The sequence below is a fragment of the Lissotriton vulgaris genome, unplaced genomic scaffold, assembly GCF_964263255.1.
Source record: "Lissotriton vulgaris unplaced genomic scaffold, aLisVul1.2 SCAFFOLD_466, whole genome shotgun sequence".
In the NCBI taxonomy this organism is placed as follows: domain Eukaryota; kingdom Metazoa; phylum Chordata; class Amphibia; order Caudata; family Salamandridae; genus Lissotriton; species Lissotriton vulgaris.
The window spans coordinates 976,547-1,048,635 of NW_028251938.1; positions in this window are offsets into that span (position 1 = coordinate 976,547).

Consider the following 72,089-nt stretch of genomic DNA (forward strand, 5'->3'; position numbering starts at 1 on the left):
CATGGTGAGTGAGACAGACTTGCGTTACTGTACCGGTCCAGTACATGCAGGTGGTGAAGCTCTTACTTTTCTATTACGGGTGGCATCGAGAATACTCTGTTAAAAGGGCTACTGCTTAATTAATTTAGCTTTCACCCTACAGTGCAAATGAGTATCAGAAAAGGAAAATAAAGAAGCTAAATAATCTGATTATCTATCACTTCACATGGGATGTATTTGATGACATATGGGATGACTTTAGGTGCTTTGCTTATTATTGAGTGAACAGTGATACCCCCACACATGAATGACGTACTACTACTAAACTAAAGTTATTAAGAGAGGTAGGGAGTGTCCACCGTAATAACCGGATATATGCTGTGCTTGCAGTTGCAATACAAACTACTGCTACTATTCATGGTAGTATTTGGACAAAATTACAACTTCTTTTCCTTGCCTTTCCTACACTGGAATGGACGTGCGGGTGCGGTGTTACATGCTCTTCAAAGTAACACTTAGTTCATCCAGTGACCGTCTACTCTCTCTAGATACACATTTGCTTTCTAAGAGTCAGATAGTACCATGAATGATCCAGGCATCCATCCATTCAAAGTATATGCACACATACAGTTTCTGTTTCACCCACCCAGGCTGTTCTCCTTACACCCATCCTTGCTTCATCATTCACCCAGCCATGCACCATACCATATTCTTTCCTTCCCAGCCACCTCGGGGACCAAGCAAACACATATCATTCTTCTTTGCCAATCATCATTACATTTCTCGTCCTTCCACACTTACTTACACCCTTCTTTCGCTTTTCGTTCATCCCTTCCATCAAGTTCACCTCAGATCTGATTGGGATTCTTCTCGCCAAAAACTTCACAGTTAAGTCGAAGTACATTTAGAGGAGGCTACTACCTGGTTTATTTATAATACACCCGTGCAGAAAGCACACTCTGCAGTCTTCAATCTCAAATGAGTAAGGAATGTATAGCTTACCTCTGCCCGCCACCACCGTGTCATCCCCCACAGATTTGTCCGGCACTTCCACCGCCTCCTCCCCAGAGTTGTCCTCGTCCAATGCCACCACCACCTCGACGCTGGCCCCGCCTCCAGATGTTCCACCTACAAAGTACATTTAATAATGTTAGAATACACCACTCACTACTATATAATATTTGGTCTAGGAGGAAGAAAGAAATGTGAAAAAAACAGTATATAATTTAATAATTTGTGACTGTCTACTGTAAAGTAAAAATGTCCCTTTTTCCAGGGAAGGCTGTTGTCTTGCTGCACTTTTTGGCATAACTGATGAATGCTTGCTTTTTATTTTTAACACGCACCACTTTTTCTCCTAACAGACAGAAGCTTGACTTCTAAGAACACGAGCAGGATCAAGTTCAAACCAGGTGAGAGCTCGGCTCGACCACAAGAAATGTGTACAATTAATCGTCAGCACTAAGCACTTTTCCATTTCCAGTTAAACGTTTACTTTTATGACAAACTTGATTTCAATAAATGTGTTTACTTTTAATAAAGCTTTTAAACTCAAATAGACTCTGTGGTTTTTGGTCCTCCAGACTAGAGTGGATGAGCTAAAGGTTTTGGAATTTTTGCAAGCATAAGTCCGTGCCTCTGCCATCGGTGACTTTGGGAGCTAAATGACTCTGCCACACTATCTAGTCAGTAAGGAGATTGGGGGTTCAACTACAAAGTCTGTTATCACTGAGGTATGTGGAAAGTCTAACAGCACCTATTATAATTGATAAGCTAAGCAATGCATTATTTAGTGTCCATAGTTCTGTTTGTGCAGATTTGTCCCTGCAACAGTAGTAGAATGGATTGTCCTCCTATCCAAACCAAAAGTAAAGTAGTGTCTTATTCTTTCTTGGTGGTCATTCACCTTTTTATTGTTGGCAATTGTCAAAGCATAAACATTCAGAACACTTGAAAAGACATTATGGACAATCCCAGAGGACTGCACTCAGTGCATAGAGCTATTGCTGACTAGAATGGGAGTCCAATGGAAATGCCAAATGTGCAATCTTAGTTAGCTACACAGACAGACTAATAAGAATAATCTAGTAATACCACATGGAGTCATAGTCGAGGCAGGATAACAATTTAGATCCTGTCTACAGGAAGATCAAAGACGATTTAGAAAAAATCGAATGAGGAACGTTAGGAAAAAATAAGTACTCTATATTAAAATTAAAACTTACTGGGGCCAGCAAAGGAGCCCTTGCCTGCCGGTCCTGGCCTGCATCGTCAACAGCACCCTCCTCCTCCTCCTGTGTCCTCCTCTTGCCCCTGGGGGAAGCTGATGTACAACATGAAAGAAAGAAAAACAGAAAACATGGATGATATTTGTCAACCAAATCAAACATTTCAAAAGAACTAACAAAATATTTTTGCGAAATAGCAAATAGACAACTACTCCACGGGATATATTATTGACCAATCTCATGTGGTCGACTACGTTATTACTTTAGTATTGCTTGATTTGCCGACCGTCGAATTGGAAATTACCTTATGTAACTCACTAAACAAAGTACTAAAAAGGTTTGCCTAGGATTGGCAGGCAGCAGTCCGCAGCACGCGAAGTGACAGCCAAAGTCCATCGTGATTGAATATCAGCGACAACACAAAAGTTTCCTACTACATTAACCAGTCATTAAAATACTCAAACTATCAATCCACCACCACTATTTCTTCTTATCGCCATGTGTAAAAAGGAAGGACTGGACTTGAGTCTGTAGGGGCTGATTTAGAAGCCCCTTGCGGCTCTTTTGCTCCATTGTTGTGTGACTTTTGTGACGCAGCGGCAGCACAAAAGAGGCGCAATGGTGCGGCGTATATTAACAACGTGACGCATATGATGCATCACGTTGTAAAGCCCTGTGCCAATAGGGGGCGTTCCGGCGCAAGGGAGGGCGTTCCTGCGCAGGAACGCATCCTAAAAGTGGCTGAGGGAAATCTACAAGATTTCAATCAGTCACTTTGAGGACAATGATGCGTGACTCAAACCCTGCGCCTGCTTGAAGCACCCCAGAGCATTGATGGAGCTGCACCATCGTTGCGATGCAACTCCAGCAATGCGCCGCCTTTACGGCACAGATGCGTAACGCTTTGGTGACGTTTTGGGCCCATGGTGCGCCGCATTGTAAATACGGCGCACCATGGGTGATGGTGGCGTGACGCACAATTACTGGCGCATCCCTGCTACTTTGCAGGGATGCGCCAGTAATTAAAAATCTGAACCTTAGTGTGTAGCATTACGCAGTTCTTTAAACTACACTCATACATAATTTCACAGGCCAATGAAATGAACACAAAATCTAAAGCAAATAAGCATAGTAGCAACACTACTGAGAAGAAGGAGAGCAGTGTACCTGAAATGCACAGAAGATTTTGAAATATAATTTACCTACAATGTAATGAGCAGCATTATTGCTCTTGGTAAAGAACAAAAATTAGCAATATAATAACACAGCAGGAGAAAACATAGTAGTAAAGAAATAGCTACTACTACTCACCAAGCCCGGGGATCTCAAGGCCAAGGAGGTCGAGCAGATCTCGCTCACGGGTCAGGACATCCGTCCAGCGGTGGGTGGCCTGGTTGTAGGTGCGCCAGACCCGAGAGTGGTGGTAAATGGCCTGGCACACCTTCTCCCACCGCTTCCAGCGCTCCCGGACCCTGTACCCGGCACTGATCTTGCCGCCTCCCATGATGGTCCTGGGGAGGCGGCGCTGAACATAAAAAATGAGTTGGCCCACCTCCTCCGGGGTAAAGATCTCCCTGGGTACGACCTCCTCCCCCATCAAACGCCCGCACGGGAGCCGGACACGGGGTGCGGGACCCTTCCCCTTCTCGGGATGCTTCCTGGCTCCCTTCACCATGGTCTGGGCGGAAAGGAATAAAGAAAATAGAATAGGGAAGAGAAGAAAAGAAAAGAGTTTAAAAAAGTAGTTTAAAATTAACCAAAAGTAGCAGTAAACACAAAAATATAGGGCTAGAAAAATAGAGGGATAGATAATAAGTAAAATAGATCAAAAAAAACTTCAAACAAGCAAAGGATGGCAGAGATTGACCAGAGGATACAAAGACCATGCCCAGAAACATAGTAATGAATGAGAATCAAGATGGCCACGCCCGTTCACGACCGCGCGGGTAAGTTCGCACGAGATTTTCCTTGCGAACACTCGCGAAACTGTACTGGCGAGCCGCACACTTTGCGAGATTACACTTCGCGCCCGGAAACGGAAATACGTCAGGCAAACAAGATAGGGGGTGTCGGAGTTGAAGCTGTCGTGGATGTCGGTGATCTTGCAGTGAAAGAAGGTGGCCAGGGAGTCGCACAAGTCTGTGATGGTGGGATGTCGTTGGTGTTGGCGCTGGGGTTGAAGAGTTCTTTCACGATGCTGAAGAGCTCTTTGGTGTTGTGTGCATTTTTGTCCAAGCGGTCCTTGAAGGCGGTCCTCTTGTCATTCCTAATGAGTTGGTGGTGTCTGCGGGTGGTGCTCTTGTGGGCTGTGTGGCTGTCTGGTGTTCGGTCGTGGAGCCTTTTCTTCTCTAGTTTCTGACAGGTGCGCTTGGAGATCCGGAGGTCTTCGGTGAACCAGGCGGCTTTCTTGTTGGTGTGGTTGGCTTTAGAGATCTTGAGAGGGGCGAGGGTGTAGGTGCAGTCGCTGATCCACAGTTTGAGGCTGGTCGCGGCGGTGTCTGGGTCAGTGGGGTCGGTGGGTGGTCTCAGGGCGAGGGTGGTATCCAGTTGGTCCTTGGTGACCTTGCCCCAGCAGCGGCGTGGTAGTTGTTTGGTGCGGCGGTGTATGGTGGGTTTCCTGAAGGTGAACGCATCTGTGGTCGGTCCGGTGGGGTTAGGTGGTGTGGTTGAAGGAGACGTGGGGGCTTGTGGAGAAGATGGGGTCCAGCGTGTGTCCAGCGGCGTGGGTGGGTGAAGTCACGAGCTGTTTGAGTCCGACTTTGGCAAGGTTGTCGATCAGGGCGGTGAAGTTGGCATCATTGTTGTTTCTTTAGGTGGAAGTTCAAGTCACCGAGGAGGATGTAGTCTGTGGAGGCGAGGGCGTGGGTGCTGACGAGGTCGGCGATGGTTTCGCTGAACTGTGTTCGTGGTCCGGGTGGTCTGTAGACAAGTGTTCCTCTGAGGGTGGTGTTGGGGTCGGTGTTGATCTGGAAGTGCATGTACTCAGCAGTGGTGAGGGTGTCGTCGGTGTTGGTCGAAACTCTGAGGGTGTCCTTGTGGATGATGGCGATTCCCCCTCCAACTCTGTTGGTGCGGTCTCTGCGGGAGATCTTGTAGCCCTGTGGGATGGCTATGGCGATGTTTGGTGCTGAGGTGGCATAGTCACTTTTGTCGCGCAAAAACTTGTATGCTTTTCTCTCTTTTATTTTATCCTCCTCCTTTTTCAGTTGTGTTGCCATTTCTTTGCTCAATTTCGATATTTTATACTATAAAAACAAAGTTTACGGTGATGTTTTAGTTAGGATCATCTCTCATGACATGATCAGTGACATCACTTCTGGCATCTCTGATGGCATCAGCCAGTAAAGTAAACTTCAATATACTTAACAAAATACCATTTTATATTTTTTTAAATAAGAAAAGGATACAGGGGAAAGAGACGTAACTTTATCTATGCTGTACCACTTAAAAACATACAATGGCAATCCCCTGAAGATAGCAAGAAAACAATTGGCAGCAACAACACTGGGGCAGAGTGTCCCTTTGGAGGTGAATACTCTTGTTGAAAATATGGCTCCAGATTTTTGCTGGATGGAATCATACTGTCTGGACTGTGGAGTTGTGTTGAGTGCTGGAGAGCAGGCCACACAGCTTTTCTCAATCTTGCGAAAAATCACAAATGTTGATTTTTTTTTTTGCCTTCATAGTTTTTGCGTGTTTTTTTCTCTCCCAGTTGCCATTTTTCTTACCATAAAAATAAAACAAAAAAATTAAAAACTTTACAAATCACAAAAAATAAAAAGAGGGTCCTGCTGGAATCATCTTTTACAGTTAGAAAATGATAAAGTATGCTTTATGAGTGTATGTTCATGTGTATGAGTGAGTGAATGGTTGCATGAGTTCCTGTATGGGTCAGTGAATGGCTGCATGAGTGTGTGTATGGGTGAGCAACTAGGTGCATGCTTGGTGAATGGATAATTGAATGAGTGCTTGAGTGGTGGTTTAATGATTGAATGAATAGATGAATGGTGTATGGATTATTGAATACGTGTGTGACTAAAGTATGGATGATTCAATGAGTGCATGAGTGGTGCATGGATGTTAAAATAAGTACTTGAGTGGTGCATACTAGAAGAATGGACCCTCTCCTCAGATGGCAGCGTACCCTCAATGAACCCAGATCCGGAAGGGGCCAACGGCCAATTTAATCATTGGATGGAAGACACTCTAGATCTAGTTCTCCCTAAAAAGACCTATAAAGTGAAGGTAGGCCCCAATAAATCGGCCTGCTACACTCCTCTGTTACGGAAAATAAAACAGATCAGTAAAAAGGCGGCGAGAGCATGGAGGAAAGACTTCTCCCCCTCCATGAAAAAAGAATATAGAGACAGTGTCAAAGTTTATAAGATGTAAATTAAAAAAGCCCAAGCTGGCTATTAAAGCGAAAAAAACTCTTGTGCAGCAAACTCGTCCCGCGAAACCTTCCGTATTGTCAAGGAACTCACACAAGGTACAGCCGCCCCTGACACCGTTGAGCCTACTGATGAACGCTGTAACAAGCTAGCGGATTACTTCCATAACAAAATTCAATCAATTTGAATTTTGTTTACCAAACCTAACTTAAACTTCCTTTCAGAGCAACCATTGGCAGGAGGATATTAACTTACTGGAAACATTTCCTCCCTTGAATAAAGAAACATTTTATACTATCTCTGCCCTGGCCAAGAGTGGATCACCTCGAGATCCTGTCCCCCTAAAATTCTGAGATCCGTAGCCGGTTCGGTTGGCCCATTCATAATAGATAAGATTAACTCCTCCTTGTCTTCTGGAGTGGTCCTCCCTCATGGAAGAAGGCGTTGGTAAAAGCAATGTTGAAGAAGTCTGGCCTAGATCCATACTGTCTTGCTAACTATCGACCCATTTTGCTTTTACCTTGGGTTAGTAAAATCGCTGAGAAGTTTGTCAACATGGTTCTCTCCATGCACCTGGAAGTGCGTAAGCTCCTACATCCCATTCAAACTGGATTCCGCCCCTTCCAAGGGACTAAGACTGCTTTATTGGACGTCTTAGAGGACTCAAGAAGAATCATTGATGCAGGGGAATCCTTAGCCGTGATACTGCTAGACCTCAGCGCAGCATTTGATACAGTGAATCACCGTATCTTAATCTACTGACTTAATGAGTTGGGTGTAACAGGAACAGCGCTTGACTAGCTGTGTTCCTTCCTGGATGATTGGTCCTACCAGGTTTTTAGGGGTAAGGTCACTTCAAGTCCCAGACCTTTGTACTGTGGAGTGCCTCAGGGGTCATCCCTAAGTCCCACTCTTTTTAATGCATATATGGCCCCCCTTGCAGAGATTGTTTTGCCAATTGGGGTGCATATAATTACTTATGCCGATGATACCAAATTAGTGGTGACATTCAATCAGAAAAGCGGCCCTTCAATCTGTCTGGGCCCCTTCCTCAAGGAGGTGATGAGATGGATGTGTAATTCCCATATTAAACTGAACGGGGACAAGACTGAGCTCATATTGCTCGGTAAACCGTCCCCCTCGAGGTTGCCTCCATCTGACCAGCATGTACGGGCCCTCTGCCGGTTCCCAAATCGGAAATAAAGAGCTTGGGTTTCTGGCTTGATTCTGAACATAACCTTAAAACTCAAGCCGGGAAGGAGGTTGCCTCCTGTTTTGGCATCTTAAAATTGTTGTGTAAAGTGCTGCCACTGCTTCCCCCTTTAGCAAGGAAGCTCGTAGTCCAGGCGCTTATTTTATCTCGCCTGGACTATGGTAATGCTCTTTATATTGGTGCCTCCGGTGCGGTTTTAAAAAAAACTCCAAACTATGCAAAAGTTTGCTACCTGGACTCTTGAGGGTGTCCCTAGCCATCAATCAGCCAAACCCGCCCTCAGATCCTTACAGTGGCTCCCTATCCAGGAAAGGATTCATTTTAAAGCACTGTGCACCACCCACAAGATGCTTTGGGGTAAGGGACCGGATATTATCTCATCTTTTGTCCAATCCTCGAAGGCTCATAGACAGTTACGCTCGAATTATCTTCATCTGGCGTCTGTTCCTAGAATTAGGAGGTCCAGAAGCGGCGGCCGACTTTCTACGTATAATGCCTCCAAACTTTGGAATACCTTGCTGCTGCATCAGCGTAAAGAATCAGACCACTCCATCTTCCATAAGAGGCTTGAGACCTGTCTCTTTCCACACTGATTGCCTTAGCCTTTAGCGGTTTTGACCCTAGCGCTGGGATGCCTTCGGATAACCACGCGCTTTATAAATGCTACTTCATTTAATTTAATTTCATTTCATAGATGATTGAATGACTGCGTGAATGGTACATGGATATTAGAATAACCGCATAAGTGGTTAATGAATGGTTGTATGAGTGCATGAGGGGTGCCTACAAGATTGAATGAGGGTGTTACTGGTCTATGGATGATTGGATGAGTGCATGAATGGTGCATTGATGTTAGAGCGAGTGTATGGGTAGTGCATGAATGACTGATTAAGTGCATGAGTGGTGCAAGCCTGATGGAATGAGTGCACGAGTGATGCATTGATGATTTAATGAGTGCATGAGTGGTACATGGGTGACTGAATGAGTGCATGAGTCATTGAATGAGTGCATTAGTGGTACATGGATATTAGAAAGAGTGCATGATGGTGTATGGATGAATGAATGAGCACATGATTACTACATGGATGACTCAATGAGTGCATGAGTGGTGCATGGATGACTCAATGAGTGCATGAGTGGTGCATGGATGTTTGAATGCGTGCATGAGTGGTGCATGGATGATTGAATGAGTGCATATACGGTACATTAATGATTGAATGAGTGCATATGTGGTGCGTGCTTCATTGAATGAGGGTGTGAGTGGTGCATGGATGATTGAATGAGGGTGTTACTGGTGCATGGATGATTGGATACGTGCATGAGTGGTGTATACATGTTAGACTGAGTACATGAGTGGTGCATGAATGATTGAATGAGCGCATGAGTGGTGCATAGATGTTTGAATGATGAATGATTGAATGAGTTCATGTGTGGTGCATGGGTGATTGAGTGCATGAGTGGTGCATGCATGATTGAATGAGGCTGTGAGTAGTGCATGGGTGACTAACTGAGGGTGTAAGTAGTGCATGGATGAGGGAATGAGTACATGAGTGATGTATGGATGATTGAATGAGTGCATAAATGATACATGCATGATTTAATGAGTGTATGAGGAATGCATGGATATTACAATGAGTGCATGAGTGGCAAATGGATGATTGAATCAGTGTTTGCCTGGTTTATGGATCATGGAATAAGTACATGAGAGGGGCATGCATGATTTAATTAGTGCATGAATGTTAGAATGAGTGGATGGCTGGTGCATGTATATTAGAAAGAGTGCATGAGTGGTGGATGGATGATATACTAAGTATATATTACGAATGAACATGGCTCAAGTAGAAGAGCTTTTCTGAGACATTCAACAATGTTGAACTGCAGCGCCTATTGAAAAAGAAAAGGAAGATAAGGATATGTTTGTATTTATTTGAAATTACACATACATAACAATAGATATTGCTTATACTGTAAGAGTATATTACAATATACTACAAATACAATTTGCACTTTTTACTGTTCTCAGTTTTCATACTTTTTCACTCTAAATGATGATTTGTATGCATTATCATCCTGAAAGAGTAGTGCCTTTTTGTAGACTTACTACATTAATTTGACAAAATGTATGTTAAAAATATTGCTCATACTATTATATATGGTACATTATCAGAAATAAATGTGAAGTACTCTTCAATTTTGGAGCTCGATTTGAAAACATCACCCCTGGTAAGCCAAATGATGTATAAACTAGTGATGATTCATTGAAACAAACCCCCACATGCATCAAGCATTTTTGGAGTCGCAAACGGTGCGATTCCTTAAAATCGGCCGTTTGCGATTCCAAAAAAGCTTTTTCAGACGCATCATTATTTTGTGATGGAAATCGCTAATTTTGCGAATTTCCAGAATGCGATTGCATTTAAGGAATCGCAAATTTGCGATTCCTTAAATGCAATGCATCATTCTTTAAAAAATTGCGATTTTGAAGATTGCAAGTGCAAATTACCACGAGGTTGAACCTCGTGGTAAATTGCGAAAAAAAATTAAAATGTTCTAATTTACATTTTAAACAATGTCATGTTACAGACACACATGTCCTTAGGACATGTGTGTGTGAAACATCCATTTAAAAAAACATTTCAGGGGTGCAGGGGGGGGTCCTCTGGACCCCCCCTGCACCCATGGAATGCATCAACATTATGCAAATTCAAAATTGCGAATTCGCAATTTCCATTGATTCTTATGGGCCTTTTGGCCCATAGGAATCAATGGGAATTGCGAATTCGCAATTTTGAATTCGCATAATATTTGCGATTCGGTAAAAATTGCGATTTTTACCGAATCGGAAATATTATGCACTTTTTATGATGCATCCCGTTTTGCGAATCCATATTTGCAATTCGGTAAAATTCGCAAATTTGGAAACGCAAAACGGGAGTTTGATGCATGTGGGGGCTGGTCCCATCTAGTAATTTTTTCCACAGAAGTAGGATGTACATGTTTGATAGGAGATTGCAAATGGTGCCATTTTCTACTTGGAAGGCATTTTTTGGTTTCATCTCAAAGCTGCAGTACTTGGAGTATGTGCATCCGGTTTCAGAGTTTAATAAGCATGATGTGTCTAGTTGCTGTATCATCTAATATTTAGACTGAGTAATACCATAAAGTAGTACGTAGAAGTGATTGTTGTTGGAGAAACAAATTTTTGTTCCAAGTTAAGGCTGCTCAAATTGGAGTATATACATTCATTTGGGAATCCAAAACGACATCTTGTGTGCAATTTTTCTTTGCATCTGGATTTTCAATGACAGTATTTTACATATCTATGATTTTGAAATCATAGAACTTGTTGTTTTAATGTATTGTCACCACTGTCCTTTGGGAGTGTGCACGTTCCATACTGCTCTAAGAAAGACAACATACACTCATCAGTACACAAATCAGTATCTGTTCAAAACTTTGAGCATATTCTACCCCTAGCAGCATGTGAATATGTGGAGCCCCTCTAACTTGGTACACTTTGTACCAACCGAAATCTGTTACATCACTGAGAGGAGGATTTGTTTTTTTGCAGATAAAAGCCACCATGGCTTGAGACCAGTCATTAAAATAACTACAAATGTTTGCAAGGTCCAATAAGCAGAGTTCTCCTGCTGTTTTCACATTGATGTCTTTTATATTTGAAATTGCCTCTCACAAAAAATCCAGCAGGTCATCACATGCATACTCAGCAGAACTGAATGTTAGAAACCATGTAGGTCGCCCTAGGTTTCTCAACATGCATTTCAGCTCACCATGACAATGATACCAATATTCTTTGGCATGCCAAGAGATTAATCAGGTTGTATTCCAGCGGTTCATCTTTTCCTCGAACTTTCTCAACAAATTCCCTTGCGGATAGATTTTTCAGATTCACACCTGTTTTCATAATGTGATTTACAGCATAGGACAATTTTGACAAGTCAATTTCAGATAGTAGATGAAACATGTAAGGGAAACACTGGCGAAATCTAGGGTTCTCTGGGTAAAGTCTAGTTGATCTGTACTTGGCCGCTGGTATTTGCATAGGCCAATCTTCATACCTACCACCTACTCCAGGGAGAAGAGATGCAGGAAACAGCGAGCTTCTAAACCTTTTTCCCACATACTTAATGGACCTTCTTTTAATTGATACAGATTAATAGCATCACCAATATTTCTTTAGAATGCAGTGGAGGGATGCTATATTGTTGATTTTTTCTGATCTGCATTGATACACTTTTTTTTATTTGAGCCGTCGATGGTGATGTGTGTGATATCTTAAAGAATATCTACATTTATATAGTAAATGTTATTTTGTACCAGATAAAAGTTGCTTTTTCAGCTTTACTAACATCTACCTACTCTTGCCATATCTTTTTAATCTTGGTTGGGACACCATTTACTAGAATTACAAGCACCTTTTCCAAATCTTTCTGCAACCCTATAGTTTCAATATTTTGTTTAAAATCTAATGGCAAGTGCACAACTCTACCTTTGATACCTTTCTGAAGCTAAGTTGGAGGTAATTTTCCTGTATTTGGCTCCATATGAACTATAGCTTGAAAAGGATGTATACATTGCATTAGTATGGATTCATAAACATTCAAATCTTTAAGTATTTCTGGATTAGGTACTATTTCTGATGTGTTGTGTACTGCTCTAGCAGGCATTTTGTTTTCCTCTAACTTATTATAGCAGTACTACATAAGTTGTTGGGTGGACAAGTCAAAGCGTTCCTCTACAAATAAGTAAACATCAAATTCAAAACACATCATTATTCTCTTTTCTAGTTTTTGTTAGAAATGGCCCATTTTGCAGGATCATCCCCAAACATTTAGCTTCTTCCTCCTATTTTTCCTGGCTTGTTTTTGTTGGCTTTAGGACTGTGGGCGCTTTACCACTGCTAATCAGAGCTAAAGTGCATATGATCTCTGTGTAAATTATTTTTATGATTGGTTATCCATGATTGGCATATTTGATTAACTGGTAACTCCCTAGTAAAGTGAACTGTGTGTGTCTAGGGCCTGTAAATCAAATTTGACTAGTGGCCCTGCAGTATTGATTGTGTCACCCATATGAGTAGCCCTGTAATTGTATCTCATACCTGCCATTGCAGTGTCTGCATGCACAGTTTTAAACTGCCAAAGTGCACCCACTTGCCAGGCCCTAAAGTTCTTTTCTTACATGTAAGCGCCCCTAAAGAAGGTCCAAGGTACCCCCATAGGCAGGGTGCAGTGTGTGTATAAGATAGGACATGTGCTGGTATGTTTTACATGTCCTGATAGTGAAATACTGCCAATCTTGTTTTTCACTATTAAAAGGCTAACATGGCAGTTGCTGCGTAACATGTTATAAGTATCCACTTCCATTGGGACAAGATAGAGAAATGGAGTTTAGGCTCACCAAACTAAGTATTTAATAACACAACTTTTGGCAAAGAAGGTTTTTAAATTGTGTGTTTGAAAATGCTACTTGTAGAAAGTAGACATTTTTAATGTTTATCCATTCTGTGTGTGTCTGCTGTTTGTGTATTGACTGTCTGGTTTTAGAGTGACAGGATCTGGGGATGTGCATTTACTGTAGACAGCCACAAAGGGGTTTGAGGTATGTCCTGCCTTTCCTGGGTGACTCATAGCTGAGCTGAATAGACCTTGGCTGCATGTAGAGTGGTGGGAGGAGTTTTACTTGCACCTGAAGAGGCTGTGTCTCCTTTGCACAATGCTGTCTCCACCCCCTGTGGTCATGCTGCACCAGGGAGGACAGAACTGGTTTGGACTGGGCTCAGAGACCCTTATCACAAAGAGAAAAAAGAGAAAATGGTATAAGTATGAGACCATAAACCGCAGATTTTTAGATACGAAACGCATTTTCCCAACCCTCGCTTGACAGATCACCCCAAAACTTTCCATGGGCAACAAGAATCATTGGGACACTTTTTTGGGAAACTTTTGTGGAGATCTTTCAAATGGCGCCGGGATGTTTAAAAAAGCCTTTCCTATAGAAACATGATCCTCATGGTCCTAACTATAGGCGACTGCAAGTAGGAAATTATATATATAAACATTTTCTTACCTCTCCTAAATCAAGAATTCTGCCAACATTTAGAAATTAAATGTCATATGAATTGCTTCACAAATAATATTAGGTAAATTGTTCACAAATTTAATTTGAGTGCACCTCTTCCATTTCACAGTCAGTCCTAAAAATAATGGAAGAAACACCCATTCTCATCGGAGATTTTGTGGATTTGTTCATGACTGGTCCCATTTGTTCCCAGCAATTTGTCAGTCACTCTTTGATGGTGATAATAGGCACACTTTGCACAAAATATTTTCTTTCTGAGTAATCTTTCTATCCACACTGGAGTAGTAAGGGGTAAAGATGCAGTTATATAAAATTAGAAATTTCCATATTCATTTGTCCTTTAATTGAGTATTTTTTATTTTTTTGTTAAACACCTCCATAAAAGCCCTGCACAATTCAGTCCAACACTTCCTTTTTCACCTGCAATAAGCATGTCCATGATAAGTTCCACTTATACATTGCACATAGTATTTTGCAGTATATTTACTTTTAATGCACTTTCTAAGTCATGGAAACAGGAGAAAATCAAGAGTTCTCCCGCAATAATCGTGGTACCTGGCCCAACACCATTATCTTTTCATATATGAAGAAATCAACAGCTCTAATCCAACAATCGAGGTGGCAGATCCACCACCATTATAATTTCAGGCTTGAAGAAAACAAGATATCTAACCCAACAATCAATGGGTTTAGACCCATCACCATTATCATTTTAGACATTAAGAAATCAAGAGGCATATTTACAAGCCCCTAGCGCCACCACAACATTACTTTTTGGATGTTGTGGTGGTGATAGGGGCTTTGCCTTATTCACAAGGTAGCATTAAGCCACTTAACCACTTGGCTGCTAGGCGTTTCCCCCCCCCCTGTGCTGGAAATTGCCATTTTAGTGGCACCATGACGAGCTCAGCTCGTCATCAGCACACGACACCCGTGGGTGATGATGAGCTGAGCTCATCATCAGCATCGAAGGGGTTAACATGGCGGAACACTGCCTTGTAAATAAGCAATAGGTGTGGCGATGGTTGTTCAACTGCAACCCCTATTGATTTTGACGCTGCCTCATATTTACAAGAGTGGCGTTAATATGGGGCCAAAGGACGGGCCCCTCCTATTTGTTTGATCTACTTACCCTAAATTCCCCAATCCGGCAACTTAGATCAAGCGGGACAGGTTTGGTGTGTGTCCCTCTCATTAAGCAAGCACGGATGGGGGGCCGTTCATTCCGCTTTGTGGCCGCACAGCAATGGAACAAACTCCCCCTGAGCCTCCGGCTGGAGGGTTAGGATGCTACTTTCCAGAAAAAACTGAAGACTTATCTCTTTCTTGCTGTATAGTACCTCGCTTTAGGATAGATCATGGTGGAGGAGGGCAGGCTGCACCGCAGTGCGGGGAGACACTGGCCTAGTGTAACCAGGCGCTTTATAAAGTTAATTATAATAATAGTGCTGAAAATAAGACCAGGGAAAACCTGGTCTTACCCCGGAGAAACGAGGCGAAATTTTAATTGCTCCTCATTTTTTCTCTTTTTCCTATTTCCATGTGACATTTAAACAGCAAAACACCATTGATTTTTTATGTGCAGTAAGGAGTCCCTTACCTGCACATAAATATTCATTAAAAAAATGACGTTTTGCAACTTCTATGTGTGCTGCATTAAGCAGCACACATAGAATTCCAAAACGCTATTTAAAGATTGGTTATGTGTAGGAAGGGACATCTTCCTACACATAAACAATCTTTCCCTACAAAGCAGACAATCTTGCACCAGGTGCAAGGGCTCCTGCATTGGTGCTAGTAAGTTAAATTTAGTGTCCGCACAGGAGGAAACACAGGACTGCATCATATTGTTGTAAATATGGTGCAACCCTGCATTTCAGAAGTGCCAGAGCGCGGTGTTAAGCCAAGACGGCTAACAGGGCGCTCTGTCATTCCATTGTAAATATGCCCCCAAGAGTCCTAACCCAACAATGGAGGTAAATGACGTACCACTGTTATCTTTTAAGTCATGAAGAAATCAAGGGCCCAATTCACAAAGGTAAACTGAGACGAAAGTCTAACTTTACGACTTTTGTTATTCACAAATCACATTTACAGGTTGTAAAGTTAGACATTTGTCTCAGATTAACTTAAGTTTTGGTCTTAAGTTTAACTGAGAGCAAAAAGTTAAACTTAAGACCAAAACGTAAGTTTAATTGAGACAAACGTCTAAGTTTACTTCTTCTAAATGCCCTTTGTGAATTCCGAAAGTCGTAAAGTTAGACTTTCATCTCAGTTTACCATTGTGAATCGGGCCCTTGATTTCTTCATGTCTGAAAAGATAATGGTAGTAAGTCAGTTATCTCCATTGTTGAGTTTTAACCCAAAAATTGAGGTTGGTGACCTATCCCAATACCTTTTCAGGCATGAAGAATTTAAGAGCTCAATCATTGCATCAATCGAGATAGTAGACCCAACATCATTAACTTTTCAGACATGAAGAAGTCAAGAGTTCTAGCTCAACAAATAAGGGTTTAGATCCCACACCATTATCTTTTTAGACATGACAGTTCTTTTTTAACAATTATTATGTATCAATAAAAGGGAGACGGATACTTGAAAACTTGGGCTCCTTCCCCTGGAGAATGACTCATAATCTCGAAGCCCCTTTTGTGTGTTACGTTGTCTTCTCCTCTTTGTCCTAAAAAATGAGCCACCCATTATGTAACCCTAAACCACTGACCTTGCATAATCTATTGGATGGTATGTCTTGATTGGAGAACAAAACAATAACATTTGGGATCTTGGTCACTGTCTGTACTTTATCCCAAATGGGCTTTAATTTTGGTCTGGCAATAATATTGTGATTTATGTACCCCTCCATATTTCTAGGTAAGTAATAGTGGAATAACCTACAATATTTCTTTTAAACGGTGCAGTTCTTTGAAATAACTCAGCGTTTCTCTAGATTTTCTCCCAGGATCCACTTTTTGAAAGCACTCAACTATAGCGCTTGAACAAAGTGTGGGTTATGTCGTGGTGGGTCAAGTGGACCAAGAAAGTATTTTAATCATGTGTAGATGTTAGACCTTCCCAATTTAATATTGTATAGCCTGAATCACAAATTGCACTGTGCATTTTAGTTTAATTGCCTTTCTAAAAAAAAACATCAGTGATGAGCGGTAAGTCTTATTCCTGATTTATAGATGCAGGAATATAGATTAAATATTGCCTTTGTGAAGGGGATCTGCCAGTTAGAGGTACGGATTTCGGAGCATTCCTGGGTGAGTCCACCAACCCAACATGGAGAACATCTAAAACATGTTTATTTGAATGCCCAACCGTTCTGCTTCTCTGGCCTAGCAATACCTTTAAGTTTACATCTGTTAATTCAATGAGTAAATGCTTCAAATATTGCACAAGACCTTTGGAGTAAATAAATATTAGATCTCTCTTTTTTCAAACAGGATTCTAGTTGTATGTAGGTTCCCTTGATCTTTTTCTTAACACTCATCACATTAAAAGTTGCAAAGATGGTTTTAGAAATATACTGTGGTAAGATGTATTTGAAAAATGCAACTGCCTCTTCTGTGTGTTTAGGCTTCTTAGAAAGTGTAAATCAGAAAATCAGCAATTCTATCTGAGGGAAACATTAGATGCTATCTTGAAACAACATCAATTTGTAATGCTAATTATTTCCGTTTAATTATCACTTTCAGTCACTAAAGATGTTATTGCTTTCTCAGAAGCTGTATATGCATTCGATTTGCTTTTTGCAGAGATGCGTGAGGCACCCCTTCAACATGTTTACAACATTGATCAAGCTGAAGGAACAATGCACTGCTCAAACAATTCTAGACAAAGCCATTACCATTCTCTAAAGAACACACAACATTTATTCAAAATGCTCTTGCTCATTGTTAAACATATTTGGGTGGCTGCAGAATGTTTTTCACGAAATACTTTTTGTCCTCACAAAAAAACATTTTCATTTAAAAGACATAAAAGAAAGTTCATGCGATAAACATTTAAACCGAGAATGGATTGCCATGGCAACAAATGTATTTTTGGCTAAAAGTGTTTCTGCAAAACATATCAAAGACAGATTGTGGGTGCTGAAATGAAATGTGTCAAACTGCAAAGAAAATTGCAGGAGATATAAAAAATAAAGTATAAAGCAGTTATCAACATAGTCCCATCTTCTCGCCATCAGAAGTTTGAAAGTCAGAGAGAATATTCTAATTGAACCAGTCTATAAGGTAGTTTACATTAAACATATGTGGCATTCTTGGACACTATTTTTGTGTCTTACATGTTGTCAACGCATTTTCCCATAATATATTGACAATTTTTTGTATGCATTAAACAAAATAAAGAGTCCTAAAATATGTGTGTGCCATTGTTTTAAGAAAATAACATAATTGTTAACAGTCCTTAATATGAGCCTGTGGTTTCAGGTTGTGCCCCACTACTACTCATTTTAAGGGACTGGGACTTACTTTTAGTGATCGTACTTTAATCCAGAAAAAGAGCGAGGAAGACATAAAATAGGATAGAGGAAAGTGGAGAAAGTTGGGAAAACAGTGACAAAAGGCAGAAAGTGTGGGAGAAAGGACCTGTAATAGTGAGATAAAGGAGAAATAGCCTTTACAGTGCAGTCTTTACCATGCAATGCATTTACTGTACAGCCTTTACCATGCATGTCTTTACCACATAGGTAGGTGTCTTTACCATGCCTGGTAAGTACATTAGATTAGTCGCCATGTGATCAAGGCAGGGATCTGCCGAAACGCGTCGTGAGGGCTTTGGTGGTGTCTGAAAAATAAAATCAAAGCACCAAATTGGGTCTGCCTTGTCTTCTTTGTGACACTGGCAGGAAGTTGCAGCAGGAGCAAGCGCTGTTGAATATGTGTATATATATACACACATACATATGTACACACATATATTTATATTTCGTTTAGGGGTTACAAGATTAAGGACTTGGAAAAGTGCCGGGACAGGGCCAATATCATTGATAGACAAGGCTTCTTACAGGGTCAAACAGCTGCAACTAAGGCTACTAAAATATCCTCTAGACAGTTATCCAACACCAATGACTCAATCAGGCTAATAACAACATATAGTTGCCAGGACAAAAAGGTAAGGAAGATTATTCATAGACACTGGCCGATCATTTTATCTGATTTACTTTATCACAGCTCGTGCCCAATCTTCCTACCCTTACATTCAGACACGCTCCCTCGATGAGGGATGCGCTGGTTAGAACCAGCCCAGAGGTAGTGGTTTCTAACACCTGGTTGTCGCCAAGATCTGTTTTTTTAAATGCACTAGTTGCAGAGCCTGCAGGTTTGGAATAAGTGTTACGAAATACACCACTGCCTTTGAAGAACTAACGGTCAAAATTCAGGGTCACCTTACATGTCGCACCAAATATGCAGTATATGTATTATGGTGCACATGCAAACTCAGATATGTAGGAAGTACCAAGCTTCAGGTGTTCAACAAAATCCTCCAGCATCTGAGGGCGGTGGTCAATTCCGACCCAAACTAACCAGTGGCTCGCCACTTTAAACTTATGCATAACAACAACCTGAATGAGCTAAGTTATTTTGAGATTGGATCAGCACCTAAATCGATCGAAGTAGGAAACAGAGAAAAGTTATTGCACCAACTGGAATCCCACTTTATTATACTATTAGACACCAAGATGCTGAATGGCTTAAATACAGGGGAAGAATTATCCAACTTCCTTATAATTAGGACCTATTATCCATAGGAAATCTGCAACATTCTATTTGGAATAACTTTGGCGCCGGTCGACGAATCTTCGAGAAATTTTTGAAACTTATGGCCCACTCCGGTCGCTCCTATCCTGAAAGTCTCGGGGTGATTCGTCAAGTGGTTGCCGAGAAAAGAGAAGGGTTCCAAAACGTGTTTTCCCCATGCAATTTTCCATAGGAACCTTTAATCGCAGCTACAGCCCGAACTGCTGAACGGAATTACACTAAATTTGGCAAAAAGGTATTCCTTGGTTCACACTCGTGCCTTTTGGTTAAATGGTGTAAATCTGTTCAGTAGTTTATTAGATATTAAAGGAAAAAAATACATATATATCTGGGCTGAGCCTAAAGACACATCTCATCGTGAGATCTGATTGGGTGTCAGCACTTCATCCAAGAAGTGTTGGCAGCCATCTTGGGACCAGTATACATGATAGCACCTCATTAAAAAGCATTGCAGTTAAAAGAAGGTTTTAAGACTTTAGTTACATTATAAATCATTTGTTGATGGTACCATACTCATTTTAGGAATTGTGGTGTGTTCTAAGGGATTTTACTATGTGAAAACGCCTTCTGGGGTATATCATGAAACATGTTTGAGAGAAAACTATTTTCTCATGCTTTTCCCACAGAGGTTTGGAAGGTGATCGATAAGCTAACCTGATAGCATATTTTCTGTAAATTCACATTATCTTTCTCAGTCATGTGAGAATGAAGTTTGACATTCTCTGTAAAACATGTACATCCAACAAGGGCAGAGACTGTCAGTTGTTTCCTTTGTGTTCTACAGCAGCTTCCCAGAAAGCTCTAAAGAACAACTAGAGAGCTGCTAACAGCCTTACTTCTGACAAAAGTACAGCACACCTGAATCAATCTTGATTGGAATAAAGTGATAACTCTCAAAACATTGATTTAAAAAAGAACAAAACGAGGGTGTTTATTTTGCCATAGAAAGTATGATTACTGCTGCAGAAAGAAAAATTAGGGTACATTTTGAGTGACTTTTCAAATCCTCTTCTATTTCATTAAAAACATTCTGACATGCAGACTCAAACATTTACTTTCAATACCAGCAGCAGACTTCCCGGGTGAGCAGTAGCTTTACTACAGTGATCTAATGAGCAACTAGAGTGCTAAAATTCTGAATTTATGGCCAATGTGTGACACATCTGAATGCCCTCTTGATGGAACCAAAGTAAATAAGCATTGAAAATGCAATAGGTCTCGCCCTAGTTTAAGTTAAAGCAATTCTGTTTGTAATAAGGTGGCTTTTTAGCTTTGCTTTTATTAGTGTTGTTCAAACTTTCATCTACATAAAATGCATATGTATGCATATATGTATATGTATGCATGCATTTATATTTGTATTTATATAGATATACAGAATATATATATGTATATATACACATACATATATAAATGCATATATATGTGCATATGTGTGTGTGTAGAGAGAGGTAGAGGTTGAGAGGTAGAGAGTAGTAGAGAGAGAGGTAGAGAGCGGTAGAGCTAGAGAGTGAGTAATAGAGAGAGTAGCAGAGAGTCAAGTCAAGTCAAGTCAGAAAATTTATATAGCGCACTACATACCCGGAGGGTTTCAAGGCACTTAGGAAGGGGAGGAGGCTTACTTGTCGAATATCCATGTTTTGAGTTGCTTTCTGAATGCTAGGTGGTTCTGGGTAAGGCGAAGGTCAGCGGGGAGTGAGTTCCATGTTTTGGCAGCCAGGTATGAGAAGGATCTGCCTCCCATGGTGGTCTTATTGATGCGAGGTACAGTGGCGAGGGCTTGGCTGGAAGAGCGTAGTTGGCGGGGGGGGGGGTGTAGAAGGACAGTCGTGAGTTGAGGCATTCTGGTCCGATGTTGTAGAGTGATTTGTGTGCGTGGGTAAGCAGTCGGAAAGTGATTCTCTTATTGACGGGTAGCCAGTGGAGGTCTTTCAGGTGACCAGAGATATGTTCGTTGCGCGGGATGTCTAATATGATCCTGGCTGAGGCGTTTTGGATCCGTTGGAGTTTTTTCTGGAGTTTGGCGGTAGTACCTGCGTAGAGGGTGTTTCCATAGTCCAGTCGGCTCGTGACCAGGGCGTGGGTGACTGTTTTTCTGGTTTCAGTGGGGATCCAGCGAAATGTTTTTTTGAGCATGCGAAGAACGTTGAAGCAGGATGAGGAGACGGCGTTGACTTGTCTGTTCATTGAGAGTGATGAGTCCAGGATGACGCCTAGGTTCCGTGCGTGGTCTGTCGGGATGGGTGCTTTTCCAAGGGCTTCCGGCCACCAAGAGTCGTCCCATGCAGAGGGCGATGTACCTAAGATGAGGACTTCTGTTTTGTCTGAGTTCAGTTTCAGACGGCTTTGTTTCATCCATTCGGCAACTTCTTTCATTCCTTCGTGTAGGTTAGTTTTGGTGGTGCTGGGGTCATTGGTGAGGGAAAGGATTAGTTGAGTGTCATCTGCGTAAGATATGATGTTGAGGTTGTGTTGGAGGGCAATGGCCGTGAGGGGGCTCATGTATACGTTGAAGAGGGTGGGGCTGAGTGAGGATCCTTGTGGAACTCCACAAATGACTTCAGTGGCCTCGGACTTGAATGGTGGAAGGCGGACTCTCTGGGTTCTTCCGGTGAGGAACGAGGTGATCCATTCAAGTGCTTTTCCTCGTATTCCAATGTTATTGAGGCGTTGTAAAAGGGTGCTGTGGCAGACTGTGTCGAAAGCTGCAGAGAGGTCGAGTAGGATGAGGGCGACTGTGTCTCCATTGTCCAGTAGAGTTCGAATGTCGTCTGTTGCTGCGATGAGGGCGGTCTTAGTGCTGTGTTTTGCTCGGAAGCCAGATTGTGAGGAGTCGAGTGATTTGTTGGTTTCGAGGAAGGCGGCGAGTTGGTTGTTGACAGCTTTCTCGATGACTTTGGCCGGGAATGGAAGGAGTGAAATGGGGCGGTAATTTTTGAGTTCGGTGGGGTCCGCTGTGGGTTTTTTTAGAAGGGCGGTGAGTTCGGCGTGTTTCCAGTCTTCGGGGAAGGTGGCGGAGTTGAAGGAGCAGTTGATGACGTCTCGGAGGTGCGGTGCTATGATGGAGTCTGCTTTGTTGAAGATGTGGTGAGGACATGGGTCTGTGGGGGATCCTGAGTGGATGGAATTCATCAGGCGGATTGTGTCCTCAGTGGAGATTGGGTTCCAGTCGTTGAGGGTGTTCACGGGGGGAGAATGTTCAGCAAATGGATGGGTGGGTTGGTCTCCGGGTTGGTTGTCGAAGCTGTTGTGGATGTCTGCAATCTTGTTGTGGAAGAATGAGGCTAGGGAGTCGCAGAGTGCTTGAGAGGGGGTGATGTCGTTTGAGTTGGCCGAGGGATTGGAAAATTCCTTGACAATGTTGAAAAGTTCCTTGCTGTTGTGGGCGTTGTTGTCAAGTCGATCCTTGAATGCTGCTTTCTTGGCCTTTCGGATTAGTTGGTGGTGTATGCGGGTGGCGTTTTTGAAGGCGTCCTTGGTGCTAGTGGTTGGGTCTTTTTTCCAGGCCTTTTCAAGGGAGCGGCAGAGTTTCTTGGACTTCTTAAGATCGTCGTTGAACCATGAGGCCTTCTTGCTGCCCGGTTTGCTTTGACGTATTTTCAGTGGTGCTAAGGTGTTGGCGGTGTTGGATAACCATCGGGTGAGGTTGGCGGCGGCTTGGTTTGGGTTAGAAGACTGAGCTGGGGTGTTGAGAAGGAGCGATGAGGAGATCTGGTCGATGGTGATTTTGTTCCAGTATCTTTGCAGAGTTGGTTGGAGGTGGTTGGTGGGTTTCGGCTTGTTGTAGGTGAAGTGAACGCAGCTGTGGTCAGTCCAGAGGAGATTCGTAGTGTGGCAGAAGGAGACATGATTGCTGGAGGTGAAGATGGGGTCGAGTGTGTGACCTGCGATGTGGGTGGGGGAAGTGACTAGTTGTTTAAGTCCGAGGTTGGCGAGGTTGTCCAAGAGGGTGGTGGTGTTGCGGTCGTTGATCTTTTCAAGGTGAAAGTTGAGGTCTCCCAGAAGGATGTAGTCTTTGGAGGGGAGCGCGTGTGGAGTGATGAAGTCCGTGATGTCCTCACTGAATTTTGCGCGGGGACCTGGTGGTCTGTAGAGGAGAGTGCCTCTGAGTGTGGTCTTGGGGTCCATGTGGATTTGGAAGTGGAGGTGTTCGGAGTTGGCGAGGTTGGTGTCAGAACTGGTTGAGATGCGGATTGATTTCTTATGGACGATGGCGATTCCTCCTCCTGTGTGGCCTGGACAGTCCTTGCGTGTGATTTTATAGTCTTCAGGGATGGCAATGGTGATGTCTGGGGCGGAGGAAGCGTTCATCCATGTTTCTGTTAGGAAGGCGACGTCTGGAGAGATGGTGTCTAGTAAATTCCATAGGTCAATGGCGTGTCTGTGGACCGAGCGGGTGTTAAGAAGAATGCATTGTAGGTGGTTGGGGTCGGGAGTCTGTGGTGTGGTTGTAGCGGAGATGTTGTCGGTGCCGCTGAATTTGCAGGAGTAGCAGGAGAAAGGTCCATGGGTGTGTCCAGGAGCTGCTTGGACGCAGTTGGGGGAGCGGCCGGGGTTAAGGGCTAGGAGGGTGGCGGCATCGTAGGAGACGCGGGAGGGCTGGACAGCGCGAGGGGCAGGGGGTCTGGCGCTGGGCGCGGTCCAGGGGCGGACGGGCGTAGACGGGCTTACCTTTGGCGCACCTTCGGCGCGGATTGGGCGCGGTCGCTGCGCGTGAACGCTGCGAGTAGTAGAGTGAGTAATAGAGCGTGAGTAGTACAGAGTGAGTAGTAGAGAGTTGTAGAGAGTGAGAAGTAGAGAGTGAGTAGCAGAGAGTAGTTGAAAGTGAGTAGTAGAGAGTAGTAGAGAGTGATTAGTAGAGAGTGAGTTGTATAGAGTGAGTAGTAGAGAGTGAGTAGCAGAGAGAGAGTAGTAGAGAGTGAGTAGTAGAGAGAGAGTAGTAGAGAGTGAATAGTAGAGTAGTAGAGAGTGAGTAGTATAGAGTGAGTAGTAGAGAGTAGTAGGGAGAGTAGTAGAGAGTGAGTAGTAGAGAGTAGTAGAGAGTGAGTAGTAGAGAGTGAGTAGTAGAGAGTGAGTAGTAGAGAGATAGTAGTAGAGTAGTAGAGAGTGAGTAGTAGAGAGTGAGTAGCAGAGAGTAGTCGAGTAGTAGAGAGTAGGTGGTAGAGTGAGTAGTAGAGTGTAGTAGAGAGCGAGTAGTAGAGAGCAAGTAGTAGAGTGTGTAGTAAAGAGAGAGTAGTAGAGAGTAGTCGAGAGTGAGTAGTAGAGAGAGTAATAGAGAGTAGTATAGAGTGAGAAGTAGAGTGATTAGTAGAGAGTAGTAGAGAGTGAATAGTAGAGAGTGAGTAGTAGAGAGTGGTAGACAGTGAGTAGTAGAGAGAGAGTAGTAGAATAGTAGAGAGTGAGTGGTAGAGAGTAGTAGAGTGTAGTAGAGTGCATATAGAGAGTAGTACAGAGTGACTAGTAGAGAGAGAAGTAGAGAGTAGTAGAGTAGTAGAGAGTGAGTAGTAGAGAGAGTATTAGAGGGTAGTAGAGTAGTAGAGAGTGAGTAGTAGAGAGTAGAAGAGAGCGAGCAGTAGAGAGTGAGTAGAAGAGAGAGAGTAGTAGAGAGTGAGTAGTAAAGTAGTAGTGAGTGGGAGAAAGTAGTAGAGAGTAGTAGAGTGATGAGTAGTAGAGAGTAGTAGGGAGTAGTAGAGTGAGTAGTAGAGAGTAATAGAGAGTGAGTAGTAGAGAGTGAGTAGTAGAGAGTCATAGTAGAGAGTAGTAGAGAATGAGGAGTAGAGAGTGAGGAGTAGAGAGTAGTAGCGAGTGAGTAGTAGAGAGTGAGTACAAGAGAAAGAGGAGTAGAGAGTGAGTGGTAGAGAGTGAATAGTAGAGAGTAGTAGAGAGTGAGTAGTAGAGAGATAGTAGTAGAGAGTAGTAGTAGAGAGTGAGTAGTAGAGAGTGAGTAATAGAGAGTAGTAGAGAGTGAGTAGTAGAGAGTAGTAAAGAGTAGTAGAGAGTGAGTAGTAGAGAGTAGTAGAGAGTGAGTAGTAGAGAGTGAGAAGTAGACAGTGAGTAGTAGAGAGTAGTTGAAAGTGAGTAGTAGAGAGTAGTAGAGATGGATTAGTAGACAGTGAGGTGTAGAGATTGAGTAGTAGAGCGTGAGTAGTAGAGAGTGAGTAGCAGAGAGAGAGTAGTAGAGAGTGAGTAGTAGAGAGTAGTAGAGAGAGAGTAGTAGAGAGTATGTAGTAGACAGTAGTAGAGAGTGAGTAGTAGAGAGCGAGAAGTAGAAAGTGAGTAGTAGAGAGTAGTTGAAAGTGAGTAGTAGAGAGTAGGAGAAAGTGATTAGTGGACAATGAGGTGTAGAGAGTGAGTAGTAGAGAGTGAGTAGTAGAGAGTGAGTAGCAGAGAGAGAGTAGTAGAGAGTGAGTAGCAGAGAATAGGAGAGAGAGAGAGTAGTAGAGAGTACGTAGTAGAGAGTAGTAGAGGGAGTAGTAGAGAGTGAGTAGTAGAGAGAAGTAGAGAGTGAGAAGAAGAGAGTGTGTAGTAGAAGGAGAGAAGAGAGTGAGTAGTAGAGAGTAAGTAGAGAGTAAGTAGTAGACAGTAGTAGAGAGTGAGTAGTAAAGAGTAGTGGAGTAGTGAAGAGTGAGAAGTAGAGAGTAGTAGAGAGTGAGTAGTAGAGTGAGTAGTAGAGAGTAGTAGAGAGCGAGTAGTATAGAGCAAGTAGTAGAGAGTGTGTAGTAGAGAGTGAGTGGTAGAGAGTAGTCGAGAGTGAGTAGTAGAGAGATAGTAGTGAGGGAGTAGTAGAGAGAGTAGTAGAGAGTGAGTAGTGGAGTGAGTAGTAGAGAATAGTAGAGAGTGAGTAGTAGAGAGTAAGTAGTAGAGATTAGTAGACAGTGAGTAGTAGAGAGAGAGAGTGTAGTAGAGAGTGAGTGGTAGAGAGTAGTAGAGTGAGTAGTAGAGAGTGAGTAGTAGATGGAGAGTAGTAGAGAGTGAGTTAGAGAGTGAGTGGTAGAGAGTAGTAGAGTGTAGTAGAGTGAGTAGTAGAGAGTAGTACAGAGTGAGTAGTAGAGAGAGAAGTAGAGAATAGTAGAGAGTGAGTAGTAGAGAGTGAGTATTAGAGAGAGTAGTAGAGTAGTAGAGAGTGAGTAGTAGAGAGTAGTAGAGAGTGAGCAGTAGGGAGAGAGCAGTAGAGAGTGAGTAGTAGAGAGTAGTAGAGTGAGTAGTAGAGAGTGAGTAGTAGAGAGAGAGTAGTAGAGAGTGAGTAGTAGAGTAGTAGAGAGTGAGTGAGAGAGAGTAGTAGAGTGAGAAGCAGAGAGTAGTAGAGTGAGTAGTAGAGAGTAATAGAGAGAGAGTAGTAGTCGAGAGTAGTAGTAGAGGGTAGTAGAGAGTAGTAGAGAGTGAGTAGTAGAGAGTGAGGAGTAGGGAGTCGGAGCGATTGAGTAGTCGAGTGAGTCGAAGAGAGAGAAGAGTAGAGAGTGAGTGGTAGAGAGTGAATGGTAGAGAGTAGTAGAGAGTGAGTGGTAGAGAGATAGTAGTAGAGAGCAGTAGTAGAGAGTGAGTAGTTGAGAAGTAGAGAGTGAGTAGTAGAGAGTGAGTAGTAGAGAGTAGTAGCAGAGAGTGAATAGTTGAGAAGTAGAGAGTGAGTAGTAGAGAGTAGTAGAGTAGTAGAGAGTGAGTAGTAGAGAGTTAGTAGTAGAGAGTAGTAGAGTAGTAGAGAGTGAGTAGTAGAGAGTGAGTAGTAGAGAGATAGTAGTAGAGAGTAGTAGTAGAGAGTGAGTAGTTGAGAAGTGGAGAGTTAGAAATAGAGAGTAGTAGAGTAGTAGAGAGTAGTGGAGAGTGAGTAGTAGAGAGTGAGTGGTAGAGTAGAAGAGAGTGAATAGTAGATAGTAGTAGAGAGTGAGTAGTAGAGAGTAGTAGAGAGTGAGTAGTAGAGTAGTAGAGAGTAGTCAATTAGTGTCAGCCAGTGTCAGTTAGTCAGTGTCAGTCAGTTAGTGTTAGTCAGTGTCATTCAGTCAGTCAGTGTCAGTCAGTCAGTCAATGTCAGCCAATCAGTGTCAGTCAGTGTCAGTCAATCAGTGTCAGTCAGTCAGTGTCAGTCAGTGTCAGTCAATCAGTCAGTGTAACTCAGTATCAGTCAATCAGTGTCAGTCAGTATCAGTCTGTGTCAATCAGCCTTTGTCAGTCAATCAGTGTCAGTCAGTGTCAGTCAGTCAGTCAGTGTCAGTCAGTCAGTGTCAGTCAATCAGTGTCAGTCAGTGTCAGTCAGTCAGTGTCAGCTAGAGCAGCTCTGCTGACCTGGTTCTCTGGCTCTAAAGCAGCTCTACTGATCTGCTTCTCTCCCTCTAAAGCAGCTCTGCTGACCTGGTTTCTCTGGCTCTACTGCAGGTCTGCTGACCTGGATCTCTGGCTCTAGAGAAGCTCTGCTGACCTAGTTCCTAGGCTACAGAGCAGCTCTGCTGATCTGGTTCTCTGGCTCAACAAGAGCTCAGCTGACCTGGTTCTCTGGCTCTAAAGCAGCTCTGCTGACCCGGTTCTATGGCTCTAAAGCAGTTCTGCTGACATGGTTCTCTGGCTCAAGAGCAGCTCTGCTGACCTGGTTCTCTCCCTCTAGAGCAGCTCTGCTGACCTGGTTCTCTCGGGCTCTACATCAGGTCTGCTGACCCAGTTCTCTCGGGCTCTACATCAGCTCTGCTGGCCTGGTTCTTAGACTCTAGAGCAGCTCTGCTGACCTGGGTCTCTGGCTCTTAAGCAGCTCTGCTGACCTGGTTCTATGGCTCCAAAGCAGCTCTGCTGACTTGGTTCTCTGGCTCTAAAGCATCTCTGCTGACCTTGTTCTCTGCTGGCCTGGTTCTCTGGCTCTAAAGCTGCTCTGCTGACCTGGTTCGCTCCCTCTAAAGCAGCTCTGCTGACCTGGTTTTCTGGCTCTAGGGCAACTCTGCTGACCTACTTCTTAGGCTCTAGAGCAGCTCAGCTGACCTAGTTCTCTGGCTCAACAACAGCTCTGCTGACCTGGTTCTCTGGTTCTAAAGCAGCTCTGCTGACCTGGTTCTATGGCTCTAAAGCAGTTCTGCTTACCTGGTTCTCTGGCTCTGGAGCAGCTCTGCTGACCTGGTTCTATGACTACTGAGTCAGTCCTGCAAAAGTCCAGGTAATAGTCATGCTTGTCTGGAATCACACTGTGAATCTGTGTCCACTCCTACACTCGTCCTGACAGAAGCATGTCCTTATGTAATCACTCTGCTGAAACATAAGTGCTTATAAACCTATCCTGCTGTCAACTACTTGCACTCTAGGAGCCCAGTCACTGTCTATGCACTTGCAGAATGACTCAGGTATTGGGACAATTCCTAAGCACTTATAAATTAAATGTGTACTCTCTTTGCAGCACTGCCATCATTCTAGTTACTAGTCATGTTCTTATAGAATGACCTAGGCACCAACACAAGTACACATACAATATTCTGTACACAATCCCTGCAAACCTCTAAGCAGATACATACTATTTGTACACTCCACTAAATACTGAAGTAGTACTCATGCAGCCTAGGATACCTCCTGTCAGTCTCATGCAGTTCGTCAAACAGTCATCCAGCACTATGCTCTTATTGTATCACTCTACCAATACCTAAGCACTTACGGGGCAGATTTACAGGCCCCCTGCGCCACCAGTATGTCACTTTTTGTAACGTAGTGATGGGGCTGGGGACTCCCCATGTTTTGGTGCACAAATAATTTACCCCTGTGCAATAGTCAGGTTTTTTCAATATTGTGCAAAACTCAACCTTGTGAATTAAGTGGGGACGAGGCTTCTCATTGTCCCTCTTCTATACTCTCAATTTTGCACAATAGAGCGGTGCCTCAATTTTCCCGAGCAGGACGCCGGGTGAGGTGTGGTCTACTACCCACATAAAGCTGGGTAAGTATATTAAAAACATTTTTTGCAATTTATTTCTTTTTCCCATATCTAAGTTAATGGGCTAGCAGAGTATATATACCTTCAGTTCAGACTCTTCTGTGGGGTATAATATAGAGTCAGAATCACTCTATGTGTGTTCTGGGTACTTCATGTTTGGCAAATGTGGAGATCCTTATTTACTATAATTTGTATGTGGTACTCTATTATGCTTTTTCGTAGGTAAGGATCACATTATTCAACATCCCTGGAAGCATTGGGGCTCCAAGGTCCGGGTAGGATGTTTATATTCTTGTCGTTTAACCTCATAGATGCTCGTAAACATCCCTCCCCAGTGCTGCGCTGTCCATTGGAACTAGTGCTGAATGGACGTCCAATGGTCGTGCGCAGCACTGGGGAGGTAGTGTTGCCGTCGGCCAGCGCACCGAGGCAGCACTTAAGGGGATAAAATCACTTTCACATTTAATTCTCTGTACAGTAGTATTTTCATCTCATTCTGGTCCTGAAGAAAGCCGGATACACTTCCTTTGGCTGAAACATGTCGACCGTCTTGCACAGCCTCACTAAGTAGTCATACTGTCACAATACTAGGCGTAGTTTTTATAGTTGATACCAGAGCAATACTCATTAAACATACTTTTTGTTCTGGTAATCAATTTTAACTCACACTTATTCACACACACTGCACCTCGTCAGCAACCTATTGAGAATAAACGTTGGATGGAGACAACTACTGGTATCCGCAACTATACCGTCACACGATGGTCAGGATGTTGCCTGGATCCATAACCCATCTCATATGAGGACACTCCGCCATTTGGGTGGTCTGATGAGAACTTTTTCAACCACCGATTATTCTCTTTGGTTCGCTTTTTTTGATTTCTTTGTTTGCCAACAACTTTTCCTTGGGACATATCAAAACATCTCATTCTATGACCCAGATATTCCGCTTTGTAGTATATAGACTCCCCCATATTTACACGGAGAGGAACAGCCACATTGCGTGGCTTTTCCTCTCTTTGAAAATACGACCAATTCAAATGCAGCACTTTGCGTTTAAGGGGCATTCCATGGGTGTTGCTGTGTCTGGTCCCACACAACACCCATGGAATTACACATCTCAAGACTTACGAGAAAGTGTAAATCTGTAGATACGTGTGAATGGTGCGCCACCCTAGAGGTGGTGTAGCGAGGCACAACAAGGAGAAATGTTTTCATGCCATAGGGGCAATAGATGTTGCAATAGATAAAAAAATGGCACTTACTATTGTTGCAATTGATGCTGCTAAGGCGTTTGATCAGGTGAACTGGCTCTATCTTTGGGAGACCTTGCAAAATGTGGTTTCCCAACTAATTTTGTTGAGGCTGTTAAATCTCTCCATCTGAACCCTTGAGCAAAAGTTTTAGTTAATGGTGCTTTAACTGAATGGTTTAGTATTTCAAGAGGCACCAGGCAAGGGTGCCCCTTGTTACCTTTATTATTTAATTTATATATTGAACCTTTTGTGTGCTCCCTTAGAGTGGATCCCCTCATCAGGCCTTTTAAAATCGCAGATTTAGAGCTCAAGTTTGCTCTTTATGCTGATGACCTCCTTATGTATATTTCCAATCATGCCGAAGCTATACCCAGGCTGTTTGAATTGGCTGAGGAATTTGGTAAAATTTCGGGCTATAAAATCAACAGAGAAAAAAACAAAATAATGGGATGGAATTGTGCGAATATAATACAGGGGGCTAAGAGTCAGATGAGATACTTGGGGATATACTTAGCTCAGAAGCTGACAGATACATCAAAGATGAGCTGGAAGAAGGTCTCTAAAGAGTTTGGCAGCCTATTGTTGCGCTGGGCAAACCTCCCGCTGAACATCTATGGGAGGGTCAACCTCGTAAAAATGAAAATCTTGCCCAAACTAACCATCCTGTTTAATTTAATCCCATTATCCTTTAGTACTAAGGATCTTGCCATCCTTCAAGGTAAAATTGGGTCTTTTATATGGGCCACAAAAACCCCAAGAATATCCTGGAAAAATCTTAGGAGGGGGTTAAAGATAGGGGGATTGGTTTTACCCGACCTACTTTCCTATTGCCATGCTTTCCATTTTTTAAACTTTAGAATTTTGGCAAATAAAATGGACTCTTCCTCTTTAGGCCTCTTATTCCAGGCAATGCTACATGACTACATGATGTTCTGCTGGGAAAGGAGTTTTTTTCTCTATACATTTGGTGACCCCAAGTTCTACAAGAAGGTCCGACTTAAGACCTTGCTAGCTGCACTCAATAACTGGGTGCATATTAGGAGAGTTTTGAAAATACCGTCTTATACAGCACAGGCCCAAATCTGGGGTTCCCAGGCACCCCTGAATGCCTTCAGGATCAACTGTGCCAGCCACTTAGATTAGCAGGCATTAGTCTCTGGGGAGATCTCCGGAAGGATTTACAACTTATTAGCTGGGAGTCAATTTCAAATTTGACTGGTGGGACACTAACGAGATTCAAGTTCTATCAGTTATCTGCATGGTGGGCAATGCAGTTGTGGGGCAACGAGGACGCCAGCATGATTATGGATTCTGTCTCTAGAACGGGTCCATGGAAACGTGAAGTATCGGTCTGGTACGGGGCCCTCGTCGATGCGGGGATTGCCTGGACCCGGAGGTGGGGAAACTCTGGGGCAGTGTATTTGCAGGAGACTGGGAGGGGATGCGGAAACTTTGGTGTGATTCTTTTATTATGTTACAGACAGTGGGGAAACCAGCTACAGTCAAGAGGAATCATCTGTACATTGCCTAGAGAGTATATTGGACTCCTGGGAAACTGTCTAAGGTCACCGCTAGGATCTACAACTGCCCCAGATGTAAGTACCCAGCCGCAGATGACCTGCATATGTTTATGGACTGTCCGAGGATCGGCCCTTTCTGGACCGTGGTATGTGGCTTCCTCGAGGATGTGCTGCGCCAGAGGATTAAAGTAAGCTCAAGGTTAATTTTCCTTGGTCTTATGCGGATCATTGTATGAACGCTTCAGCCTCAAAATTTGCATTTTACATAATAATTATTGCTAGAAGGAAAATCTGTAGAGGTTGGAAATCTGAAACTCCTCCTTCCTTTGTGGACTGTTTAAAGAATATCATCATGATCAGTCAATCAGAAATGGCCTGTGATAAATCTAGTGCCAGTAAGATCTGGGCGGCCCTAGAGGTTTGGAGGGAGAAGTAAGATCGGTCCTATGATTATGCCAGAGGACTGTTGGTCCAGTCCTCCTTGGTAACATACTGTCCTCTAGGTGCTGTGAACGGGAGTTGCACCAGGATACAGCCTTACCTCTGGGTGAACTCTGCTTTTCCTCCTCAGGCCTTCTACAAGGGTGGTTATGAGAATTGGTCTATGAGTAAGGTGCAGAGGAATCCCATCTAGACCACTTCTGATTGCAGGCATGTATGAGGACAAAAAAAATAGGAGAAATGTTTGCATTTCTCCTCGTTTTTTCCTCTTTCAATGCATGCTGCATTCCACAGAACACATTGAAGGAGGAAAATGCCTTCAGTGATTGTTTTTGTGCAGGAAGTAGTCCCTTTCTGCACAAAAACAATCTCCCCACGATACAGATATTTTTGCACCATGGTGCAAGGGTGCCTGCGTCACTGCATGGCTGCAATTTGTGTGCTAGTGCAGAGGGAGCACAGAATTGTCACATCCCTCTGCTTTTGAAGTGCCGCAGCTGGGTACAGCTAAAGGGCTTGCAGTGTCACGCTGCAGCACTTCCTCATAGATCTGCCCCTATAAATTCACCATACAGTAGTAATGCATTTTTTCAGTCAATCATGCTCTACACATATATTCAACCAAACTTTCAAACATTACCATGCAATTATAGTTCTGTTTTTAAACCAGATAAGATAGTTCTGAACTTTTTTTTTCTTCTGTTTTTTGTATCAAGCGGCAAGCGGCGCGTACCCTCATACGCATGTGTCGCAAATGGCCGGGATCAGGAGTCGCGGACCGGTCGCATACCGGTCATGCACACCACGTAACATTGAACGTATATGACGTAATTTAAAAAAACATGGACTCGTCGCTCACCATACGCAGATCCTTCATGACTTTTCCAAAATGGCAGCTAGAATACGTGGACATGCTGCGGTAGGTACACTTTGGGTGCGCAACTCCCCCAAAACAAATTGAAAAAAAACTTACAGAAGAAAATTATATAAACATATTAAAATACAAAAAAAATAATAATTAAAAAGATTTCAGTTTTAAATATATTTTACTTTTTTTATTGCAATTTTCAAAAAATAATGTTGTTTAATAAATAAAATATTTATAAATAAACAGTTAAAAAAACTGTAGAAATCCAGTACAAAAATATAGGTATAACTACTATTGCACTTAAAAATTAGCATTTAAAAAAACCTTTGAAATTCACTGAAAAAAATAGGTTTCAGACACGTTACAGTTAGAAATTAGCATTTAAAAAACCTTTGAAATTCACTGAAAAAACCATAAGTTTCAGAAATGTTATAGTTAGGAATCAGCATTTAAAAAACCTTTGAAACTTACTGAAAAAACCATAGGTTTCATGAGTGTTATAGTTATCTGGACATTTCACTCTTAGAAAACCATAGAAATTCCTCCAATATATTTAGTTGTGCTAACTATAACTTGCGCGCTCGCAATGCACTCCTGATGATGTCACATATTACATTATTCATGACATGGTCAGTGACATCACTGATGACATCACTGATGACATCTTAAATGATATCACTGATAGACATTCACACATTAGCAGTCATCCTAGTCGGTTATACAGTGATGCTACTCACTCATGAAAAGAATCAATCACACAACACCTGAATATATATATATATATATATATATATATATATATATATATATATATATATATATATATAAGTGTGGCTCACTGGTTAGAGCAGGCAGACCCTGAAGCAGAGGTCAGACCCGGGACCAGGGTTCAATTCCCGACGCGGCAGGTTCTTGAGCTCAAATGTCCACGGACTCGATAATTCTCGCTTCGGTGCCTGACCTAATCTTGGGTTCACACTCTGCAACTCTGGGCATTAAGCTTGCTTAATCTCCACAACGGCCCCCCGCTGCGGGATGCCTGGCTTTCACCTTGGGGATGCCTGTTAGGGGCTATCTCACAGGGAAAAGCCAGGACGGGTTCCCAAGGCAAGCGCCGAGATGCCTGCGGGTAGTCGAGCGCTATATAAGAACATACAAAAAAAAATATATATATATATATATACATATATATATATATATATATATATATATATATATATTCACTGAAAAAAACATAGGTTTCAGCCACGTTATAGTTAGGAATTAGTATTTACAAAAACCTTGCAAATTCACTGAAAAAACTAAAAGTTTCACACATGTTATAGTTAGCTGGACATTTCACTCATACAAAACCATTATAAATTGTAAATTGATACTTGTATAGCGCACTACTCACCCGCAAGGGTCTCAAGCCGCTTGTACGAATTCCGCTGTGGAACCCATCCTGGCTTTCCCTGTGAGGCGTCCACTCCTGGGCACCCCTAAGGTGGAGGCCAGGCATCCTTACCGTTGTGGGGGCCGTTGTGGAGATGAAGCAAGCTATTGCCCAGAGTTGCAGAGTGGGACTCCATGATTGGAATAGGCACCGAGGCGAGAATTATCAGGTCCGTGGAATTTTGAGCCCAAGACCCGCCGAGGCAGGGAATTGAACCCTGGTCCCAGGCTATACCTCTGCATCAGGGTCTGCCGCTCTAGCCATGGAGCCAAATTCCCCCGTTATAGTTAGTTCAGCTAACTATAACTCGCGCACCCGCAATGCACTGCTGATGATGTCACATATTACATCACTCATGACATGGTCAGTGACATCACTGATGACATCACTGATGACATCACTGATGACATCATCCAGTAAATGTGTGTATTTCTGAAAAATAAATATGTTTTATATATGTATATCTAAAGGTCGATGGAATAGGAAAGGGGTAAATTTGTGTCTAAATTGATGCTTTTGTTTTGTAAAAATGATTGTACAACTGACTTATTAAGTGTATCTTAGTGAATACATGTATTAGCGAGTAATGTTTAAATATGTAAATATCTGTATCAGAGTCTCACTTTGTGTATAAGTGGCTGCATGGGTTGGTGACTAGCTACATGAGTGTCAATATGGGTTATAAGTTGGTTTTTAGAGTAACAGTATGAGTGTCTGTATGGTTGGTGGGGGTATTACTTACCGCATAGATACATGAATGGGTGACTCACTGATTGTATGTGTTTTGAAGACAGCATGTGTATGGGTGTGTTAGTGAGTGAATGACTGTCTCAATAGTATTTTTATGAGTAACTACATAAGTTTTAAACTAGTATATGTGAGTATTGATGTATATAAGTGAGTATATGTGAGAGCCAGAGATTGTAAGAGTTCCTGTATAAATAAGTATGTGTTTCTATAAGTGATTGTTTAAGAGAGTAAGTACGTGTACGATTCTGTAGAAGTAAGTGTAGTGGTGGGTGTATAGCTGTGTATGCAAGTAAATGGATGTTTGATAGTTTATTTGCATGTGTGAGTATGTGTGTGAGTAACTCTATAGATGAGTGTTGGTGTGTAATAAGATATATAGGTGTATGAGTACATATGATGAGTGAGTACATGTATGAGTGCCTATATAGAACTGTTAGTGAATGACTGGATGTGTATGTAGATTTTAGAATTACTGAATAGGTTGTTCTAACTGGAATTGGTATCTCAATTGAAAAAAAAAAAAAGATTCTATTTTTGAATGTGTGTATCAAGGGTTATATTACGCTGAGAGGAGGTTTGCCACTCTTTCACAAGGATGATGTCATCAGTGATGTCATTTGAGATGTCATCAGTGATGTCATGAGTGATGTCACTGACCATGCCATGAGTGATGTAATATGTGGCGTCATCAGCAGTGCATTGCAGGCGTGCAAGTTATAGTTAGCTGAACTAACTATAACAGGGGAATTTCAATGGTTTTGTATGAGTGAAATGTCCAGCTAACTATAACATGTGTGAAACCTATGGATTTTTCAGAGAATTTGCAAGGTTTTTTAAATGCTAATACCTAACTATAACTTGGCGGAAACCTATGGTTTTTTCAATGAATTTCAAAGGTTTTTTAAAGGCTAATTGCTAACTATAACATGGCTGAAACCTATGGTTTTTTTCAGCGAATTTTTCTTAAATGTATTAATTGTTATATATTTTTTTATACTGATTTACTACATTGTTTTAAACTATTTATTTTTAGATATTTTATTTTTTAAATTACATTACATATTTTTAATATAAATTGAAAAAAAAAATGTTTTTACACCTCTCTGCAACGCAGCCCCCTGGCGCGTTTGCAGAGGGGGAACTAATTCCCCTTGCATACTGGTGGTCCCTGGGGGCCAACTAGCCCACCAGGAACCTACAGTATGTGCCAGGGGGCTGCATTGCAGAGAGGTGTAATGAGGCCACTCCCCTTTTTACACCTCTCTGCAACGCAGCCCCTGGCGCTTTTGCAGAGGGGGAACTAATTCCTCTTTCATAATGAGGGTCCCTGGGAGCCAACTAGCCCACTAGGAGCCTTCAGTAGGTGCCGGGGGCTGCGTTGCTTTGCCCTGGGATGGCGGTCCCCGGGGCAGTGTGGGGGGGATTGGGCCCCCCACACTTCTTTTTCACTATGCCCCCGGGATTTTGTCCCCCCGGGGGGTAATTTGAAAAAAACCAGACCAGGTTTTTAAAAAAAAATTTGGGCCTTGTGGGTCCTTGTGGGACCCCCTGAGCAGGCCTAGAGGGTCAATGGTTCTTCTACCCTGCACCCTTTTTGATATTTGTTTTTCTGCTTTCTTGTGCCTCAGTCTACTGAGGCACAAGATGGCTGCCAACAATTTCTGGTTTGGAGTGTTGACAGACAGTTGACAGCCAATCAGCATGCAGCTCATGCTCGGAAAGGTACGCGTACGTACAGGTCTGCGTAATATACGCGTACTGTGCGTGCCTATAGATATACTTATGATTTTACTTATTATTTTCTCAGGAACTCCTGAATGGATTTACACCATTTAACAAAAAGCGTGATCTGCGAACCGAACTCTACCTTTTTTCCAAATTTGGTGTAATTCCGTTCTGCCGTTCGGGCTGTAGCCCGGGCTAAAGGTCCTATTGAAAATTGCATGGGGAAAACACGTTTTGGGACCCCCCTTTTTTCTCAGCCCCTGCTTCACAAATCACCCCCAAACTTTCAGGGAAGGAGCTGAACGGAGCAGGCCATTTTCTTGAAGAAATTCGCGAAGATTCGTCCACCGGTACCAAAGTTATTCCAAATAGAATGTTGCAGATTTCCTATGGAAACTAGGTCCTAACTATAACTACCTACTGGCAATCGCCAGTAGGTAATATATATATATATATATATATATATATTTATATATCTATGTGTGTGTGTGTTAATGGAAATTAACATGGAGAAAACACATTTTGGGACCCACCTTTTTCTCACCCCCCTTGATGGATCTCACCAAAACTTTCAAGACAGTAGTGGCAAATTAGGTTTGAAAATGTTGTGAGGATTCATCGAACAACGCTGGATCTGCCATCTATCAACCCAGCTACATGGACTGAACGATAATATCCCCTGGCACAGCCTGACTAGAAAAGACCTGGGTGCAACACTACTAGCACAACAATAGTGCTGCAGTTATCTGTGCTACAGTGCTTTATATACAGTAGAGATGTACGGACAGTGTAACACATTACGCCACCAGCACCCATAGGCTGAATTTAATTCACAGAGCCAAAATACATACCGTAACATACAAAATCTTGGCTGAGTGCCCATCGCAAGCTCACGACCTCCATTGGCGGCATGCCCCCTCTAAAACAGGGCATCTAATATAAACACGCTTAGAATCACTGACAGTCATCACAACTCCCTGCAAAATGGTGACCCTTGCCTTGGGCACCAACCATACATACCTAGTACCTTCTCTCCCAGTCTGTGAGTAAACTACATTTCATAAGTAGCACACTTACTTATGTGAAAAATAGAATAATACACCACAATCCATAGGTTGTGCACCTAATTGATGAACATTCAACCCCATAGTTTTTCCTTTCCACAACTATAGCGAACATGCCATTCTGCTTTTATTCTGCTGTTTACGGCCCTGTTCTAAATCAGGAACTTTCACTTTGCAATGGGGGACACGCCTCCCCTCATGTCACAAGCTGCCCGCACACACCCAGCGAGGGCTCCTCTGTCTGTCGTCTATGTCTATTCTTCCTCCACAGATGCTACTCGTGCTACCCTAGAATCACATCCACCTGAGCCAACGTATGAATAGGATGTTATTTAAAGCTCGAAATGACCGAAGGTTCATATCAGCGGAGATCAGATGCAACCAAATAGGTTGTAATGAGGGTCCTGAGCTTTAATTAAGTAAGTGGGGGATTGTGGGGATGGCAAACCTCGAGACTAAGGGGGGACTTTTGGCAAACTTAAAAGGTGACACTACTATGCCTTATTCGTGTCTTTTTTTACCTAATAGAGTGTGACTATAAGCCAGACCCCTTTGCCAGATTCTCTGTAAATCATAAGAGTAAGAGCCTTTCATTTTCTTGGCGTATTTGCCAATTGAAGCACATTACGATTCCGCTATTGAATTTTTGCACTTACTAGCGCATACCTTGGCAAAACAACTATTCCGCCACTTCCGGTACCTCACCACCACCATTTCTTCCGGTCATAGCATGGATACGACGGCTTAGAAAAACATAAAATATATGTGCAATTACTGAAGCTAATCGCTGAAAACTGTGTGTTTGTTCACCTTGTTTCAATGTTTTCTTTCTCACTACAGGTAAAACCTTAGAGGAAACCCCCTCTTACCTATGGTGCACCTTAGCAAGTGCAGCACATATTCGGGCATTTACACTTTAATTTGACCTCACTTTTCACACATATAAGGTCCTGAAGAAAGCCAGATCATATCCAAGGCCTGGCTGAAACATCTTGACCATAATGGATCTGGAAGACCATAGTTAACTCCGTGCACATCGGCCGCCTAGTTTTTACTACTGCCAAAGGCCCACCTATTAAACAACCCCAGTGGGTAGTGGATCTGTTTAGGGCAAACTTGCTGAGGGTCCCGGATTCTGTTTTTAAATGGCTGGAAGGCGCTATTGGAAGTTTTATCTGAGGCTACAGGCGGCCAATGCGAGCCAACCGATTTTTGAAACTTCCTTCTAAGAAAGGAGGGCTCTCTCTCCCAGATTTTAGGTTGTACTACTGGGCTGCTTTCACCGGACGCTTACGTAGCTTACTAATTTCAGGGGAACCAGATTCAACACTTTTCTGCGCCCAGCTCACTCTTGGAGTAGATGTTAGGCTCCTTTTTTATCAGCTAGGGGATCTCAACTATTATAAAATGATGTGTTTTAAAATACTAAAAGATATTATCTGTATCTGGAGGGGGATTTGCAAAAGATATTCTCTGGGCTTTATCAACAAAGATACCCCTATATGGGACAATCCTGCGTTTCCTCCTATTTTCTGGGATCCAACCTGTAGAGTCTGGGAACACTGTGGCATTATCACAATGGGCCAATTATTTAGTGTGAATGGTTTTAGACTTTTTTCTGATTTGCAAGATGCCTTCAATCTCCCTCATCATTCTTTTTTTTAAATACATTGAATTGAAGGACTTTGGGCCATATGTATCAAGGTACCAATTTGCGATTCTGTAATAGCAATTTTTAAGAAATCACTATTCAGAATCGCAAATTGGTATGTATCAAGAAAATCGATTTTTTTTGTGATTTCCTAATATTCCTTAATTGCGAATTCGCAAATTGTGAATTCGCAATTAAGGAATACTTTCCCATTCATTTCTATGGGCCAGGAGACCCATAGGAAGGAATGGGAAATTTGCGATTCGCAATTTGCCAATCACAATTTGAGAAGAATTTCAAGGGTGCAGGGGTGTCTCAAAAACACCCTGCTGCACCCCTGAAAATGACATGTGTGCGCATATGGCGCACATACATGCCCTAAGGGCATGTATGAGCATCACATGGCACCATTGGATTATTTAAAAAAATGCTTTTTTAAAAGAATTCGCGACTTACCATCAACTAGAAGTTGGTGGTAATTTGCGATTCCTTAGAGCATTTTGGAATTTTTTTTTCCTTCATACATTGCATTTAAGGAATCGCAAAATTTGCTATTCCTTAAATGCAATCGCAAAATAAGGTATGGCAAATTTTGCGATTCCTTATTTTGCACCCAAATTGTTTGATACATACCATTTTGCAAAAATGGGTTCGCAAACGATGAAATTCTGCGAATTTCGGCGTTTGCGAACCCATTTGGCCTTGATACATATGGCCCTGTATCCGGACGACCTGCGAATGTGCAAAAGTCATTGATATCTCAGAGCTTTCTTCATACTATTTTAAGCCTAGTATTTAACCTACTATAGGTATGATGCATCAGGCATTTTCGCAGCTAGCTGTGGAAGACACCCAGCTATTAGCAGCAAAGTTGAACAAGCTCCTCTCATCTGAGGTTTTGGCTGGAGAGATTCAGATGACTTTAGATTTGTTGGATCGCTCAGTACATTCTGTTAATCTTCAAGTCAAGTCAAGTCAAAAGATTTGTATAGCGCGCTACATACCCAGAGGGTCTCAAGGCGCTTGAAGAAGGGTGGGGAGTTACTTGTCGAATATCCATGTTTTGAGTTGCTTTCTGAATGCTAGGTGGTTCTGAGTAAGGCGAAGGTGAGTGGGAAGTGAGTTCCATGTTTTAGCTGCTAGGTAGGAAAAGGATCTACCTCCCATGGTGGTTTTGTTTATGCGAGGTACAGTGGCAAGGGCTTGGTTGGAGGATCGTAGCTGGCGGGAGGGGGTGTAGAAGGATAGTCGTGTGTTGAGGCATTCGGGTCCGATTTCGTACAGTGCTTTGTGTGCGTGGGTTAGGAGTCGGAAAGTGATTCTCTTATTGACGGGGAGCCAGTGGAGGTTTTTCAGGTGACCAGAGATGTGTTCTTTACGCGGGATGTTTAATATGAGCCTGGCTGAGGCGTTCTGGATGCGTTGTAGTTTTTTCTGGAGTTTTGCGGTGGTGCCGGCGTAGAGGGTGTTTCCGTAGTCCAGTCGGCTCGTGACCAGAGCGTGGGTGACTGTTTTTCTAGTTTCGGTAGGGATCCAGCGAAATGTTTTTTTGAGCATGCGAAGAATGTTAAAGCAAGATGAGGAGACGGCGTTGACTTGTCTGTTCATCGAGAGTGAGGAATCCAGGATGACGCCCAAGTTCCGTGCGTGGTCCGTCGGGATGGGTGCTTTTCCAAGGGCCTCTGGCCACCAAGAGTCGTCCCAGGCGGAGGGGGAGGTACCTAAGATGAGGACTTCTGTTTTGTCCGAGTTCAGTTTCAGACGGCTGTGCTTCATCCATTCGGCTACTTCTTTCATTCCTTCGTGTAGGTTGGTTTTGGATGTGTTAGGGTCTCTGGTGAGTGATAGGATCAGTTGAGTGTTGTCGGCGTAGGAGATGATGTTGAGGTTATGTTGGCGTGCGATGGTCGCGAGGGGGCTCATGTAAACGTTGAAGAGGGTGGGACTGAGAGAGGACCCTTGGGGTACGCCGCAGATGACTTCAGTAGCCTCTGACTTGAATGGTGGAAGGCGGACTCTCTGGGTTCTTCCGGTGAGGAACGAGGTGATCCAATTCAGTGCTTTTCCTTGGATTCCGACGTTTCTGAGGCGCTGTAAAAGGGTGCTATGACAGACTGTGTCAAAGGCTGCGGAGAGGTCGAGGAGGATGAGGGCGACTGTGTCTCCATTGTCCAGTAGAGTCCGAATGTCGTCTGTTGCTGCGATGAGGGCGGTTTCGGTGCTGTGCTTGGCTCGGAAGCCGGATTGCGAGGGGTCGAGGGATTTGTTGGTTTCAAGGAATCCGGCGAGTTGGTTGTTGACAGCTTTCTCGATGACTTTGGCCGGGAATGGAAGGAGTGAGATACGCCGATAGTTTTTGAGTTCGGTGGGGTCAGCTGTGGGTTTCTTCAGGAGGGCGCTGAGTTCGGCATGTTTCCAACTTTCCGGGAAGGTTGCGGAGTTGAGGGGGCAGTTGATGACGTCTCGGAGGTGCGGTGCAATAATGGAGTCTGCTTTGTTAAAGATGTAGTGAGGGCAGGGATCTGTGGGGGATCCTGAGTGGATAGAGTTCATCAGACGGATGGTGTCCTCAGTAGAGATTGGCTTCCAGTCATTGAGGATGTTCAGGGGGGAGGGGGTCCTGCAGGGGAATGGGTGGGTTGATCTCCGGGTTGGTTGTCGAAGCTGTTGTGGATGTCTGCAATTTTGTTGTAGAAGAATGAGGCTAGGGAGTCGCAGAGGGCTTGAGAGGGGGTGATGTCGTTGGAGTTGGCTGATGGGTTGGTAAATTCCTTGACGATGTTGAATAATTCCTTGCTGTTGTGGGCGTTGTTATCTAGACGGTCCTTGAAGGCTGCTTTCTTGGCATTTCGGATTAGTTGATGGTGTATGCGGGTGGCGTTTTTGAAGGCGTCCTTCGTGCTGGTGGTTGGGTCTTTTTTCCAGGCCTTCTCGAGGGAGCGACAGAGTTTCTTGGATTTCTTAAGGTCATCGTTGAACCAGGAGGCCTTCTTGCTGCCTAGTTTGATTTGTCGTTTTTTCAGTGGTGCTAGGATGTCGGCGCTGTTGGATAGCCATTGGGTGAGGTTGGTGGCTGCTTGGTCGGGGTTGGAGGATTGGACGGGGGGCTTTTGAAGAAGCGATGAGGAGATCTGGTCGATGGTGATTTTGTTCCAGTTTCTTTGCAATGTGGGTCGGGGGTGGTTGTTGGATGTAGGCTTGTTGTAGGTGAAGTGAACGCAGCTGTGGTCCGTCCAAAGGAGAGCTGTGGTGTGGCTGAAGGAGACATGTTTGCTGGAGGTGAAGATAGGGTCGAGTGTGTGACCTGCGATGTGGGTGGGGGTAGTGACAAGTTGTTTAAGTCCGAGGTTTGCGAGGTTGTCCAAAAGGGTGGTGGTGTTGCGGTCGTTGTTCTTTTCAAGGTGAAAATTGAGGTCTCCCAAAAGGATGTAGTCCTCGGAGGGGAGCGCGTGTGGAGTGATGAAGTCTGTGATGTCTTCACTAAATTGTGCGCGGGGTCCTGGTGGCCTGTAAAGGAGGGTGCCTCTGAGTGTGGTCTTGGGGTCGATGTGGATCTGGAAGTGAAGGTGTTCAGAGTTGGCGAGATTGACGTCTGAGCTGGTTGAGATGTGGATGGATTTCTTATGGACGATGGCGATGCCTCCTCCTGTGTGGCCGGTGCGGTCCTTGCGAATGATCTTATAGTCTTCCGGGATGGCAATGGTGATGTCTGGTGAATCTTAAACTACAACTGTGGCATTCGATGTGTCTTCTATACAATACCCCAGATGTGATTTTAAAATGGGGGGGCAACTGTCTCTATAGATAGAACAGATATAATCAAATGCCCTTAGTGTAGTCATTTGGCTTCTGAAGTCTTGCATATGTTCGCGCTTTGCCCCTGTCTACCAAAATGTTGGGACGGGTGACAAAGTTTATATCAGTAAGTCTGGGCTTTCCAGGACAGTTATCTGTTAAAGAGAGAATTATGGGTGTCAAATATGAACTTGAAGGGGGCTTGCAGAAATTAATGATGATGATTCTGGTATCAGCCAGACTTTGCATTGGTAGGGCATGGGTCTCAGGAACCGCCCCTAAAGCTACGGCATGGTTTTCCCTTATCTATCAGACACATGAACTGGAACTTGCTTTGGTAAAAGCAAGGAACCCCTCCTCGCTGCTATAGTTTGATAAGATTTGGAAACATTTTCGTTGGGATTTTGTCAATGCTGATCATGATTAATATATATTGGGAAAATGTGTAATGCAAAAAAAGGGAAAATATGTGTGCGTAATGCCCTTTTAATATAATATAATCTTGGCCAATCAATTAATGAATTAATCAACTAATTAATGTAATTTTTTTTTTACTTCGGCTGTTTCTTGTATTCGATGTTCATCCTGTATGAATTGTTTATATTTATTTGCTTTATACTATGACCTGGGGAAAATAATAAAAATTATACTTAAAAAAGAAAGGAATGGAAAGCTGTCACTGGTGAAGATGGTGATCCCAAAATGGTCTCCAAGTACATCGAGGAGAGTTGACCTAAAGAGAGAATGCTGGACACTAATGCCCAATCATTCAGTAAAATATCTGAGAAGTTATCACTAGACAATGGGTTAGTGATGAGATCTGATAAGTTAATTCTTCCAGAAATACTTGCTGATATTCGAAAAAGCTCATGAGGGACATTTAGGGGCCACACATACAAAATGCAGAGTATGATCTACGTTTTGGTGGCTGCAAATTGACAGGGAGGTCGATCTGCTTGTTAAGGACTGTGTCATGTAGTCTACTAGTGGCAAATCTCTAAAAACAGCCATTCCTCCATTAATACCCATTGAGTGCCCAGCGGGTCATTGGGTAAAATTGGTCTTTGACTTTTGGGATCTATTCAGTTTCCTACCTTCCCACACACTGTATTCTTTTGTACTCATGGATTATTATTCCAAATGACTCTGGAGAACCGGGCCTTATGGGCCTGGCGGCGCAGGGCACACCTTAAATCCCTGAGTTCACCTGCCTTGTTGAACAGAGACACGAGACACTCCGTTGAGCGTGGAAAACCAGGTTTATTAGCTGCAGCCAAGCACAGTTGTCCTAGAAGTACACACGAAATGTAAATTCTAAGGAGACTGCCACTTCAATCCGTGGCGCACAGTCTTTTATAGCAAACATATTTACAGAGTTTACTCCCTACACATGCAAAAATGAACCAATAAGAAAAGTTGGAAAACAAGCTATCAGGTGTCGTAAATAGGCCCCTCTCTCAGACCCCATGTGTTACCCCTCCCAACAAATTAATGAGTGCTAGTACCGACAATTTAATTTGCAGGTGGCAGGACGTATTTGTGTGCCTCAAAGGATAGTTGTGTAACAAGAGAATACAAGGAGAGAATAGTGAAGGCCAGACGGATAAGATAATATAAGGAAAGAATAGGAGAAGGCAAATAGTCAGTCGAGACAGGGATCAATCAACCCAGACATGGATTAACGAACTCGGCCAGACCCTGACATCAGTTTCGTAAACAAGGGCAGGGGGTTACTCTTTAACAGAAGAGACACGTAGCAGCCGAGAAAAACAAAAACACTTTGTTCGCCGTGCTGCCTGAGTAAGGGCAACACAAAATGGCGACGAGACACAAAATGGCGGCTGAATATGGAACGAAGTCAGAAACCGAAGAACCTCAACTCGAAGTCAAGTTTGTGGGGAACCTGATTTTTGAAGTGTACTAAATTTTATTAAGGATTTATTTATGTGAGAAGGATCCCCAGAGGTGCTTCTTACGGACAAAGGGGTACAATTTGTTTCATCAGATGTGGAAGAGTTTTTAAAGGCCAGCAGTATAAAACAATTCTCTATATCATCCCTAAACCAATGGCCTGCTTGAGTGGTTTAACCGTGTTTTGGTAGAATGTGTGCGATGAGCTTTATCAAACACATGGGAGCTCAGTACAGCTTCCCCTTTTGAGGTACTAAGAAATAGGGAACCTGCAACCCAATTTCGACCTGCTTGGATGTCAGGGTAGCTAAAATAATTAGTCTGTTGAGAAGTTGGGTACAGATGTGTGCTCAAATGTTATTACTGCTCGACATAAGCACAAATAGTGCTACCATGAAAAGAAGAGTATGTGTATTAAACCAATTGCTGATGGTGACACTGAACATATAAAAAAGTCCATGTTTGTCAGAAAGGGAGATACCAAGTTAGCAGAAGCAGTTAGGGTAGGCAAAATATGTGGCAGTGCTCTACTTGTTGATGGTTGCCATTGGTGGAATGTTGTTAAAGTGTCACCAAACCAAAATTTAAAAATGCTAGGGGCGGACAAGGATCTTGTTCTATTGTCCTATTTGGAGGAAGGAGTGTGAGAAGACACACGATTCCATTGAGGTACAGATAATCATTATTTTGGAATTGGGAGGAGTAGACAGATAAAACGTTCTTTTTTTAAGGAGGCATATAGCTAGGGTACCTACGGTACAGCTTTTCTTATGTCTCTGTTATTGTTTTGTTTTTGCATTATACTTGTTTTTTAGTTTTTGTAATACGGTTGGTTTCATTCTTTATGTCAGTTTCTTCATTTTCATAAACTGACGTTAGCTTTTGTAAGCAAGTTTTGAAGAATATATAATGCATTGTATTTGTTGCTTAGAAATTTGTATCAGTATTTGTGTATGTTAGTTATAAAAGGAGAAACCCCATGTAGTGGTCTGGTTAAGTTCTAAGCCACCAGAATTATATGGCAGCTTGTCATGCTCCTCGTGAAGGTCCATGTTGAACTGGCATTCTATAGAATGTTGAGATTTGAATTGGTGAGGAGCTGGTGAACGACGTTTCACAGAGGGTGCCTGGGAGCAGCTTGGGCCGGTTCCATTGCATGTACTTTCAGAATAAATTCATGCTCTCCAAACATTTTGTCTCTGCTTGCTTACTATAGAAGAGCTCTTCCGAATCTAGCCGTGAAAAAATGAAGACAAGTTACTCTCATTCTTCACATAACTAAAAATCGCAAAGCAGTGCAATATTGGAACAAATGATAAAACACAAACAATCCAAGCATAAAAGAACTAAAAAAGTGGAACATAATGTCCAAACGAAAAAATATAGTTTGATCTGAAGCCACTTTTAACACATACAAGACAACTGGTTTGGGTAGCAGATGAAAAATAAGATGGGGAAAAGTGAAGAAAATGAATCACAAGCATTTCTACAGGCACAAAACTATCCATAAAAAGAGAGGAAATACAGTATCATAAACATACCTCAAAGGAAGGTATTTTTCAGGGTGTAAGATATATTTTATTAAAATTCGAAATGCATGCTAAAACAACGTTGGGCATGACAAGAAAATGGCAGAAAAAACTGTTGAAACAACTTCAATGCTGCAGCAAAACATACTCCTTCTGAGTGCAAATTGGATGAATGGTCGAAATGGGTTTACTAAATAAATTACATGGATTGAAAAGAGCACAGTCACTTGAATGAGAACATTTACTGGAGATGTTAGAGCAGAAGTGGTTATTCTTCTAACACTGAGAGATTCAATGAAGATAAGTGTTGCTATGCTGGTGAATCACTTCAGCACGCCGTAAGTAGTGCTGAAAAAAGGTTTTCAATTGGAAAATGGTTCTCCCCAGCAGTTAAGAGTCTACTACACAAAGAAACAAAAAATACCTCATTATGTTACTTTAGGAGTCTTTGAATTGAATATTGCAAAGTGGTTTTTCACAGGCAGATGAGACATAAGACAAGATTCGTATAAATCAGGCCTAAGACTAACACAAAAAAAGAGTAGCACAAAAAAGAAGCTCTTGGAGATGCCAGGGTTTGTACTAGAGAAGCCAGGGTTTGTAATGAGGGTATGCTGAATTGTCAGGTGACTTAGAAGTTCTAATATTCTGGATCAGAGAGGGCTCACTGCTGCAAATAAATGGTGCTCCGGCACCAACAAACCTGTGGTTCATCTGCTCTATTTAGGGAAGGGGAAGGGCTGGATTTTGGTTTCACCTGAAAGCCTCCCTGTTGGACCTGGCTCTTTTTGCAGGGTTATACCCAAAATATTTGCTTTCTTCTTCCTATTTTTCTGACCTTCATTTGTTGGCCTTGGGACTCGGGGCATTTTATCTCTACTCATCAGTGCTAAGGTGCACGTGCTCTCGTCTTTAAACATGGTATGATTGCTTTACACCTGTTTGGTATATTTGATTTACATGTAAGTCTCTTGTAAAGTGTATACTATATACCCAAGGCCTGTAAATGTACTAGTGGGCCCGCTGAGCTACTGGAATGTATTAAATCCTTCCTTGCTGACCGCACCCGGGCGGTCAAGCTGGGTATGTTTTCTGCCCCCACACTTTTCCCCACTTGCGGTGTCCCGAAGGGTTCCTCGTTGTCCCCACTGCTTTTTAATCTCTACATAAGACCTCTGATTCACTCACTAAAAAACTAAATATCACAATATTTAATTATGCAGATGATCTTCAGATTATTTCCTCCCTCAGCTCCCGTAATGCCGTGAGCGAGTTTCAATCAACCATGCTTCATATCCAGCGCTGGATGGATATGAACCATTTGAAACTTAACCCTGGCAAAACAGAATTGGTTCTGCCTGGGAACAGCAAGAACAGCTGGAGTCCGCAATTTTGGCCACTTGAACTTGCCCCCCCCCACTCCTTCCTACTGGGTGGTTCTGTTATCTCTTCCAGTATCCATCAATTGCGAAAAATAAGGAAAATTGCTCACTTGTTAACCCACTCTGCTCTAATCCAGGTGGTGATTGCACTCATCCTCCCACGGCTTGATTTTTTCCGACTCGATTTATCTTGGCCTCCCTCTTGGTCTGCAAAAAAGGCTTCAGATGGTTCAAAACCAGGCTGCCAGATTGATATACAAACAGCCTAAGTGGTCGTCGGCAAGACCCTACCTGGCACAACTTCACTGGCTCCCGATAGCTCATCGGGTCTCCTTTAAGATAGGCTGTCTAGCCTTTAAAGCATTTCATGTAAACAGCCCCAGATTCATTAGTCGCATACTCACCAAATATACCCCCCGACGTAGCCTCCGTTCAGCTCACCATCTTCTGCTTAATACACTGAACGCTGAACACTGAAACGTCAGGGAGGGTGTAGTTTTTCTCATCTTGCCCCAAGATTCTGGAACTCTCTTCCTCTAGCTTTGAGAAGTTGCAACGACCTCCTCTGCTTTAGGAAATCCTTGAAGACATTGCTATTTGAGCAAGAGTACGCCTAGTAATCCTGATTGCACCTGATTTCAGTAATCAGTGCCATGAAACCCTCGGGTGTACGCGCGCTTAATAAATTCTTACTAACATAACATAACATAACATAACTTCTGCCACACACAGAAGTAGCCTTCCGAACCTGTCTCAGGCCTGTCACTGCATGTCATGCATACCCAGTTTGCTGCCACATTGACTTAATGTTTAAAACTATTGCCCAAGCCTTAAACTCCCCTTTTACTACATAGTGGCCACTATAAGGTAGGCCCTAGGTAGTCCTATGGGAAAGGTGCTGTGTAGTTAAAAGATAGGACATGTGCCTTCATTGTATGGCATGTCCTGGTAGCGATGGACACCCTTGCTTCTTTCTCCTGTGAGGACTACTCCGTGCACAGGCTAGGATTGGAAATTCTTTTATGTATGTTTAAGTGGTAATTCTCGATCAGAAAAGAGTAGAGCTGCCATGTTTGGTATTGTGGGTGGATTTTTATTACTAATTTAGGAAGGCCACTTTTAGAAAGTGGGCATTCGTCTGTGCCTATAACTCTGTGTGCTTTGCAGCCTGACTCCAATCCATGTCTGGCCTGGTTGACAGCTACACTTTGTGCATTCTTTCCAGGCCGGCATCACACAGGAGGGGCTGAATGCATCAGCATCCTGATAGTTTCCATGGGCTGAAAGAGAGGGAGGCAGGCAGGGCAAATATACATTTATGAAGGCTGGGTCCTGTCCTCACACAAAGGGCTTGTTTACGCCCTACTGTGCATCTGGAAACAGGGCTGGGATTTAAAGGGAGTGTTGTACATTTGTAAGGTTTCTTTTGTAGCCACTTCTACATCAAATACATTTTGAGCATAATAGCAGGGGCTCGGACCCCATATTTTTAGAGCAATTTTGGAATTGGAACTGAATCTCCTTCAGAAGTACTGCTGTGCTGACCAAAGGACTCACCTGTGCTGCTCTCCTGCTGTTGCCCTGCTGCTTCCTACTTGCAGGGTGGCCTAAATGCCTCACTGGATTTCTTTCCTGCTTGTTGTCCTGCTGCCAACTGCTCCCTGACTCTTTTCCACAAGGATAAAGTGGCGCTGCCTGGAGAGATTGACATCAGGAATGCTGGACTGGTTGTGTTGACCTCCCCGCCTGCCTTGTGCTTCACCCCCTGTGTTTCTCCAGAAAGCCGAGTGCGTTGTGGGTGCTGGTCACGCTCCTGGGGCCTTATTTATGAAGGTCTTGTGACGTCGGTGCGTCACTTTTTAAATGGGAAAAAGTGACGCACCGGTGGCGCAAGGCCTTCATAAATAAGGCCCCTGGTTTCTACAAGAATAGCACCAGTGGGGTGCCTTCACTTTCTCTTTCTGGCCCCCAAAGTGTGTTGAGCACTTTGTCTACAGTGATGAGAGACAGCGCGCTGGATCACCGTTTACTGGTTCGAAAGACCAACACTCTGCTTGGAGACAAGAGACCGCTTTTCTCGGTGCCAGAAATAGTGCACCAAGCCACCGTCTCATGCTGCACTTTAAACCGCTGTGCACCCCGCGTCTAACTATTGCTGTCATACCCGCTGTGCCGGAAGACCCAGCAGAAGCCTCAGTGCCTGTTAGCATGGCCCAGGTTTTTGCTGTTGTGACCCAGGGATACCCCCCCCCCTCTTGTGACGTTTGGTCAGCATCACCTTAAGCCACACCCTCCAGCCTTTGGGAAGAGACGTCTCAGCGCTGCACCACCTAAACGCTTCAGTCATGTGCCTGAGGCCTGAAGCTATTGGAAGCTAGCAGCTGCACCGCACAATCACGGGTAGCTGCTCTTTAGTAATTTGGCATGCAGGGGACACATCAAGGCCTTCCCTCTGAAACCTGCAGATTGTGCCTACCCCCTCCTTCTACTGAAAAACACTTCCCTCAGAGGCATTTGTTCGGCTGTCAGGTATCACAGAAGATGGTGCTGTGGAGATTATAATTGTGTGTTTAGTAGCTGCACACATGCCCCAGCATCGTACTAGTTCATCAAAGGCACTTGTTTCAGTAAAAGCTATACAATTACCATAACTACATGCTAACAGGAGTGCAGGGATTCATGGGGCTATGCATCTTGACCGTTACTAATGTGTTCTTCCTGTTGCATCTCATGGCCTAATGTACACATGTGTTTCATTTTTCAATACCAACATTATCAGCATAACAAATGCTATTTCAGTTATTTCAGTACTGGCATAGTAAGCACAATAACATTGTTTCATGACGTCTAATGCATATGTCTCTCTTATTGCACCTCTTCTGATGTTTGGCATTTGCCTAGTTGGCAAAGTAGTCATTGATTCATGTCATATTGATCAATGTTATATGCACAATATAACCTATATTTTAACATTTCTGTGTGGAGTCTCCTTTATAGTGTATTTATTGTGGCACTGGTGTGTGTGTGTTGCGCAACGCTTTCCACATTTCCTATAATGATAAGCCCGACTGCTCGGCGCCAAGCTACTGGGTGGTGAGCACAGGTTATCTTTGGTGTGCAACTTATCTGCCCTGACTAAAGTGCTGGTTCCACCTGGCTTAGGTGCATACCCTAGCCAACCAGAAACCCCATTTCTAACAATGCCTGTCACAGGGCTGTCAGGTCCTTATATTTTCAGGGCTGTTGTGTCTTCATAACGTCACCTTGCCAATTTTAGAGAAGGTAGATTATTACTCAGTTTCTTTGTCCCACGGTAGGGAAAAAATACCGCAGTAGGAAATAGTTATTCCTATTTTAGTTTTATTGTGATCAGGAAATACAAATGTTTGCTGAGTGGACACATCAAACATGGCACTTGCTCATTTAAGGCTCTGTGCCATCAGTGGAGTTGCTGCACAGTACAATCCACTGAAGGTACAGAGCCCCCCCTGTGCCCCTCCAAGTTCTGTCCTTGCACCGCCTGCACCATTGATAGCTATGTCCATGCCCATAACTTCCAATAACCTAGAAGCCCTTTGTCACTTGCATTGCTGAGCAGCTGCGGTCGGTAGTGGGAGTACCAGCAGGGCGGTGACGTGGGGAGGGGCAGGGTGGGTGCATTTGAAGATGCAGTGCATGCAACAAAACTTGTTTTATTTATTTATATTTTTACTTACCTGTAAACCTCTGTAATCCATAGATTACTACCACCCACCCTGCCTCTCCCCCTCCCCACGGCACCGCCCAGCAGGTACTCCCACTACCGACTGCGGCTGTTGCTGAGTTTGTTTGTTTTGCAGTACATCATCATATCAGAAAGAGCACAATGTTATTTCAGAAGTGTTATCAGCACATCACTAATTCATAGACAGGACACCACACCTCCTGTTCCCATCCAGCAGACTGGGCCTAGTGAAAGGCTGTCACAAGAGAAGGGCAAGAGAGACCAGGGACAGAATTGTTTCCTGTTTCCTTGTGACCATTTCACCAGACTCATGAGTTTAATTTGTAGCCCACTATTGAGTTACATTCCCACTCCTGACTTAGAGGAAGTAATAAAAATGTAAACATTGACAGAAGCACATCTTCTAAGACTCATACCTGTCAATTATGCTCATATGCATGAGCTTGGGCTGGAATCTGATGATATAAACAGACATCATCACCATCTCACATTGTTCATGGAGCCAAGCCAAAACAGAGCATAGGGTTCTTCTCTGCAGCTTTCTTATGCCTGGAGGACCAGGCAAGACCTTTGCAGCATCTGCCCTTCCTCGTTGGTCCTCGCATTCAAAAGAGATACTGTGTGTCAATCGGTTCATGTGGCTAAATAAAAAATTCCAGCTCATTTGTAAGGGCTCTTCTACTTGTGCTGAGCCTTCGTCTTTAGTTGCACTTTTTTTGTATTACAAAATTGTATTTGCATTTTGTAAACAGAAAAGGCTCCTGTAATATGATGCAATATCCATGTTTATGTTTTAAAGTAATTTGAATAAACGCTTGGTGTATTTATTATAGGCCTATCATACGAACCCTGCATCGAATAACATCTTAGGAATGAATGTACCTTGATTTGTAAATATTTCCATCACTGACCCTAGATCATTGAATGTTGACTTGCACACCCTCTAGTTCTAAATATTTAGCCGTTCCTGGAGTTGTGTGGCAGAATTTGACCATAAATAAATGCCAATTTTTCTTTTGCTGAGTACAAAGCCAGGCCAGTCAGAGAATGCATGCCTCATGGGTAACCCTCTGCCTCTGTAATAACTTATAGTAATAGGGAATCTGAGAGTCAATCACCTTCTGACCAGTAATGGTTGATGATGTAGTAGCCCCGAATGAGGAAGAAGTCTCTATCGTGGATATGACATCGGAGGCAGTTGGGTGGAGGACCCCCCACCTATCCTCCAAATCAACAAGGTAAGTAATATACACTATGATAATTTATAGATTGGAGCAGGTGTTATTCTGTGTAGATGATCCCCTCTTAGATGGTCATCATAGGTTCGAGTAATTATTTTTCATCAAGGAAAACAAGATCAGGTTCAAAATGGCAAATAAATTCACGAGACCTTTCTGGGGCCTGGTAGACCTATGTGTTTCCAACTTATGATATGCTTCTGACAGTCAATTTGTGCATCATAAATTTAGCTTCAAGTGGATGGAATTCTACTAATGCCACAAAGTAAGATTTGTGGGCTTTCATTGCATGCTGTTCTTGCACATATTTTTAGAACTAAGATGTGTCTAGAGTATGTGGTTCCATTCCCTCAAACCCCTCAAGTTCATAACTCCTATTTGATACGATTGCTTTAAACCCACTATAATGGATGTGTGTTTTGGCCGTGGGTCACACCAGAACAGGATCTACCGGATCAATGTTAGAACATGTCCCTCCCTTGCAGGTTCCTTGTCAATGCATACAGCATCACTCTTGTAACTGGGGTCAGGGACACGGGTATATGACCACAATAAATCATGGGACAGAGTTGCACCCTCAGGACATCAGATGTTGTGCATTTGATGGGAAAGGTAAATTACTCTTCTGGGTCCAGTAATGCAATATTAGGGGAAAATGTAACATTAATTAAATAGTCAAAAGGCCCATTTACTATTCTAACTTCAGGTTTAAATAAACATTTGCAATGCTATTGGTCTCGCCTTTGGGACCTTATATGTTTTTAGATAAGCAGTCGATTAGCCTGGGTGCTGCTACTGTTCTTTAACATGGAGGAAAAGTAAGCATCAAGCAGCGTGACACACCAGGTATGGGAACACATGAAGAGAAATATTGCCTTTCAGCTGGAAATGGTATAGTCCAAAGCTCTGTTTTTAATATAAAATCAGGGCCTTCGGTGGTCATATCACCGAAAATACAAGATTTGAAAAAAATATTATTGTCTACGGGTGCTTGTGGAAGACAATTTCTATGGACTGAAATCCAGAGAATGCTTAAGTGATTCTGATACTTTACTGACCTCTGCTGGACGTTTTCTATCAAGACAGTTAAATAGAGGCAGTTGAACAGAAAAAAAGTCCCTAAGCGGAAGTAGACAGTTCCTAGGGGTAATCTCCAGAGCCCACAAAGTACAAACACATATAAGTTTATACTAAAGTATATACAAGAGGTCACGAACGCTTGACCTAAAAATGGTGTGGGAACTTTCGATATTTGACACAGCACAGCTCCAACAGATGCTGCCTTGAGATTACTGGAGAAGTCAACAAACTAGGAAAGGCACTGCCACTGGCATTAAAGTACCAACTACTGACAATCTTGTTTTTTATGTAGTGCTTTATACCTCACTTTTTCACTAAGCACTGTAAATAAGTCGTCTTAGTACTATGAAGTGGAATGGCCCTTAACTTACTGACCTCGGAAAAAGAGAAAAGCCAGGATTTGAACTTCTAACTTGTAACTCTCAGCTGGGGCTCTGAGTGAGACATTTTGCAGGCACAGCCGGCTATAATATAGCTTCTTTCTGAGACTATCAGTAAGCTACATTCTACAAAAACAGTCAAATAAAGTGCTGCCACTCAAACACAATTTCAGAAAATGCCACAAGAGACTAGTATCATATGGCACGAGAAAATAATGTTCATGCATGTAGAGAAAATAGCAAGGTTTCAGCCTGCCAGTGTTCAATGTTTAGACGTGCTCTCTCATGTTGCCTGAAAACATTCTACAGATGTTCCATTCAATAAGATTTTAAATGACTTCACAGTGAGGCTAGTACTTAGACAGCCTGCTGGTGCAGTCAGCTGGTTGTTTGAATGGCACAAGAGCACTGTGTTTAGGCTGCGAAAAAATCTGCAGTCAGAGGCCGTGCTGAGGGGTTCTTAAGTAGACAAAGATACAAGGTGATGTGCTTGGTGCAAACATTTACTGAACCTGGTGATTATACTCAAAGTCAGATTTTGTTTTTATCTCTCACTGTCAAGGTGTGTGCATTCAGGGCCAGAGCTTTCTGGCATCATGTTGTTGTGACTTTGCTTAAGTGCTTTGCTATGTAATGCAGCTGTATAGTTTGTATGGGAAAACTCTACAGCGCAGGGCAAGTGACCATGCTGGAGTGTACGTGCGCACTTAAAAAACAACAAACGCACAACAATCACGTCCATAGGTGCACTCAAATAAATCAATATGTTAGTGCGTGATTAAAATGCCTTTTTTTGAATCACATGGGCCACATTGGTTCTGGGGAGGAAGTGGTGTACCTGCCATCTTTGAGGGAAAAAGATGATAGACATGGATGGCCTCCCACCAGATGGTGTCCCTTCCTGCACATAATCAATCATTCCCTCCAAAACAGACACCCTTCCACTATGGTGCAAGGGTGGGGGCCTGCGTTGGCGCTAGGCAGTTCGATTTAGCGCCAGTGCTAGGGAAAACGCAGAGGCGCACCTCGTTCTTCTGAATACAGTGCGCCCCTGCATTTTTCGGAATGGGAGAGCATGGTGCTAGCAATGTCTGCTTAACGCCAAGCTTCGTCATTCCCTTGTAAATATGCCCCACAGTGGGTGCCTGCATACACACACTAGACGCGATCATGCATGGCTGAGAAACAAGCACAGAGTCGTCTAACGCATGCACACCCCAAAATGGGGCATATTTACAAGGAGTTACCGCCACCAGATTGTCCCTTTTTGCGATGTTCTGGTGGCATTAAGTCCTTTGCCTTATTTACAAGGCAGCGTTAAGCCACTTAATGTGACTTAAAGCTGCCTTGTAAATAATGCCCCTATTCATGCTGCACTTGGCTTGCAAGGGGCATGCAATTGGTGCTTCAGTGGAAGTGCCACTGGAATCAAGCTATCCCGGCTGAAGAGGGGTGAAAGCCCGAAACCGGTCCTAGGATGCTTGTTTCCATTCCAGGGAGGACCTGGCTTGGCAGTTCGGGCTGGACTGTTCCCATGAGGCACAGGGTCAACACTGATTTGCATATGGCTGGGTTCAAACTCCAATGGCATGGTGAGCAAAAAAACGATGGACTTAGGCCCAGATCTCTGTACTGGGGTGAATGTATGACATTGTTCTGCATTCTGTCCATCACCTGTTGTTTTTGCATTTGTCTCCTGAGTGGGACGGGTATGCTCAGACGTGAGTCCGTGCTCTCCATGCCACTGGAATCAAGCTATCCTGGCTGAAGAGGGGTGAAACCCTGAAACCGGTCCTAGGATGCTTGTTTCTAGTCCAGGGAGGACCAGCTTGGCAGTTCGGGCTGGACTGTTCCCATGAGGCACAGGGTCAAGACTGATTTGCATATGGCTTGATTCAAACTGGACTGGCATGGTGAGCAAAAAAACGATGGACCTAGGCCCAGATCTCTGTACTAGGGTGAATGTATGACATTGTTCTGCATTCTTTCCATCAACTGTTGTTTTTGCATTTGCCACACCGAGTGGGACGGGTATGATCAGACGTGAGTCCTGTGCTCTCCATGCCACTGGAATCAAGCTATCCTGGCTAAGGAGGGGTGAAACCCCGAAACTGGTACTAGGATCCTTGTTTCCAGTCCAGGGAAGACCTGGCTTGGCAGTTGGGGCTTGACTGTTCCCACGAGGCACAGGGTCAAGACTGATTTGCATATGGCTGGGTTCAAACTGGAATGGCATGGTTAGCAAAAAAACGATGGACTAAGGCCCAGATCTCTGTACTGGGGCGAATGTATGACATTGTTCTGCATTCTGTCCATCAACTGTTGTTTTTGCATTTGTCACCCCGAGTGGGACGGGTATGCTCAGGCGTGAGTCCCGTGCTCTCCATGCCAATGGAATCAAGCTATCCTGGCTGAAGAGGGGTGAACTCCCGAAACCGGTCCTAGGATGCTTGTTTCCAGTCCAGGGAAGACCTGGCTTGGCAGTTCGGGCTGGACTGTTCTCTTGAGGCCTAGGGTCAAGACTGATTTGCATATGGCTGGGTTCAAACTAGAATGGCATGGTGAGCAAAAAAACGATGGACTTGGGCCCAGATCTCTGTACTGGGGTGAATGTATGACATTGTTCTGCATTCTGTCCATCAGCTGTTGTTTTTGCATTTGTCACCCCGAGAGGGACGAGTATGCTCAGACGTGAGTTAGGTGCTCTTCATGCCACTGGAATCAAGCTATCCTGGCTGAAGAGGGTTTAAACCCAGAAACCGGTCCTAGGATGCTCGTTTCCAGTCCAGCGAGGACCTGGCTTGGCAGTTCGGGCTGGACTGTTCCCATGAGGCACAGGGTCAAGACTGATTTGCATATGGCTGTATTCAAACTGGAATGGCATGGTGAGCAAAAAAAACTATGGACTTCGGCCCAGATCTCTGTACTGTGGTGAATGTATGACATTGTTCTGCATTCTGTCCATCAACTGTTGTTCTTGCAGTGGAAGTTCCAGCACAATATCCATTGCATTTTGATGCTGCCCCATATGTACAAGGTATAGGGCAGCGCCAAAAATATCACCAGAATACCTGGTCTTAAGCAGGCGATACAAAGAAAAATGTTTAATTTCTCCTCGTATTTCGCTCTGTCATGTGTGCTGAATTTTGCAGCACACTTAGAAATTGCAAATTGCCTGTAAAGATTGTTTATGTGGAAAAAGATGTCCCTTCCTGCACATAAATAATCACTCCTGCAGCGCAAGCACCCTTGCAACATGGTGCAAAAGTTCCTGTGCGGGTGTTGGGCAGCTTCTTTAGCTCTAGGGTAATGCAGGGGTGTGTTGAATTGTTGTGAATACAGCGCATCCCTGTATTTTGAAACTGATGGAGTGCAGCATTACCAATTTTGGCACAACACTGAACTCCTCCAGTTGCTAGCAGATATGCTCTTAAGAGCATACATCGTGAGTGGACGAGCAACTTCCATTTCTCCCCTCTGATTTAAAAAATGGATGGTTTAACCGATCTCAATTCTTCTAATTTTGCCTGTTGTTTTACCAACAGTACATTACATTTCACTTACAATATTTTTTAAAAAAGGGGGCAGAGACATAATCATGAAGAGAAATATTGCAGAGCACTAAATTAGTGTAAAGTCTTTCATTGAAAGTAATATGTACACAACACACCAATATCAATGTGATGCATAAAAAGTGTTGAATGGAAGCCATTTGGGTCACAAAGCATAATATATATGTATATATGGCACTAAATTGAAACAGTCTTACGTATATTGCATGGTGTTTGTCTTTTCTCATTTCAGAGGAGAACAGTGTTTTCTCCCATACCCAAGTAAAGTGAACCAGACTACATAAAAAACAGGGGACAGATTCCTGACTGGCTTAGAAAAAGGGATCCTTTTATCCTTATTGGTCCTGACGAAAGCTGCCGACCACTTGTGGCGCAAGTAGGCTGAAACATGTAGACCTGTTTCTATAGAATGATGGGTGCCGCTCGTAGTCGTGTATGTTGCCTGAAGCGTGGAGGTGAGCCCTTTCTAATGCTAACCATCTCCCCACTGGGACCCTTGAACTCAGAGCCCGTGTGCTCCACCGTTGCTGGATTGACTGTGCCTGGGTATAACGGAACTCTGCCTGAGCCCGTGTGCTCCACTCCAGGGTTTACCATCTACTGAGGGAGTCGAGGCAGCCAGCGGGAGCGGGACTGCGAGGCCCAGAGGTGCTTGCGCCAGGTAATCGCGCGCACCTGGTGCCTCTTCCCGCCCCCCTCCTCCTCCTACTTAGCCCAGCTTCCGGACGCGTACGCGGGACGCTTGCGGACGGAAGCGCGGGCGAAGACCGGGCAAAGAGCGGGCCGTTGTCTGGCCGTTAGGTGGCTGGAGAGGCTGGGCTGGGCCTCGTCTCTTACATTCCCATTGTGTTTCCCCTAGACCTGAGTACCCTACGCACTTAACAGTATTTATACTTTCCCTATGCGTATGTACCGCGTCGCTGACTCTAACATTCTCTGGCAATTATTGTTACACTTCCATTGCTTGGTTAGGCCGTTTTTTCTCCCTTCTTTATTTCTATCACTCCCAGGATCAAAGCTCTTTTAGTAGCTTCTGGTTCTGTACTGACATTCCTGCTTAAGCCCCATAGTTGTGTATTCCCCTGCCAATATGGACACTGCTTCACCTGGGATTGCGGGGGGAAACATCAATAAGGGCACATTAGATAATTACTTCAAGAAATCTACTTCAGAAATCGAAAGGGAAGAAGCCCTAGCGGAGAAAAGGGTGGAGCGCCGTCGTTCCATCGAGGGTTATAAGGCTAGACTCTCTCTGACATTATCCCCGCATTTCATAACATCTAGTTCAGCGGTGGCCCCTATTACCGAGGACCCTTTCGCAACCCAGGGAATTCCAGTACTCTTAAGGGACACTTCTCCCACACCACCCTCTCCTAGGGCCCTACTTAGCCCACCTACTATCGCTCCCTCACCATCCTGTAATTTTGATGTAGGTCAGGAAGTTACACCAGCTATCCTCCATACTGGTAAAATCATCGCCAAAAACCAACCGAGGAAGATAGAGGTCCCGAAAATTCATGGTCCACCGCTGAATAAGAGAAGGAGGAAGGGGCCTTCTATTCAAAAGGGCAAAATTAGCCACTCTGAATTCGGCAAGGGGAAAGGGGGGGGTGCAGCTTCTGCCCCTAAACCAACAGTGGATATAAGACCTGTAATCACTTTAGTGACTACACAAGAAACACCATCACTTACAATTGCCACTACCCCCTCAGGTGCCAAAATCGAGGACACTCAGCCGGCGGCCCCCACCCTGGAGCTTCTCGAGCAAATGCTCAGGACGCTCACTTCTCCTATAGTAGACAGACTATTGGCTATTGAACAACGGCTAGGGAACTTGGAACAGGCTATTCTCAACAAGCCGGATAAGCAGAAGGCCCCTCCTATTCCTATTTCAGCATTGGCTGCGGTCGGTTTACCCAATACCTTAAAACCTACTTCAGCCAAGGCGGCTCATACAACATCTATTACCACCACAACTGCCTTATTCCCTAAGCCCAATGTTCCTTCTAAAATAGTGACCCATAATCCCCAAGGGATTACAACTTCTACCATTCCCTCCCGACCTGCCATGCAAACGGGTGGTGCCATCCCGAAGGATGGAAACAGTACGGCTGCAAGACCACCGCAGCTGGCTGGAGAGAGGGAATCCCTAAGTAGAGTAGTAAAACATAGGACTCCTCAGGTTGAACTTCCTCCGGAAGCACTACCCTATGTAGTGGTGCTTACGGGTGTTCCCACCCTTGACCCTGACAAGCGAGAAGGTCCACAGCAGCTTAAAAATAAAACCATGTATTGGCTGTCTAAGAATAGGCCACTCCCAGGTAATGTTAATGGGGACATTGTGCACGTACGTCGACTCCCCTGGTTGGGGGGGCGGGAGAAAGACATTGAGGGCGACTTGATTGTGATTAACTTTAGGGATCCAGAAGCTGTTAGGCACATTTTGAGCTGGATGCCAGGGAACCTAGGCAAATCAATTGTGCCGTGCGACCTTACTTACTTCTATCCCAGAGCCCTAGTAGCTCCCCTGTCATGCCCCTGGCCTCCTATGGCCCTGTCAAGTACTTTAGGTCCAAAACAAAATAATCATTACTTCCCCCTGCAGCCTGGCCCTATGGGTTCAAAGAATGCATATGGGTGGGATTCCATCCCGCAAAGGGGTTATGGTACCAACCCTAGGAGGTCGGAGTATTCTCTTGAAACAGGGGGGATGGATCATTTGCTTCCTTTCACACCCCTGGAAGTTAGCAATAGATTCGAAGCTTTTTCTGGTTTGGACTCCTGTGATTGACGCCTGGGTACCTCCCCTAGTCATCTTGCTCTAGAGAGGGGGTTAAGCGTACAGGATGTTAAATCTTATGCATCCGGTGCAAACTCCCCTCCTCAGATGTCAAGTGATTCCCACGGCACGACTCAAACCCTTTCAGTCACATCCAACCTTAGTCCATCTCCTCCTCCAGGGATTCCTACCTTACATGTAAGCAGTGATAGTGGTACTACAGGGATGCAGGGATCTACATTGCATACTCCTTCTGGTGCCCTGAGGGTACTGTCATGGAATGTTGCAGGCATTGCCAATAAAATACACACTGAAGACTGGGACTCCCTAATAACAAATAGTGACATATGTCTCTTTCAAGAGACATGGGCGAGGGAACCCGTGTTCATAACTGGCTACACAACATTTGAAACTCAGGCCACCTGGAATGGCAAGGGGAGGCCCTCGGGTGGTCTGGCGGTGTGGATAGCGTGTCACATTTGTTGTACTGCGGAAACCTTAGCCACGTCCTCTCAAGACATTCAGTGTGTTGTACTGAATTGGTCGGGCGCCCCCAAACTGGCAATCATAAACGTTTATTCCCGCCCATTTGGCCCAACGGCAGAGTCCACCACACTAGAAGATCTTGCGTCCTTTTTGGGTCAGTTGCCGACCGATTATAAGGTGGTAATGGGTGGAGACTTTAACTGCCACTTCGAGCCCTTAGAGGGCTTGAGGGAAGGGGCCCTTACGGCAGAAGACGACTTCTGGGGCATTCCAGTGTGTCAATCGCCCCACCCCAGATCTTGGTCCCCACTTGCGGTCCAAATTATGTCACTGACCCTTAATTTTGCGCTAAGAGCTTGCAATGGACGTACACCCTCAGACACCCCCTCAAAATGCACATTTAATAGAAAAAATCATGAGTCACGACTAGACTACATCTTTGTAGATACTAGTCTCTGGTCAAAGGTAGAGGATTTCAAAATAATCCCCCGCAGATAGTGACCATAATGCTCTCCTTCTCTCCCTGGCCTATCTCCCAGCAAATCCCGGACCACTACCACTTGAGGATAGAGATGATCGGGGTAATCTGGTACTAACCTCTAATAGGCGTAGGGTGAGATGGCAGAAATTTTCCAATTCAGAAGAAAATATTGGGAAACTCTACGATCTGGTGCTGCCTAAATTCGAGGCCCTGGGTGAACTAGTTAGCCAATCCAGTTCCCAGGATTTACTTAAAATTCTACCTTCTATCCATGAAGACCTAGTGAGAGTTCTAGGTGAGGTTCTTTACCCTGAGGTGCCAAAGCCCAAGCAAAAAACCAGAACCTCCTCCTGGTACAACTCCGATTGCAGAAAGGCCAAATCAGACCTTATCACCGCAGTCAAAGATGGTGTCGCTCGGACCAGGGTGGCCGATCTCAGGCGTCAGTATAAGGCCGCAATGGCCCGTGCGAGGTCAGACTGGGACTGGGATAGATGGCAAGATCTTTCAGCAGCCCTAATAACCAAGGACTTAAGAAGATTCTGGTCACTAGTCGCCACTGGCTCAGGGGAACCCAAAGCTGCAGTTGAACCCAATATTGCAGCACATATATGGGAAGCTCACTTCAGCAAATTGTATGCAGATACCCTAGAGAATACTGATGCCGTTGTTGCAGCACTCCTATCCCTTCCTGGAGACACCTTGGAGTTTGCGCTAGGGGAAGTGGTCAGTGCAATAGATGGTCTTGCGTTGGGAAAGGCCCCGGGCCTTGATAAATTACCAGGTGACCTTTTTAGGTCCCAACCAGAGATCTGGGCGCCTTATCTTCATATCCTTTTCAATTCAATTGCACGTGGAATGGCGATCCACTGTACTTGGTTGGGGGCAGAGATAGTCCCAATCTTTAAAAAGGGCTGTTCTCTGCTCCCATCCAACTACAGGCCGATTAGCCTTATAGATGTCCCCCAAAAGCTTTATTCCCGACTTCTACTGGACCAACTCCAGGACTGGATGGAGGAAAAAGAAATCTTAAGCCCCCTCCAGGCTGGCTTCAGGAAAAATACGTCCACCATGGATCAAATCTTCCGCCTCGTCCTCCTTTTTTGGAAATCGGTGAGCATTGAGGGAGGGAGATTGTACATGGTGTTCGTAGACCTGAAGTCAGCATTTGACTTGGTACCACGGAAAAAACTCTGGGAGGTCCTGAAGGAGATGGGAGTGCCCACTAACCTACTACAGGCCATAATAAGACTCCATCAGGGCAACTTTGCCCAGGTACGATGTGGGCGGGTGGAGTTTTGTCAAAAAGGTTTCCTGTTTCCCGGGGGGTCAGGCAGGGATGCGTCCTTGCCCCTACTCTTTTTTGTCTCTACGTGAACAGTGTTATCACACACTTAGTTAACGTTAGGGACAATGACGCCCCGGTTTTGGCTGGCAGGAGGGTGCCGGCAATTATGTTTGCTGACGACACCCTCCTACTCTCCAAATCCCCTATGGGAATTCAGCGAATCCTAGACGGCTTTGGTCTTTTCTGCAGGCAGCATGGCCTTGAGATCAACACAGGGAAGACCAAATTCATGATTTTTAACCCCTCTCCCACAACCAGACCTAACCCATCCCTAAACTCCACGGTACTGGAGAGGGTTAAAACATTCCAGTACCTCGGCGTAACCCTACACGAGAACCTATCCTGGGGACCACAGATCTCAAGTTCGCGAATAAGGCTTGCTCAACTCTCTGGGGCTATCTTAAGGGCTACGAACACCTCAACCTACAAACCCATAGCTCCTGCAGTTGAGATGTACAAAACACAAGCGAAATCAGCTGCACTTTATGGTAGTGAACTATGGGGACATCAAGCTGCAAGTGAGTTGGTGCGTGTTGAAAACAGCTTTCTGAGGCGTCTCTTGGCCCTCCCAACTGCAACTCCTCTGTTTCCTTTACGCCTAGATTTGGGTTTACCGTCCATTAGGGAGGACCTTGAATCCAAACCTTTAAGATGAGCTCAGACACTACAGGCAGGATCTTGGCAATGTAATGAATTTAAATCACAGTGATAAGATCCCTTTGTCAAAAGAGAACTGTTCCGGCTCGGTTTCAATGAGCTGTGGGAGGCCCCGGAAACAGGCTGTAATAGGGTCCCCCGGAAAAGACTTGTGGAAGCTTTCAAGGAACAAAATCTTGTCTCTCATGTGATTGCACCCCGCATCGGCACCTTAACTCATCGTTTTATTGAATCCAAAAATTCTTACAAGTTTGAAACCTTCATGGATTTTATATACCCGATTATGGCAAGGAAGCTATTTATACAGTGGCGGTTTGGCACCCTACCTATCAAATCCTTTACTAGCAAATGGACCAATGGAGGGGATAAAATATGCCCTGGCTGTAATTCCTGCGATGAGGAGGAAATTCACATTCTGTTTTTCTGCCCTTCCTACAAGTCACCCAGGAAATATTGGCTTGTGCCCCTATGTAGGAATATGGCAATAAGGAACTGTGTAACATCTTTCAGAATACTGAAAACTGATTCCTCCCCCCACATTGTCTTCGCAGTTGCAAAATATCTTCTGGCCATGTGGCGCATTAGGTCCAAGTTGATTAAGGCAAAACCACCATAGGATGTATGCCTACACCACTGTGTCATTGTAATCTCTGGCTCCCATTGACAACGTCTCCTATCTCATTTTGTCTATTCCATTCTCTATGATATGAAATGAGGTTGTTTGTTCTTTTTAAGCATTTTATATACCCGATTTTAAATGTTATGAAATGCTGCTACTTGTTTCCTGTATGCATTTTATATGTTTGAATTTTTAATGTTGTATGTCTCTCATGCATCTTTTATGGCCTAAATGTCCGAAATAAAGAATTTTTGGATTGGATTGGAATGATGAGGGGAACCCGTTACACATCCCTATACACATCTACCTTTGGTTTTAACCTTAACCCTATCAAGGTTCTTCCTAAATCAACCTATTTCAGATAGGAGGTAATTATAGATTTTTTTCTGATGCGGATTCCACTCAATCTCTTCGTTCAGAGAGGTCACCTCTTGGTGGAGTATAAACCCAATGATGACACTATCAGTTACGAGTACGTCAGTGGGGAAAATATATAGCTGACCAAAAATAGCTGTTGAGGGTCCCACAGATTTTTCCTAAGGGATCCTCCCAGTACATACTCTCCCACTCTTCTTTGATGTTTATAGGCAAATAGAAAACCCTGTCTCCCAGTTTTGAGGGACCAATCCATGCATACCTTCTTTGGCTTGTGCTCTCACTCTTTGCCTGCTCTACTGCTCCCTCGGACAACCCAGCGTTAATCAGAATAAATACATCAATGTATTTCCCCTTAAGGATCTTCTCCTTCGTTTCCACTGGCACATGCCAAGTGATCGCTGAAGACAGTGCCAGTGCTGTTGATGTAGAACTAAAGAGCAAGTGCTGTTGATGTAGAACCAGAGAGCATGGGACTCACCTGTAGGGGGCCTGGGATACGGGGATTGCTGAGGGTGGGATCTGTGAATATATGATGTTACAATGCAAACAATTACAACGTATGCTTTTACAACGCAGTTTTTACATCGCAACTATCATTTCATTGCATGATTTTACCAATATTGCCTTTACTTTTTTTTATTTTTATTTTATTTTAAGTTTTTTTCCCCTTTTATCCTGTGGTGGTGGGAAGAGGTAGACCATCAAAGCATACATCAAACAGGATACAACATAGAAAAAGAAATTATATAAGCATAACAAATATAATGAGAAAATAATAACAATTAATTAATTAGTTTACAACCCATTTTTCAAATGGTGCCCAATTCGTAGACGCGATTAGGCGTCTTCTCTTTCCTCTGAAGGGCTGAACTGAAGTCTCGAGTTTATACCAAGCCAGCATCCTGGCTTTCCAATGGCAAAAAGTAGGAGATTCAGGATTTATCCAGAGCGACGTAACACAAAGTCTAATCATGGCCATAGATATAAAAAGAAAAGCTTGTGAGTGTCTTGTTTTTTCCAGAGCCGTAGAGTATTCATAGCCAGTAATTACCATTTCAGCAGATATTTTAACAGAGATTTGAGTAATCTGGATATTGCCTTTACCACGCATTTTTATAAACTACCATTACAACGCATTCCATTTACAACGCATACTGTTACAACGCATAATACTTTTAAGGCAATACTAGGGTCAGTGTTGGTTAGTGTAGGGGTAAAAATTACTATTCACACTGCAGTGCATGCAACAGTAGGGAAAGTGTAGGATAGCATATTGATAAAAATTACTATTCCCATCAACCAAAAACTCATACCCACACTAAAACTAAAATAATCTTAGCTGCAACACCACCTACTTGTGATATGGGGGTAGTGGGGACCTGACCACTGGACTGTGCCACTGCTGCCCCCCCAACCTGTGCTGCATGGGCCACAGGGGTGAGCATGGCTGTGCTGGAAGACAGAGGTGAGGTGTGTTGCATGGGAGCCCTCCTATTGGCTGTGCTACTGCAGGTGGTGCCCCTGACTGAGGAGCACCCTCACTCTGTGATGAGGGAGAAAGGACTCCAGTGATCTACCCGATCAGTCCAACACTTGTGCTGAGCTCAGATCCAATGGGAGCCTTGGTTTTGCAATGATCCACAGGGGGCTGGCTCACTGACTACCCCTGACCTTGCCACAACTGCTGGGACTTGAAACCTTGTTTAAGTGGAGCCATCAGTGATGTCTTTTGAGATGGTATCAGTGATGTTATCAGTGATGTCACTGACCATGTAATGAATGATGTAATACGTGACGACGTGCATTGTGGGGGCGCGAGTTATAGTTAGCTGAACTTTCTATGGTTTTGTAGGAGTGAAATTTCCAACTAACTATAACGTCCCTGAAACCTAAGGGTTTTTTCAGTGAATTTCTAGGGTTTTTTTAATGCTAATTTAGAAATTTAATATTTATACAACCTTTTATGTTTTTCTGAAAATTTAAATTTATTTTTTTTAATTTGTAACTGTAATATTTTCTAATTATTTTCTTTTATTGTTTCATTTAATTCAATTATGTAATGTACTATGTCTTTTAAAATATATGTATATATTTTTTTTTTTAAATACTGGAGTCGCGCACCCTTCGTGTACTTATCACGGTGGGTGCGTGAATTCAAGCCGCAATATTGGAAAAGTCGGGAAGGAGCAGCGTTTAGTTTGCGACAGGTGCTTGGCCCCATGTAACATCATATACGTATGGGATCGGGTAATGTGCGTGATTGGTATGCCACATGTGTGCAGTGCATGACCCCACATGACATCATATACGTATGGTTTTGCCTCATGTGCGCAATTCGTATGCGACGTGTGTGCAGTGCAGGGACCCGTGTGACGTCATATACGTGCTGGGTCACCAAGGTGCGCGACTCCCATAAAATAAAATTATGTTTCTAAGCTACATGTATGTAACTTTAATGTACATATCAGAACAAGAGATTATCTAAACTATTTATAAAAATAATATATTTGTACTTGTTATAAACTTATATTATTGTTGAATATATTTTCGTAACGTTGCTTCAGGTGTGCGCTGGTTGCGCGCTGGGTGCACGACTCCCATGTAACTTTGAAAGAAACTATGTCATTGGTTGACAAGGTTTTCCATTATAGAACTTGGAGGACCCCACCTTCTTTACTCATTCTCTCAGCTGCATCAGAGGAAAGACGCCTGCTGTGTTTTTAGGAGCAATACTGAGAGTTTGGTGTTTACTTAAAAAACTTTTGCAATGGCTTCTTCTACTCCACCAATAGACCTTCCATCTGATGATGAAGATTTGGGACCACCGTATAAAAAAATACCAGAGTCTATTGTTTGGAAATTCTTTACGATTCCAGAGGGAGAAAGAAAAGTAAATGCACGCTCTGTCCCAGAGTTCTATCAAGAGACAGCGAGAAGAAGTACCCATGTGGCACTTCCAGTATGTATAAGCATCTCCAGACTATACATCCGAGACAACTTGCACGAGAACAACTACGATGTGCTCAGTAGGCCACACAAACTGACCAGGGAGCTGGTCCCAGCACTTCTGGATGCTCAACCTCTTCATCTCGTGGTCCAGATATTCGGACAGAGTTTGCGACGCTCAAACAGCATTGTGTAAAATGCAATGGCATTTTATGCTGTGAGGAGCAATCAGTTGACTCTGTATGTTCAGCAGCCAGATATCAATTTCAGTTGGAATGACATTTTAATTCCAAAAGTTTAAAGTTTTCTCTGTGTTTTTTTCTTCAAAAAAACACCAAAAAAAACCTCAAAATTGTTTTTAAAAAAAAAGAAAAAAATATCTTCTCTTCAGAACTACTTATTTGGTTAAAAAAAGAGAAATAACTGCATGCTAACATCTAGGTGATTGATAGGGTACATGTATAGAGCATGATTGATTTTGAGAGTGAATGGGTAGTGAGAGGGAGATGGCTGGACTGCATGAGTAATGCACAGGTAATTGTAGGTCTACATTTGTTAGTGCCTGTGTTATTCAGTTATTCATCATATAACAGTGGGCAAAAAAATATAATCAATAAAATTGTTAAAAGAACCAAATGTGTATCCAAAATATTTACAACAAATTCAGCTATCTCTTCACATTTCCTAAAATAAACATACTCAATAACATTGCATATAATACAATTATCCAATATTTAAAATGGTTCTTTCTAAGAGAATTTTCTAAATACAATATCAAGGAACAGAAACGATAATTTAATCGGAAATTCTTTATTACTTCCGTACAGGCTAAATGATTTGAAGTAAGAATATACAAAATAAACTTTCTTAATTCATATTGATATCTTCCCACTAGGCCGAATGATATTCCTGATATTCCTGCTGTGTTTTAGGAGCAATAGTGACAGTTTTATTGCTGTTTACTTGGAACACTTCTGCAACGGCTTCTTCTAATCCACCAGAGTCTATTGTTAGGAACTTCTTTACAATTCCGGCAGGAGAAATAACAGTCAATGCAAGGAAAGGGAGATGCACGCTGTGTCCCACAGTTTTATCAAGAGGCAGCGAGAAAAAGTACTCATGTGGCACTTCTAGAATGTATAAACATCTGCAGACTATACATCCCAGACAACTTGCAAGAGGACAACTGCGACAAGCTAATGAGGCCACATCACAAACTGACCAGGGAGCTGGTCCCAGTACTTCTGGAGGCTCAACCTTTGCATCTTGCGGTCTGGATATTCGTACAGAGTTTGCGATGCTCAAACAGCATTGTATAAAATGCAATGCCATTTTATACTGTGAAGAACATTCAGTTGATGCTGTATGTTCAGCAGCAAGAACTCATTGCTGCTAATTCTTTAGTTGGAATGACATTTTGATGCTGTACAAAAAAGAAGAAAAAACTAGTTCTCTTCAAAACTACCAGATTTGTTTAAAAAAAAGAAGAAAATAATCTTCTCTTCAGAACTACTTATTAGGTTAAAAAAGAGAAATAACTGCATGCTAACATCTAGGTGATTGATAGAGTATATGTATAGAACATGATTGATTCTAAGAGTGCATAGGAAGTGACAGGGCGATGGCTGGACTGCATGTGTAATGCACAGGTAATTGCAGGTCTGCATGTGTTACTGCCTTGTTATTGTAGGAGTACATGGGTACCGACTGGATGATTACACTACTGCAAAAAGAGTGTATGGTGATTTTATAAGTGGTTGGGTTTTGGCTGGGTGATTGGATCAGGACATGGGACTGGCTGGGTAACTGAAGGAGTACATAGGTAGTAACATGGAGATCACTAAACTGTATAGGTACTACTCAAAGGATTGTAATAGTGCAAGAGATACTTCCTGAGTAATTGCATGAGTACATAGGTACTGAATAAATATGTATAGTACTGCAATGTGAGTGAGTGAGGAATTAGTGCTTGGGTTTTAGTACAGTGTTTAGATAAGGCCATGGTACTGGCTGGATGATCAGAGGATTGCATATAGAGTGACAGAGTGATTGCTGGGCTGCATGTGTACTACCTGGGTAATTGGAGGAGTGAATCAGTACGCGGAGGTGGTTAGGGGACTGCATGGATAGTGCACATTTGAGTGCAGCACTACATATCCTAATGCCTGAGTCATTGTACAAGTACGTGGATAGTGACTGGAAAATTTGAGTGCTGCAAGTTGACATCATGGTTAATTTATAACTGCTTGGGTTTTGGTGCAGTGAGTAGATAAGGACATGGTACTGACTGGATGATTAAGGAGTTCACAGAGAGTAACAGTGTGATTGCTGGACTGCATGAATACTAACTAGGTAATTGGAGGAGTAAATCAGTACTGTGTAGGTGATTAGGGGACTGCATGGATAGTGCATGAGTCATTGCATGAATGCATAGGTAGCGCTTGGATACTAACTGGGTGATTGCACAATATAGAAGCAGTAAGTCATTTCTCATGTACTTATAAAATCTCATATTCACTACCTTTGCACTCCTGTAATCAGTCAAGCACCTCTCAATAATTCAGTAAATATACATACAAATATATAAATACCATCTGAACACATAAATGAGTCATTACATACTATCTAGTTAAGTAGATAACTACAACATAGCAGAAAGAGTAAAATGTGGTGGGTTACTTTTGAGCTACATCTTGACCATTAAATTAAGAAATATGCAACACCATCAAACTATAACTCTCAACTGACTTAAGGAAGAAGACTAATAAACAACACCTTTTATGAGCATTTTTTAAAACCACAGTTTTATTATACATCTTCAGCATTATATCTAAAATTATGTGGCATCATTCATTCAACTATACCTTAGCTCAAACTACAAAAAGATGCATAATTAACAACACCTTATTTCACCCCTGTATCTTAAAACATATGGAATAATTTAAATTTACCTTCTGTACAAACTAATAACAGAAACTTAATTATTAACACCTTATATGATCATCTTTCAAACAGCACAGTTGTGCTACATTTTACCAAACTATCTATAATTATGCAGTATCATTAAACTATACCTTCGTACAAAGAAGAACAAATGATGCTGAATAAATTATACCTTATATGAACATCTTCGAAAATACTCATTTGTAGTGCATGTTCAACCAACTATCTAAAAATAAGAAGCATCATTCAACTATACCTTTGAACAGACATAAATATATATATCACTGTACAAACTTCAAGTACTATAAAAAATAATCCCAATATACATCTCTACATTTAATAATATATTTCAAACAACACAGTTTTACAATAACGTCAAATCTATTTTAAATAAACTTCAAAAATATATAACTCACCTTTTAAATAAATCTGTTGAATGAAAAATCTCACACACAGGATTTTCTTTTACACACAGTCAATATAGATCACCAGACTCTGCAAGGTAAAACCAGTAATGGCTATTTTGCCATACAAATACACATAAGCAACAAATCA